Genomic DNA, 71,503 nt, shown 5'->3' with positions numbered 1-71,503 from the left:
TTGCTAAGGGCTCTGAGGCTCGGGCTGACCCTCACGGTTCACGCCTCCTGCCAGTGCCAAAGGCCAGGGCAAGGTTCCTGGAGACGGACGAGGCGAGGGGAGGGGTAGGCTCGAAGGACGTCCCAGTCAAACATCAAAAACAAAGTCAGACTCTTCATTCACTTTGCTTCAGCAACACACAGGTTTCATTGTTGCTTTGAGTGTTGACACGGAGGCCAGAAGGGAAGGTAGAAAGGAAAATGGAAGACTGATGGGAGGTTTTCACAGGTAAAGCAGGGAATGCGGGCATTTCCTTTCTGCCCACATTGCACCGATTAGAACTCAGTCGCTGAGGAAAACGCAGTCGCAAGCTGGGCAGCTGTGGGAGGGGTAGGAACCCGTGGCTCGGGGCCAGCCTTCCCTGCCATGGTGGATTGCAAGCAGCAAGCAATCCAGGCTTTGTGGGGCCCAAAGCCTGAGCAATGTAGAGGCTGTCTTTAAGAAAAAATAAAGGGAACAGGTCCCAAACTGGAAAAGGGCCTGCACGTCAGGGCTCTGAACTGAAGCCCCGTTGGCTTCACTGTAAAGGTCTCACAGGACGATTGTAAAGCAGCCAGCTCTTGCCCCGTTTCAGGGTCACCGGGGACAAACCAAGAGGAAAGGGGCGTGGGTTCTGACACGACTACAGAAGCTCCTTTCTGGGGTGTGGGGGTAAAGGGGGATGCTGGTGACAAGCTATAGAGTTCACGGAACTCCAGCCCAGATCCTATGAAAACAAAGGCAGCTGTGCTCCAAGAACTGGCAGAAAGATTGCTACTGGTTGGTGAAACAGCTAAAATGTTACCTCTTTGAGACCATATCCCTAAAGGAGTGGCTTCCCTTTGCTTTTCCTCTGTATGTAGCTATTCAGTGACTTAGGGCAGGGACACTTCTTAAGTAACAGGTTTATAGCGTAAAGTGTGAACAATATTATTTGCTGTTACATGATTTTAGAAAGCTTGGGAAGTAGCAATGTCCCTCCGCAGGCCTCCAGCCCTGAGATTCTCTGATTCAAGGATGTTCTTAATGTTCATCACCCAACCTGGTCTCTGATGTACCAGAGAGGGAAGCAGCTGGCTTTTTTTTTTTTTTTTTTTTTTGCTTCCCAAGTTAAAGAATCTGTCTGCCAATGCAGAAGATGTGAGTTTGATCCCCGGATCGGGATGAGTCCCTGGAGAAGGAAATGGCAACCCACTCCAGTATTCTTGCCTAGAGAATCCATGGGCCCATGCACAGAGGAGCCTGGCAGGCTACAGTCCATGGGGTCGCAAAGAGTCAGACACAACTGAGCCCTAACCTAGGAGAATAAGGATGTACTCAATTCTTTTCCTTTTAATTCCCAAAACAAACTTCAAGTCTCCCATGTGTGGACACTGAGCTGGATGACCCATGAATACCAGCAGGAACAGGCTTAATCTCTTGGGACCTCTCCTGGGACCTCAGGGCAGGTGAGCGGAAGAGATGCTCTAATACAGGAGTTCCTAACCTGGCAGGACAATGGGGAAAAGCCACATCTTATCTTTTCAATAACCTCTATTCAAAATGTAACCGCTTGTTTTTATTAAGAGGACAGGAAGAAAATATAGACCACAGTAGCATTAACAGTGCCTATGACCTGGTTGCTGATAGAAATCACAGATATTCTGTATCCCATATGGCTGTTTTAGATACCTCAACACCCATCACTACTTAGAAATGTCAACAATTTGTTGGCCCACTGCTAGATCTTGTTAATTAATGCATTAGTAAAGAAGCACATTTATTATGTAACACCATTGCCATTTCCACATTTTGACAGCTGTATATTAATAAAATTGGGCTTCCCAGGTGGTGCTAGTGGTAAGGAACCTGCCTGCCAATGCAGGAGATGTAAAAGACTCGGGTTTGATCCCTGGGTTGGGAAAATCCCCTGGGGGAGGGCATGGTAACCCACTCTAGTATTCTTGTGTGGAGAATCCCAGGGACAGGGGGGCCTGGGGGGCTACAGTCCACGCGGTCGCAGAAGAGTCAGACACAACTTAGTGACTAAACAACAACGGGATCCCATAAGAATTGTGACGCTCCCCCCCTTATAATAGCAAGGCTTCAAAGGTCTGGGCTTCACGTGACCCAGTCCCGCTGCGGCCCAGAGCTTCTGGGGAGGTACTTACTGTCCCACTTTTCTTTTTTCCTTGATTTTTATTTATTTTTATTCAGCTCTATTATACCATAGTGAATACAGTTTTGGAAGCTTCTATTTGGAAAAAAGTGGTATAAAAATAAATACTAAATTGTTGTTGTTTAGTTGTTCAGTCATGTCTATTTGTGACCCCATGGACCGCAGCACGCCAGGCCTCCCTGTCCATCACCAACTCCCAGAGTTTACTCAAACTCATGTCCGTTGAGTCGGTGATGCCATCCAGCCATCTCATCCTCTGTCGTCCCCTTCTCCTGCCTTCAATCTTTCCCAGCATCAGGGTTTTTTCCAATGAGTCAGCTCTTCGCATCAGGTGGCCAAAGTATTGGAGCTTCAGCTTCAACATCAGTCCTTCCAATGAACACTCAGGACTGATCTCCTTTAGGATGGACTGGCTGGATCTCCTTGCAGTCCAAGGGACTCTCAAGTCTTCTCCAACAACTCAGTTCAAATGCATCAATTCTTCAGTGTTCAGCCTTTGTTATGATCCAACTCTCACATCCATACATAACTACTGAGAAAACCATAGCTTTGGCTATACAGGTCTTTATTGACAAAGTAATGTCTCTGCTTTTTAATATGCTGTCTAGGTTGGTCATGGCTTTTCTTCCAAGGAGTAATTGTCTTTTAACTTCGTGGCCACAGTCACCATCTGAAGTGATTTTGGAAACCAAGAAAATAAAGCCTGTCACTATTTCCATTGTTTCCCCATCTATTTGCCATGAAGTGATGGGACCGGATGCCATGATCTTAGTTTTCTGAATGTTGAGTTTCAAGCCAGCTTTTTCACTCTCCTCTTTCACTTTCATCAAGAGGCTCTTTAGTTCCTCTTCACTTTCTGCCATAAGGGTGGTGTCATCTGCTTATCTGAGGTTATTGATATTTCTCCCAGCAATCTTGATTTCAGTTTCTGCTTCATCCACCCTGGCATTTCACATGATGTACTCTGCAAAGAAGTTAAATAAGCAGGGTGACAATATACAGCCTTGACGTACTCCTTTCCCAATTTGAAACCAGTCTGTTGTTCCATGTCCAGTTCTAACTATTGCTTCTTGACCTGCATACAGGTTTCTCAAAAGGCAAGTAAGGTGGTCTGGTACTCCCATCTCTTGAAGAATTTTCCACAGTTTGCTGTGATCCACACCGTCAAAGGCTTTAGTGTAGTCAATGAAGCAGAAGTAGGTGTTTTTCTGGAACTCTCTTTGCTTTTTCTATGATCCAATGGATGTTGGCAATTTGATCTCTGATTCAAAATACTAAATACAAATAAACAATAGAGTGAAATAACCAAAAACTTGTCTAAATAATGTAGCTGCTGAAATCTAGACAGATGCTAGGTTATTAAAAGGAATTTTCAGGGCTCCCCTGGTGGTTCAGATGGTAAAGAATCTGCCTGCAATCCAGGAGACCTGGGTTCGATCCCTGGGTCAGGAGGATCCCTTGGAGAAGGGAATGACAACCCATTCCAGTGTTCTTGCTTGGAGAATCCCATAGACAGAGGGCCTGGCAGGCTACAGTCCATGGGGTCTCAAAGAGCCAGATGCAATGAGCGACTAACACTTTCACTTTCAAAAACGGGCCATTTCAAGACATAGATCAAGTACTAAAAGAGAGCCTTAAATAAAGGGAATTCTCAGGACATCTTTTAAGCCTTAGCAGCATCCATCGGCTCACCCGGTATTTACATCAGCTTCCCGACAGGAACCAGGGACGGTGCCTCCAGGACTTCACCCCACTCCAGGGGCACATTTTTTCCACATGCCCCTTGTAGGCTGCACAGGTTTGTGGCTGTTTTGTGGCAGCCCCTGGCAGGCCTGCGGGGAGGTCAGGCTTAGGAGTGCACTTGGGGGGCATGGTTAGTGCGGTTGCTGCCGCAGGACCCACTGAGGGTGGAACAGGAGGAAACAGGCAAAGCGTCAGCAGTGGGGATGGGGGTCTGGCGGGGAGTAGGCTGCCCTCCAGGGCACAGAGGCGCCAGCTCAGCCGGCAGGAGGGCTGGCGGGGTCAGGTGCCCACCGCCCCCTCCACTGGGAGGCCTGCTCCCTGGCCCCTGGGGACCGCTCCCGCTGCCGCACGTGCCGCAGTCTCTGCCACACCCTTTGGCACTGAGTCATATGCCGCCTCCTCGAAACTGTCAGGGAGGCAGGGCCTCTCCGCCTTGTGCTCGATACTAGGACTTCCCAGGTTCCCACCAACAATCACTGAACAGGGCCAGGCGCGGGGGAGGCATCGTGAATAAAGCAGACGCAAACGCCTGCCTTCAAGGAGCTCATGTTCCACTCATTATAAATAAGTGATGCAGCTTGTAAGAAGGTGATCAGATCTATGGGGGAGGGGGGTGTCTAAGTAGGGTGATTGTTTTGCATGCACATCATACTCCAATAATAACGATTTTTAAAAATAAAGTCACGGAAAGGAACCTAGCGCCCAGAGACGGGGTTGGGGTCGGGGAGGAAGCGGCAGTTTGAAGAGCGATCAGGGTAGACGTCATTGAAAAAGTGACACAGGAACAGAACGTAAAGGAAACACGCGGCAGGCCTGGGGGAGGAGGGGGAGCCTGGGGCGGGGGGCAGGGAGAGGGGTCCATGGGTGTTTCGGCTCCTCCAGGATGAGCAACAGGAGCCTCTCTGAGCCTCAGCTGACGTCACTGCCTGCTCTTGGCCTTTCAGAGACATTCCAAAAAGCAGTAAACCCCTGCTGATCACGTCAGGGTCCTGAACTACAAAGCATTGTTTTCTAGGTACTCAATCAAGTTGAGCCCCCACTTACAAATCCATGAAATGGGGATGGTAATACCACTATCTCACAGGGCTGTTGGAGGTCAAAATCCACATGAGCAGAGAGAAGTCACAAAGGGGGATGGGATCTCTGAGCCGGGCTGGGTGTGTTCTTTCATTCAGGGTATGCCAGGAAGTTAGCTATTTAATTCTCACAAAACAGCATGACAAAGATGCCTTTTCCATCACTGTTTCACTGATGGGAAAGGGAGGCTCTCATACAGGTTGAAAGCTTTGATCTGGTAAGCGGGAGAGCCGGAACGTGACCCGGGGCTGTGGGAGTCCCGGTGTGGTCCACAGCACACCGCAACCCCTCTGCTGCTCAATCCCTCAAGCCACACTGTATTTGCTGGTGTGAGCACAAAGAACCGGGTTCTGAAACCCAACCTAGACTCGGCTTCTCTCACATTTCCTTTCCATCAGCCCCAGTCTCAGTGACCTCCTCTGCTGGGATATAACCCAGGGGTTCTCACCCCCGAAGTCAGGGGCCTGATTAATTTTGTCAGCTGTGGGAGGGGAGGGAAGGAGACACGTTCTTAGAACTGGGGCTGAGGCTGGGGCTGCCGGGCTCCACTTTCAGCTCATGCTAGATACCACGGGCACGGGGTTTTGAGAGAAACCCCGTGACTCACCTTCACCTCTCATGGGCCCTGTTTCACTCAAAGGTACACCATCTTCCCATCAGCCTCCCTCAGCCCCCAGCTCTGTCTGGCTGCCAACACCCTCCCCCTGAAACACCCCCGTCCCACCAGCTACTCAAGCTTCCCCCGCTGCAAGTCACATCCCCGTGTGGGCAGGGGTCCTCTCTGCCGGGCTAGAGAGTTGCAGAGTCCGTGGGTCTGAACATCCCTGCTGCAGACCCTGTAGCAGCCTTGCTCAACCAAAGCCACACAGCATTCATCATTTCCCAGGCAGAGGGCAACAGGGGCCAGCCCAGGACACCGCAGAGACAGCTGCCACCACCATGAAAGGGTCAGCAGGGAGAGAAAGTGGGAGGAGATGGGTCAGGAGAGGGGAGGGAAGGCACGTTTCCAGATCCCCAACCCCAAACTCTCCTTTTTAGTTAAGTCAACCTGCTCGCACTGATACAATAATGAGATGACCTCCTATGATGCATGGTAACAAGTGCTGTGTGCCAGGCGTTATGCTTGAGATTTTACATGATTTTTATAGTTTTCGTTTCTCACAACAACCGAATGAGGTCAGTGGTATTATTGTGTTAGTCTGAGTCCTCTGAGAGGCAGATGATAAAAAGGGCTTAAACATGCAAGTGGTTTACTGAGCGGAAATGCCTTTGCGAGAGAAAATAGGGTGGGACCCAGGCCAGGCAGAGAGAGCCTTCAGACCCCTCCTGATGCCATCGAGGAGCGAGGGAGAAGAGGTTGGGCACAGGTGTCCTAGAGGTTCCACAGAGTTGCCAGGGAGCCTCCAGTCAAAGCCACTGGAGTTCTGGCTCCCCCAGAAACCCAGGTACCTTAGCATCCCTGCTGGGCCCTGTCACTGGCTGGGGAAGGATGGCCCCCAGGCAGAGGCCACAGAGCAAGCAGCTGGGGCCCTTGGATGATCACGCTGGAACCAGAGGCCTGTGAGGCACATTCTCACAATTAATAATTATTATAAATATAGATCGGTGAAGGCAATGGCACCCCACTCCAGTACTCTTGCCTGGAAAATCCCATGGATGGAGGAGCCTGGAAGGCTGCAGTCCATGGGGTCGCTGAGGGTCGGACACGGCTGAGTGACTTCACTTTCACTTTTCACTTTCATGCATTGGAGAAGGAAATGGCAACCCACTCCAGTGTTCTTGCCTGGAGAATCCCAGGGATGGGGGAGCCTGGTGGGCTGCCGTCTATGGGGTCGCACAGAGTCGGACACGACTGAAGTGACTTAGCATAGCATAGCATATAAATATAGATATCTAATTAATAGTTGTGGGGTGCCACAATTATTATCCCCATTGTACTGCTTGGTAAACTGAGGCCCAGAGAGGTCAAGTTACCTGTCCATAGTTGGAAATCAAATTGAGCACAACTACAGAGACTTCTGTGCAGTGTGCATCTGAGCTACTGACCACCGCGTCACAGGCCAGATCTCAGACTCGGTAATCAGCAGAGGGCTGAGCATACAAACTGCGTCCCAAAAAGGGTTTTCAGGGGAAATGAGGCTGAGCTCCTGAATAGTAAGGAAAAAATCTTTTCGTCTCTCCTGAGTCCTCCATAATACCGGGGATCCTGAGTTAGAGCCATCTCCCCCGTCATGAGCATTTCTTCTGCCAATTTCCCTAATCAGAGGGACCCTCCCTCCTCGGTAACCCCACACAGTACCCAACCCCCGCTGGGGCTCTTGCAGCACCCGCCAGTCCTTCTGATATCAAAGTCACTTGCACACTATCATCCACTTGGTGTTCCCATCAGGGACACTTGCTTAGTCTCAGGAGTGGGTCAGAACCTGTCCGAATACCAGTAGAAGGTTGGACTAAGGCTGAACCTCAGAATTGTCTTTGAGCTATTCTGCCTACACATCCAAAACCTATGCAAATAACCATAATTGAGTGAGCAGAGCTGCTGATGAGGGACAAGGTTTTAGGAATCCCCTTGCTCCTTCCAGATTTGTTTTTTCCAGTCGCCCACAACGCAAGGTGGTATGCATCTGTTTTTTGGAGAAGTGCTTCAGACGCCCTCTTATCAGCTGACTTACTCTATCCCCAGATTGCTCCACTGCTGACAGCTAATTCTTACTTCTCATTCAGAAAGCAATATGTTAAGTGCATTCATTCATAAATTGATACTGTCTTTTCGGCAGTGTTACCAAAACCTAAAATGTGACTACCCGCTGATGTAACTATTCCACTTCTAGGAATCTAGCCTATAGAACTCCTTACCATGTGCATAAAGATATTGTACAAGATGCTTGCATCATTAATAAAGTTTTTTTTTTTTTAAATAAGACATCTATCAATAGCAGACAGATAAATTATGGTACATCCACACTACGGAATTATCTCAGCTGTTAAAAATGAATATGATTATTCTGAGTTCTGTCACAGGCACCCACTAAGAGATGCTAAATTTAAACAGCAAGTTGCATGATTAACGGGTATGAAAAAGTTCTGGAGATGGTTGCACAGCAATGTGAATATACTTAACACTATTGAACTCTACACTTAAAGATGGTGGAGGCGGTACATTTTATGTTATGTGTAGTGTACTGCACCACATTTTTTTTTTTTTGGCTGCACTATGCGGCTTGTGGGATCTTAGTTCCCCGACCAAGGATCAAACTCGGGCCCCACAGTGAAAGTGCTGAATCCTCACCACTGGACCACCAGGGAATTCCCTCACTGCAATTTTTTTTTAAAGGCGAATTGCTGAACAATATGCCTAGTGATTCCATTTTCAATTGCTATAGGCTTCATAGAAGTTTCTCACCTGTGTTTCTAAGCATATATGTATGTAGACACATAGACAAATCAAAATAAAATCAAGCCATTGAAAGTACTTCCTTCAGGACTTCCCTGGTAGTCCTATAGTTAAGATCCACGCTTCTACTGTGGTTCTATCCCTGGTCAGGGAAACTTTACATGTCATGTGGTGCAGCCAAAAAAAAAAAAAGTAGAAAAAGTAGTTATTTCTGAAGAGGGAGTTGGCATAGTTGGGTGAGACTATAAAGAGAAAACTTTCACATTTCACTCTGTATGTGTATGTAATTACATGTGTGTACATAATTTCTTTGGGCTTCCTAGGTGGCACTAGTGATAAGAATCCTCCTGCCAATGCAGGAGCTGCAAGAGATGCGGGTTTGATCTTGCTGGGTCAGGAAGGTCCCCTGGAGGAGGAAATGACAGCCCACTCCAGTATTCTTGCCTGGAGAATCCCATGGACAGAAGAGCCTGGCAGGTTACAGTCCATACGGTTGCAAAGAGTTGGACACAACTAAAGTGACTTAGCACACACAATTTATTTGAATGACTGGACTTGCTTACGTTAAATTGTTCTTCAGATGCACTCATCCAGCCAGCAAGGACCGGATCCTTGCCATCCTCAGAACCTGGAATAGGAGAAAGAAACTGGATTTCTGGTCTTCCTCTGCCTTGCAGAGTCAGAAAATGGCCTGCCCTCGTCCGGCAGGCTGTGGCTGGGTGGGTGGAGTGAGGTCGTGTTAGAATCTCACTATGAGGACCGTTTCCGTAAAAGAGGTTTCTGATCAGAAAAAGAGACAGCTGAGTGCCAGAAAACCCTCGGCCGCTCTGGGTCTTACTACAGAAACCAGACCTCCTGCAGTACAGGCTCCAGTCACAACTAACCAAGGTCTGGTCTCAGAGTCAGATGAGATTGTGATTTCTTTGAAAAGTAAACCTCTGCCTGGTGAATTCAGAACCACAGGCCTCCAAATCAGAGGTTAAGGGCTAAGGGCTGGGAGAACTCAGCTCTTTCTGAACCTTAAGGCCTCACGGCCTCGGGAGGCTCTATTTGAGGAACAAGAGACTAGCAGCTGCCGAAACTGAGGAAGGACCAGGATCACGTTTCACATGGTCCCAGACACCAGTGGCCTGAGCCAGCAACTTGGCCTGGGCTTGGGCCAGAGCCATCCCATCTGAAGGCTCATTTGCATGACCTTTCCAGTACTTTGCATCGCAGGGCCCAGGAACACTCCTCCCCTAGGACCAGAGAGGTCAAGACGAGTATTTGGTCACACAGGACCTGCGGGACAGAAACTGAACTTGGGGCCGGGGGTGGGCGGCGGGGAGGGAAGGACTCAAGAAGGGAGGGGGGAAAGCCAGTCCCAGTATTTCACTTGCAAATCCTGGCAGGGGTGCCGGATAGGGTAGGAAACTTCACTGTCCCTTAGAGCAAGAAAGTTATGCAAATGAATGCATTTGCATGGCAGCCTGCCCCCTAAAAATGACTTATCACATGAAGGTTCCCTGTTCTCAGGGGCAGTCACTCCCCCCAGAGTCCCACCTGAGATCCTGCAGGCTGGACAGACAAGACTTTCTGATTACCGGCTCTGACTTCCCTTCAGTGCAATCATTATTCCCTCCAAGGGGTGGATGGACATAAGGTAGACCCAGGCCTGAGATGCTGGTGTGTGCAAAATAAAAAGTATGGAAGCTTAGGTACATTAAACTGTGTATTTGTTACAAGGAAGCTCCTAAGAGCTTCAGGTTTAACATATCTGAAGCCCATGGTGTAGGGACCATGGTAAAGAGAGATCAGAAAGACCTGCAAAGAACTCTAGATTTTCAGGGACACTCAGAGGGGCTTCCCAGGTCGTGCTAGTGGGTAAAGACCCACTTGCCAATGCAGGGGAAGACATAAGAGATGTGGGTTCGATCCCTGAGTCAGAAAGATTCCCTGGAGAAGGAAATGGCTACCTACTTCAGTATTCTTGCCTGGAGAATCCCATGGATAGAGGAGCCTGGTGGGCTACAACCCCCGGGGTTGAGGCGCAGTTCAGCCAAACAACAAACGATGAGGGTGAAGAGAGGGAAGGGGGTGGGGCAAGATGGGGGATTAAGAGACACAAACTACTAACTATAAAATACATCAGTGATACGTTGTACAGCACAGGGAACACAGCCGACGTTACGAAACTTAGATGGAGTATAACATTTAACAAGAACTGTACATCACTGCGCTGTACACCTGAAACATATGATACTGTAAATCAAGTATATCGCAGTTTTTAAAGAAATATGTGGGGAAATCCTGTCAGGCTATGTTCCCAAATTTGGGTTTGGGGGAAACAAACACGATGAGGGAGGGGAATCCAGGTTAAAGGGACTGAGAAAACACCAAGGACGCCCCACTGCCGGGGCTGCCAGGTTTTCAACGGCCAACAGTCCAGCTGCAGTGCTGAGCAGACCAAAGGCCAGAGGGGGGATCCCAGACTCAGGGAGAGGAAGAGTGGACCCTGACGCTGCAGAAACTAGAGCAGAAACGACGGGAACACCTCCACCGCGCCGACCGTAACTCGGAGTCTCTGCAGGCGCAGCGCTCCCCTCCCCACCACGTCCAGGGCTGTTGACCTGGCCAGAGCGTCGAGCCTCCGGGCCCGTTGACCCTCCCGCCCCAGCACGGTTCCACGCCCCCCTCCTCCAGGCTGAGCCCCAGGAGGGCCAGAGCTGCATCAGAGCGTGGCCTTGCTGCTCCTGGAAGGAGTCTCCGCAGAGAGGTTCCGACCCTCTGAAGGGCGGCCGGTCCGGGGAGGGGCCACCCCTGCACCTGGTCAATGCTCCCCCCTCCTGAAGCCCAGGCTTGGCCACATTGCATGCTCACGCATCTGGGTCAGGAGGGCCAACACTGTCCGCCCCCAGCGAGGCACACACGGAGGGCTTCACCCAACAGAGGATGGCGGTCCAGGATCTTCTGACCTCACTCATCCTGCCAGTCTCAAAACCTCTGAGGCCCACAGAGACCACCTGGGCTGGGACTGCACCCCCTCACTGGGGCAGTCTTGACTGAATCAATTCAGACCACAATGTTTATGCGTCCGGGACTCCAGATGCAGAGAAAGGAAAGACAAGGTCTCTGAGAGTCGCACGCAGATTTTGTATCTCAAAGACTGGCATTCGGGCAGACACTGGGTCTTACACTTGGTTTTTGCACTAAAGCAGAGTGCAGGTAGAAAGGCCTGGGTGTTCATTTGGTGACTTAGTATGCTGGGTCTGACTGAGTGCAGGGAAAGGAAGACAAATTCACTGAAAAGGCCCCACCGGAGCCTGGGGTCCCTTCCAAAGAACGACTACTCCCCAGCTCGGCCAGTCTCCCTCTTGCGGGGTGGGCACTGCATGTGGGCTTCAAGAGACAGAGCCTGGAAGGGGCTGTATCCACAGGGCTGAGGGCACATGCACGCTCAGTCGCGTCAGACTCTTTGCGACCCTATGGGCTGTAGTCTGCCGGGCTCCTCGGTCTATGGGATTTTCCAGGCAAGAATACAGGTGTGGGTTGCCATTTCTTCCTCCAAGGTATCTTCTTGACCTAGGGATCGAACCTGTGTCTACAGCATTACAAGCGGATTCTTGACCGCTGAGCCACTAAAGGAAGTCTGAGGGTTACAGAGGCCGCCCCCCTAAGCCACCTCCCGCCGCCTGGAGAAGGCCCGGCAGGTTTGCGGGAGACAGCTACTTTCCCCGGCCTCACCAGCTCCACCCTTGTCCCTTGAAGAGCTGTTTCCTTCACACTTTGAGCAGCCTGGGACCTGCTCTGCCCACCAGCTCTACCCACCCGTCACTCACAGACCTCCGCATTTCCTGTCTCCAACCCCCTCAGAGGAAAACCCCACATTTTCTGTTATTGTTTACCAACCCAGAGGCCTCAAGCGGAGCAGGAATGTGGTTTCAGCCTAGACCACAGTCCCAGCTTCAAACCTGGGTTTTCCTGAGCCCTCCCGGGAGGGCAGCCCACCAGAGGGCGGGACACAGATGTGAGCCAAGTCACTCGGCCCGACGTGGCGTCCCAGTCCACCGTCTCACGGCACTCAACACCCCCAAGGCCGAGGACAGCCACCGCCATTCCACAGAAACGGAAATGTGCCCAGTGGAGAGGAAGCCCGCTGTCTCCGTGCCTGACCCCTCTTTTCCCTTCCTTATCTTTGGTGGGTTTTTTTAAGAAGCTCTAAACTTGGAAGCAGGAGATCCAAATCAGATCGACCTCTGCTTAGTCATGAGGCCTTGGGAGAGTCATTTTACTTCTCTGAGGCTGAGTTTTCTTCATTTTACTTCTCTGAGGTCAGCGGGAGGCTAGACCGCCTCCCCCGGAGGCCTTTTATGACGGTGAAGAGACCTGGGGGATTGCCCAGTGCAGCACGGGCCTTCCCGGTGCCCACGAGTGTCTGCAGGCCTTCCCTACCTCTCACACCACTCGAGGGTGTTCGAGGATCACATCCTATCTTGCTTCCTCCAACCCTGCAGCCAGCATCTGCCTTTAGGTACAAAAGTTTCCCCGCCACCCCACCCGGGAGTTTAGCAGAAGGAGGTAAAGCACTTCCCAGAGGCAGAGAATTACAGGCTGATGCCAGCGTGGACCATCAGGGGCTTGGAGAGGGTAGACAGGTGTGGTAAGACCGTTCTCATCAAGCCAGGCCCCTCCTGTCCTTCACCCTAGCCACCCTTCCCGAATGCCAGGTCCAATCTGTGAAACGGGCTGGCCCGGGTGGAGGAGGAAGCAGAACGCGGGGCCAACGTGTGGGGCAGGTGGCATGACACGGGCCTCGGGGACGGGGCAGCGGCCCCTCGACACTCACAGCCAACCCCGGGGCCTGGGAACACACCGCCTCACAGCAAAGGGACTCTGCTGGTGGGACTGAGGTGAAGGGCCACCGCAGTGTCTGCGAAGGCCCCCTCTGACCACACAGGTCCTTCAAAGCAGAGGCTCCTTCCTGGCAAGACCAGAGAGACGTGACCTTGTCGGCCTTGAAGACGGAGGAAGAGAGCCTCAAGCCAAGAAATGGAGGTGTCTCTGGAAGCTGCAAAGGCTTCAGGGAGAAATGCAACCCGGCCAGCCCTGTGTTGATCTCAGACTGGGGGACCATCGGACTCCTGACCTCAGAAGTCTAACAATTAAACGTGTGCTATTTTAAGCCACAGAATGTATTAGAGCAGCAACAGGAAACTAACACAGCCTCCAAAGAGAGCAGAGCACTGGGAAACACCCCCCTGCACCCCAATTCCTGCCCCATCACCCCTTATTCCCTCTTTCCCCGGGTTCTTATCACCTCTGATACCCACCTTAAGCGCAGACATGACTGGACTTCTCTGACAGAAAAACTTCCTGCTGGCTCATTTGAGCAGTGGTTTCTAGAGACATGGGTTGAGCTTCAAGGCAGGAGCCAACCACACTCAGGATTTGTGAGGGGTAGGTTGTGGGGGCCTTGTCTCTGCCACAAGGCTGGGCAGGGGAGACGGGACCCCACTGATGACAGGGTGAGCAGGCCTCTCTCCTCCAGGCAGGAGGAGGTCTTGGGACAAGAACACCCTAGGCCTTGCACCCTGAGTTCTAGTCCAAACACACTAGCAGGGGGACCCCCAGTGCATCCCTTCGCTCTCATCACTTTTCTCACTCATAAAATGGGGATAACCATCCTGGCCTGCCTGTCTCCCTGACAGTTCTGAGGATCATGTGAGAAAACGCAAGTAAACTCATCAACAGCTCCTTTTCCATCTGACTGGGCGGGAGAGCAGTGAGGTCAATAAACCAATTTCTTCCTTAGGCGCTGCCACAAGTCAATTCACCATGCGATCTCAAATATCCCAGGCCTTCGCCTTCACATCTGCAGACTGAATGCTCACAGGAGCGCTGAGGCCTCTTCCAGCTGATGGTTTGTTTTCTGCCTTCTGGCTGGCCGCTGGCACCCCCTACTGGAGCTTGCAGGAACACCTGCTCCTCGACACTCCCCCAGGATTTGGACCAATTCACCACCACCACCTTCTTCACAGTCCCCGTGCCAGCCCTAACCCTAACCCTGACCCTGACCCCGACCCCGACCCCAACCCCCGGCTGAGAGTGTCTGCGTCCGGCCGTGGCTAAACAGGTCTAAGACTGGGCTGGGAAGCGGCTGGGCTCCTGATTCAGTAACTGGCAAAGCGCGCGGGGTCCCCCGCTGCAGGGCCCATGCCCAGGCCAGAGACATCCCCCAGGCCCCCGACAGGGCGGGGGCTGGCTCCCTTGGGCCGGGGGCTCGCCTCTCCCCCAGGATACCCCGACTCTGCCCTCCCCACACACGGAACCCCTCACCACGCGTGGGAAGACAAGAGGTGGGGGGCGTCAAGGGGCTGAACCTCAAGAAGGAAGAGAGAAAGCCTTTCAACTATTAAATCTGTTTAGTAAAGACAATTTTGCTCATACAAAACGACAAGAGTTCACAACAGTCTGAGAGCTGGGCGCCGTCAGAGGCGGGGAGGCGCTGCGGGCATCAGAGCCCTGCCCTCGCACCCCGAGAAGGCCCCGGGCACCCCCAGCCCTGCCTGAGGGAGATGAGAGCTGAAGCATCACCGCCCCCTGCCCCAGGGACCGCGGCGAGGGGCCCTCCCCACAGTGCTCAGGTTAACACGAGGCCTCCCCACCCCACACTGGCCTGGATATGTCGCTGAGTTGTTTGGGGCGGGGGGCGGGGAGCGGCTGGTGGGAGAGGGGCAGAGTCTGGACATCTTTGGTGCAAAGCCTCCCCCACCCACCCGCTAGGCCGCGCCACGGACACTTGCAGAGGCCACAGGGGTGCCGCGCTCGCCCCCAAGGGGCTGCGGACCGACACCCTGGAGCCCGTGAGGCACTCGTAAGGCAGGCTCACCCACGTGGGCTGAGGGCAGGCCTGCTGCAAAACGGCTGCAGACATGAGAGAACAAACACCAGCAGGTTAAGAACGGCAGGAAGGGGGCGCAGAGGCCTGACTCGGCACCTCGGTGCCTGGGCGGAGGCCTAGGACCGGCACGAACGGGGCGGAGGGTTCCAAGCGGAGCTTCCGTCTTCCTGGCGCTGCACCAGTGCTCCGCGCGCCCGCGCCTGTGCCGGGAGCAACCCATACAGGCGGGGTGGGCGGCCTGGCGTGGGGCCAGACAGGCTCCCAGGCACTTGGGCAGGCCCAGCGCGGGCAGGGTGGGCCCGGGGTGGGGTGGGAGTGGGGGAAACAGTTCTGAGCGCGGCAGGGGCCCCTCACGTGCACAGGCACTGAGCCGGGTGTGGGCACACGCACGCACACGCACACACACACTCACTCCTATCCCTCTGGCACACCAGGGACATCCAAGGACTCAGCAGAGCCTCTGGGCCCCAGGCCCCACGGTCTGCAGCTCCTGGCAGGCCTCAGCCAGTGGGGACCTGGGGCCGTAGTGGGGAGGTCAGGCGGCCAGCGGGGCAACACAGGGACGCCCCTCGAGAGGGTTCCACAGACACCCTGGGACACACCCCCAAACCCTTGCAGTCTCCAGACAGGACGAGGCTTGGGGGACATGGGCGGGAGTGAGGGCAAGAACGATAAAAGAAGGTTCGTAAAAATTCTAAGTCAAATTACTGATAAAATTGCCAAATGAGCACAGTGTCGAGGGCACGGTGCTCCCTCTCCCCGGGGCCCCAGCCTCCCGGGCGCCCCCTCTCAGGCAGGTGGCCAGAACCGAAGGCAGAACACAGCCTCTGAAGAGGTCCCAGGCCCACGTGGCGGAAGAGGAGGGGAAGCGGGAGGAGGCGACTCTGGGTCTCTCTGTTTAAAAAATCCAGCCAGGTTGAGAGTTATTGCTTGTCCTCCAGTGGAGCGGCTGGCCCAGCTCAGTGAGCAAGGGCCGCGGCCTCCAGGGCCCGGGCTTTCTTCCGCCTCTTCAGAAGCAGAGGGTTGGACGCGTCTTCAATCTTTTTTATCTTGATCTGCTCGTAGTCGACCCGCATCGTGGCCAAGGCACTGGTCATCTCCTCCTGGGGGTGGTGACCAGGAGAGACGTCAGAGACCACAGATGGAGCGGGCAAGGAAGGGGTGACGTGTAGGAGTGGAGACAGAGGGCAAGCCGGCCAGAGAGCCTACGGCCAGCTCAGCAGAGCCCCGCTAAGGGTCCGGAGACCCCCAGCAAGCCTGGGGGAGCAAAGAGCACCGACTAGGAGCCAGGAGACCTGGTCTCATGTTTGCTCCAGCCAGTCATTAGCTGCGTGACCGTGAACAGGGCACCCACCCAGGCCTCAATTTCCTCATCTGCAAAGTGAGGAGACTTTGCAGAGGACCTCTCAGGCCCTTTCAGAGGCAGAGTGTAACGGCTGGCAGGAAACAGCCACAGCCAACTTTAGACTGACGCAGAAGCCTCTGCCCACAGCCAGGTCGGGGAAGCGGCTCAGAGTCGCTGTGGTACCAGACGACCCAGGGTGAGAGGATGCAGAGCCAGCCGCCTCCCTGAGCACCGCCGAGCCCCCCGGCCAGGCGCCCCCTCACCTTGACGTCCTCCCACCTCTCCTTGTCCTCCTTCAGGACCCGGCTGGTGTGCAGTGGGGTTTGAGGGACCTTCGTCGATTGCTGGGGGCAGAGAAAAGGGTCCGAGTGAAGACCTGGAGCGGGGTGGGGTCCGCAGGGACCGGCCCCGTGGACCCAGGTACCTCCAGCCCACCGGGCTCACCATGATCCAGGGGTGGTTCATGAACTCGGTGATGGTCATCCTCTGGGTGGGCTCGGTCTTCAGCAGGTTCCGGATGAGCATCTTCACTGCGGGAGGAAAGCAGGATGCCCACAGGGGACAGAGACAGCGCAGGGGCCACCCTCCCCTCCCGCTCCTTCCCAGTTTTCAAGGAGAAGCCAGACTTATAGGGGGTGTGGACACAGACCACCCAAGATGCTTGGCCCTGAGGACCATTACAGACAGCTCCACCATCGGACGGCCAGGCACGTCCCAAGCCCTGGCCCTGCTGGGCCCCTCACACAGACCAGGTGTGGGCTGGGTGAAGACCCACAGCCACATCACTGATGGGAGATCACACAGACACACACACACACAGACACACACACACAGACACACACACACACAGACACACACAGACACACACACACACACACACAGACACACACACACACAGACACACACACACACAGACACACACACACACACACAGACACACACACACACACACACACAGACACACACACACACACACACAGACACACACACACACACAGACACACACACACACACACAGACACACACACACACACACACACGGGCTCTTTACCTTCCTCTGATACTTCTGACCATTCTGGGTTGGGGAACTCATACTGGCCCATTCGGATGCGACTCTTCATGCCCGGAGAGATGGCAAGGCCATGGTTGGAATAGAAGGGGGGGTACCCACACAGCCTGAGCCGAGAGGAAGCAGGAAGAGAGGAACAGAGCTTATGTTATTTAGGTCCCGCACCAGGACTTATTGCAAAGTTCACAGAGAAACTGGGACTCACTGATTCAGGTACAAAGTCAGGGACAGGGCCCAGGAATCCAACATACTGAGTATCTAAACCACACATCTTCCTGCCCGTTAGCCAATCCGTAGCATTGAGCTGTCAGAGTCCACTCAACACTCAGAGGGGACACGCAGGACCCCCAGGGCACCCCCATCCAGAAGGGGACGCTAACCGTGGCCTCTTCCTCTCACCCCAGAGGTAGAGGCTTCCATCCACGCCTGCCCAGCCCTCGTCCCCAGGCCCCTCCCCACACTCACAGGATGTACATGATGACACCCAAGGACCACATGTCACAGGACTTGTCGTACTTCTCTGGGCCCAGCACCTCTGGAGCTGTAAACAAAGACGAAGGCAGTGGAACTGGTCCTCAGAACACCAGGAGCCACCCAGGCCCTCTGTGGGTGGTGTGCCCACCCGACCCTTCAGCCCATCACGACGGGACCGCAGCTAGGCCTGCCTGGAAGGGGGACAGTCGTAGCCCAGGCCCAGGGCTGGGTAAAGGAGACCTGAAGACCCTCCTTGCGGGGAGCCCAAGGGCCAGAATCTCAAGATAAAGCAAGTCTTGAACTGCAAGAGCCTTTCAGACTGCCTTTTAGTTTGACAAACCCATTTTGAGAGTTTCCTCTGTGCAGCTGGCTGGGGGTCCTGGACCAGAAGCACATCCCTGACCCCCCTGGGGGTCTGACGGGAACAAGAGCTCTTCTCAGTGAAGTGCACACGTACACAAACTTCCACCCGTGACCTCACGCACCTAACTTCCCATGCCACTTCAGGCCCGCGAGATCTGCTAAGCCTACTTCAGGTCAGGTCACATCAGAACTGGGCTACAAAGGGCCGGCAGACACAATTCTCCTGGGCCCTGGGACCCTGAGACCAGCAAGAGGAGGCTCTGGGAGAAGCTCCGGGCAAAGACAGGCTCCCAGGCTTTCTCCAAACTTACCCACGTAGTATGGCGTGTAACAAGGAGTGGTCAGAGAGTTGTGACTGGTGGTTTCCTTGGCAAAGCCAAAATCAGTGAGTTTGAGAATGGCATTGGGCCTTTTGGAGGTGTATAAAAGGTTCTCGGGCTAGAGAGAGAGAGAACAAGGAGTATCTCTGCTGAACCTGTGAGCGGCCGTCAGAAACCTGCAGGGGAACGATTCCTCCCTTTCTTCCCACCCCCATTCAGCAACTGTCTGTCTGGCCCCTATGATCCGCACACCATCAGGACCCTCAGCCCGACCCCCCAGGGCTCACGGCAGGCGTGGGAGTAAAACACTGATGCAGAGACAGAGTGAGCACCACAGGGACACAGACCAAAGGCGGGGCTGTGGGGGGTGACTGAGGAGCACAGGCTCAGAAGGCTTCCCGGCCAGGAGCAGGATTTGCCCAGAGGGCAGGGCCTGCGGGGCAGAGAGGCGCTCTGCCCACTCTGCCACAGGACCCAGGCCACGGGGACACAGGACGACCCTGGGGACCTTTTCGAGGGCCACCGTGGCCCTGACCCCCACGGCCTCTAGGCCCCCTGCGTTGGGGGCTGGGCGGGCAGTACAAACAGCTGATACCTTGACATCCCGATGGGCGATGTTGATTGAGTGCAAATACTGGATGGCCTCGCCAATGCTCTTCATGATCTCTGAGGCCTCTGCAGAGGAGACGGGAGCAGGGAGACAGAAACCAAGTCACAAGATGTTTCCTTAGGTTTGAAAAGCTGAGGCAAGAGCCCTCCCGGGAAGCCTAAGACCCCCAACGCCCCCACCCACCCCAGAAAGCGAGGGGCAGGAGCGGGCAGAGCCCCAGCTGCAGGTGGGCGGCGGGCCTGAGCACCTCCCGGGAACAGGCCCCTGGAGCCCCGCTGCCCCGCCGCCGGGCTGGGCCCGCGACAGACCCTTTCTACCTCTTTCCGTGAAGGCCTGGTCTCCTCGGTCCTGGATTCGACTGAACAGTTCTCCGCCATCCAAACTGAAACAAAGCCACAGTGAGACCGGGGCCATGACATCACACTAGCGCGCCCGCCACCGCCCCCCAAGAGGAACGAGGCGCTTGCATGCTGAGTTTCAGCGTCCCCAGCCGGCAGTCCTGGGAAGGAAAGGGGCCCGGGCGGGGAGCAGGGTCAGGCTGGGCCGGGACCAGAGGGAAGGGCTGCTCACCACTCCATGACGATCAGCAGGCACTTCCGCCCCGCGTACAGGTTCTCGTAGACGTCCACGATGCGCACGATGTGCGGGCACTGCGAGGCGCGCCAGTGCAGCTCCACCTCGCGGCGGGCCTTGGGGCAGTCCTGCAGCATCTGCAAGCCAGACCTCCTGAGGGAGCGCGGGGGCTGCCCCGCCTGCACCTCCCCTGGCCCGGCCTGTGTGCCCGCCACCAAACACCCCCACATCCGCACCCTGCCCGCCCCACCCATCAGCCCCATCCACCCCCGCCCCGGCCCATCAAGTCCCCTGCCCCAGCCAATCGACGCCCCGCCCCAGTCCATCGACGCCCCACCCCAGCCCATCCACCCCTGACCCCCGACCCCCGGCCCTGGCCCATCTGCCCCGCCCCGGCCCATCCACCCCCCAACCCGGCCCAGCACCCGCCCTCTTGTCACAGCCCCACACCCCCTCCCAAGCCTGACTTGGGGCTCTGCAGCTCTCTTATCTGCTCTAAAAGAAACTTCAGGATGACCCCTTGTGAGGTCTCCACAGCTGACCGGAGACCACCCTTGACCACGCAGGGAAAGATGGTTGGGCCTCTCCCCAGCTAAGGGCATGAAGTCTACTCCAAAAGGCACGCAGGGCTGAGCACTGGGAGGTAGAGAGTACAGGACGCCCGGGTGGGAAGACAGACTGAGGAAAATCCAGACAACCGTGGAAAGGGACCTACAGAAGGGAGCCTCCAGATCTGTTAGGAAAGGAAGCTCTAAGATCCCTAAACCCAGCACACCCAATCCACAGCCATATCCTTTCAACAGCAGACAGCCTCAGGAGCCAGCCAGTGTGATCTAACCCCTGGTTCTTAATAGATCCCCAACCTGGAGCAAGTCACTTAACATGAGCCTTGTTCCCAACCCCTCTTCTTTCAGGGACCAGATGGGCAAGGTGTTAAAGGAGCCTGGCTCCCTTACCTGCGTCAAAGACCAAGACTTGACTAGTCTAAGCCGGTTTCATTAATCCCAAGCGTTTTACTAAGACCCAACACTGGTCAGGTAGCACTCTGCAGGAAATCTGAGGAGCAGCCTCTTGAAAGGAGCAGAGCAGGCAGCATGTCTCCCGCGCGTGGCACCTGGTGCCAGGGCAGTCACTCTGGTACCAGGGGGTACCTTGCAGTGGGGGTGACACAGCAGAGCACTGAGACACCTGCTGGGAAGTGCATGAGTCTTGCTGAGGAAGATCAGATGGCCAGAGAGGAGCCAGACTACACAGGAAGGGGAAAGGCAGACCAGGTACTGACAACAGTAAAGCTAACATTTAGGCTGTGGTCTGTGACATGCTGGGCTTTGCCTAACTGTACAACAGTTGCCCATTTTACAGGCTGAGGAAACTGAGGCTCACAGGAGCAACGTGTCCCAGGCTCATTTCCTGGGGGAAGCCAGGGCTGGAATCCAGGCCATGTAGATTCCGAAGCCTTAACCTTTTCCACGATACCATGCAACTTTTAGAGGAGGAGTGGAAGCCAAGACTTGTTAGTCTTAGATCACCAAAAGCAAACTGGCTTCAGAGACACAACCCCCAACAGGTGCCCAGATAATTCAGTCTCCTAGGGAGCAGTCACCATGGGGTCACACTGCCACCTGGTGGCAGTCTAGGGACACTGCACAGATCCTGAGTTTTCCTCCCTTCAACTTCATTCATTGAAAAAGGTTCTTTTCCCTTCCCACACACTATGAAAAGCAGGAAGAGACTCTGGATAATCTCATTTGCAAGTATTTCAATTCAACAAGCATTTACAGAGCTCCTCCTATGGACCACACATTGTGCGAGACGTCAAAACCAAAACCAAGAGTCCCACTCTGAAAGAGACAGTTGGATGCCATCAATGGACATGAGTCTGAGCAACTTCCGGGAGATGGTGAAGGACAGGGAAGCCTGATGGGCTGCAGTCCATGAGGCCGCAAAGAGTCAGACACGACTGAGCAACAGAACAACCTGAAAGAACTCAAACTGGGGGAAGGGGCGTGAGCGAAGGTCGCCACACAGAAAATGCTTATAACCCAGTGAGAAGCTGCTGTGAGACTGCTAAATTCAAAGAGTTCAAGAGAAAGCGTTCTCAGGGCAACCCCAAAAGAAAGACCTCTATCGCCCTCTACAGGCACACAGTGCTGAAGCCCAAGCTGTCACCAGCACTCAGAGGCAACAGGAGCTCAAGGATCTGCAGTTAGGAGAGACTTGGGCCTGGGTCTGAAATCTGTCCATTTCTGGTTGCATAGCCTTGGAGAGACCGTCACCTTTTGAGCCTGCTCCACATCTGCAAGTCAGGGGCTAGAATATCTGCCCCCCTCCCTCACAGAGCCCCTGCAAGCTTCTAATGAAAGAACCTCTGAGCACGCTTTGTTATCAGAAAGGCGCTCACCTCTGCAAGCCATCAGCGTAACTGCCACAGCACAGGGGCCGTCTCCATCACCTCTGAGTGAGGCTGGAACACGCTGATATAACCGACAAACCCTGATGTTACAAGTCACCAGCAAGACCATAGGCTGGGTTTGTGTCTGCAGCCCCATGACCACCGCCTAGAAACCAGCTCTGCTCAAACTTTCCACAGCTGTGCTAAGTGAGCACGCTGCTGCTGCTGCCAAGTCGCTTCAGTCATGTCCAACTCTGTGCGACCCCAGAGACAGCAGCCCACCAGGCTCCTCCGTCCACAGGACTCTCTAGGCAAGAACACTGAAGTGGGTTGCCATTTCCTTCTCCAAGTGAGCACACACCAAGGCCCAAACCCACGTGCACGCCCCTCAGCCCCTCCTAAACTCAGAGTACACAGTGCAGGTTCTGCCTGCTCTCTACCTCAGACACAGCAGCGTGCGGGGCATCAGGCCAAAGAGAACGTGCGGCCGGAAGCCTGGGTTCACATTCCGCCTTCAGATTTGCACACAGTTCACTCTGTAGCTGGCAAGGGAGGTGGAGTGACACAGTACAACAAACCTGGCTTTGCGAATCACGCACAATTTGCATCCCACTTCTGCACTTCTCAGCTTGTCAAAACAAGAAAATTAGAGGAGTACTTTCTAATTCTAAGAGAAGCAGAGTAAGAATCCCCATGAACACCAGTAACTGACATCCAGGGATGTGTCCGACATCCTTGAATGGATATAAAAATCAGCCCACAGTGAAAGCGAGACCTTCAACCCAGTCAGGCTTCCAGGCTGGCTGATGTCACGGGGCAGAGCCGTGAAGAGCCTAAGAGGCTGGGTGGACAGCTGTGGGGCAGCCGCAGAGAGGCAGGCAGGAATGCGCTAATCTGGAGGACTGGGCTGAGCAGAGACGGACAGGGGAGGTGCTGAGCTCTAGCCCGAGGAGCAGGAGCGTCAGGGAGAGAAAACAGGATTCTGGCGCGCCGCCAGGGGCCACCAGCTGAGGAACGCAACAGGCTCGACCAGGAGCCAAGAGAGTCACATGGAAAGGCTTCCACCTCTTCGGCCTGGACAAGGACAGGACAGGCCAAAAGGCCCAGGACCGCAGCCCTGAGGGCCCACGGCTGAGGGAAGGAAGGGTCTTCCCACCAAAAAGCCAGAGGCCCAGAGACAAGGAAGCCTGAGGGGATTATAAAACATTTTAAGCCCATGCTAAGCCTGCAATGGATACTGTGACTTGCCTCGGCCCCCCAGAGTTTGCCTCTGAAATTCCCTCCCCCAGTGGAGAAGGTCCCATGTGCTAAACTGCAATGCAACAGGCAAGGCCACCTGCCTACAGGTGTGCCAGGAGGCAGGACCAGACCAGTGCCCGCTGCCGGGGAGGAACCTCTAGGGTGATGGTGACAATGAGGGAACTCTCCCGAATTCTGATCCGTTACCACACGATCCGGTGATCCCACTTCTGGGTGTGTACCCAGAAAAACTCCAATTCAAAAAGATGCATGCATCCCAATGGCAGCACTATTTACAACAGCCAAGATAGGAAAGATGCAGTATGTGAATACAATGGAATATTACTCAGCCATAAAAAGGATGAAATAATGCCATCTGTAGCAACATAGATAGATAGATTATCACACTAAGTGAAGCAAAGACAAATATCATATGATATCATTTATATGTAGAATCTAAAAAAAATGATACAAATGAACTTATTTACAAAAGAGAAAAAGACTCACAGACAGAAAACAAATTTATGGTTACCAATGGAGAAAGGGGAAGGGGCGGGATGAATCAGGAATTTGGGATTAACAGATATACACTACTATATATAAAGCAGATAGTCAACAAGGACCTACTGCATAGCCCGGGGAGCCCTACCCAGTATTCTGGGATACACTATGTGAGAAAAGAATCTGAGAAGGAGTGAGCACACACACACAGCGGAACCCCTGTGCTGCACACCTGAAAGGAACACAACTCTGTGTTACTCCAACTACACTCCAACTCAAAACCTTTAAATCCAAAACAAAAAAACAGAACACTGTTCCATGCCTCTGTCTTCGCTGGAATCTGGAGGCAAAAAAGGACAGTCTGCCTCATATCCCCCACCAAATGAATTTTCCATCATGGGACTGCATGATGACCCGCGGCGGGGCGGGGGGGCGGGGGCAGCATTCTAAGCCCAGGTGAGCCAGAGAAGCGGAAAGAAACAGAGGCTGGGGTCTGAACACTGCTCACCAGCGGGGCCGATCTGAGGACGACAGGAAGAACAAGCCCCAGTCCCGGGGGATCATCCCTCACAGGCTCTAGCACTCACCAAGCGTGCGAAGATGGGGAAGATTTAATCCCTTTGTGCCTCAGTTTCCTGATCTACTAGTTCAGTCGCTCAGTCGTGTCCAACTCTTTGTGACCCCATGAACTACTGCACACCAGGCCTCCCCGTCCATCACAAACTCTCGGAGTTCACCCAAACTCATGTCCATGTCCAGTCGGTGATGCCATCCAACCATCTCATCCTCTGTCGTCCCTTTCTCCTCCTGCCCTCATTCTTTCCCAGCATCAGGGTCTTTTCAAATGAGTCAGCTCTTAGCATCAGGTGGCCAAAGTATTAAAGTTTCAGCTTCAACATCAGTCCTTCCAATGAACACCAAGGACTGATCTCCTTTAGGACAGACTGGTTGGATCTCCTTGCAGTCCAAGGGACTCTCAAGAGTCTTCTCCAACACCACAGTTCAAAAGCATCAATTCTTCAGCACTTAGCTTTTCTTTATAGTCCAACTCTCACATCCATACATGACCACAGAAAAAACCATAGCCTTGACAAGACAGACCTTTGTCGGCAAAGTGATGTCTCTCTACTTTCTAATACGCTGTCTAGGCTTATCTCGGAGAAGGCAATGGCACCTCACTCCAGGACTCTTGCCTAGAAAATCCCATGGATGTAGGAGCCTGGTAGGCTTCAGTCCATGGGGTCGCTAAGAGTCGGACACGACTGAGCGACTTCACTTTCGCTTTTCACTTTCATGCATTGGAGAAGGAAGTGCCAACCCACTCCAGTGTTCTTGCCTGGAGAATCCCAGGGACGGGGGAGTCTGGTGGGCTGCCGTCTGTGGGGTCGCACAGAGTCGGACACGACTGAAGCGACTTAGCAGCAGCAGCAGCAGGCTCATCTACTGAACAGGACAGTCACGCGCCCACCTGCACTAAGTGAACTAGCGCGTGCACACCAGTGCCGCTGTTACTGCTCTGCCCCAAACCCCTGCACGAGTCCCACTGGGTCGGGCAGCGGGCACCTCGCTCACACGCGTCTCATTCACGGTGCTGTTGACGGCTCCAGGCGCTGGGACAAGGGTACCCAGAACACCGGAGAAAAGTGGGCTTTGGCATGTTGGCCCCGGGTCTCCCTCTCCCTTCACACCACCCAGACAGCTGGGGGCAGGGAGCACGTGTCCAGAGAGAAGGAAGCCGTCCATCCTCCCCACGACCGACTGAGTGCCCAGAGTGAAGGATGCAAAAGCCTGACTCAGACACAGAATGCGGTACCCACATTTGGGGCACCCTGGTGAGTAAGACCTTCTCTGCCCTCCCAGCAGAAGGGCGGCACCTCTGCCATGGGCAGGCTCACCCACAAGGAAGGAGGCTACCTGGGCGCTCAGCAGGCCAGAAGAAAGGAGGAGGACTTGCGGAGGAGGGCTGCTGCTGTGGGCTGAGTCCCAGCAAGCGCCTGAGCGCAGAGCTGGTGGCCAGCAAGCAGCAGCCTCTGAGAGCCCAGAGGAGCAGGGAAAGCGGAGCCATCCACGTCAGCAGGAGCCCGCACACCCAGCCCACGAGGATGCACGCTACTCTCTGAGTGGGAGAACACAGGAGCAGAGCCACTAAGCTCCAGCTCGAGGTCCCTGAGCTGGCTGGTCCCAGCAGCGCTGGGGTCTGAACCCCACTCCCACTGCACCCAGAGCCCTTTCCCCCCCACCCCGAGGAAGGGCAAAGGGCAGAACATCTGCCCAAGGGTATCCATGATTCCGACAGCCACCATCAGGGGCTGAAAACGTACACAAGCCTGAAAGCGCAAAGCAGCTCTGTAACCCTGAAATCCCAGAATGTTAGAATTTTACCCTTTGGCACTAATCATAGGAGCTTTAACACTATATGTATTCTAAGCCTGGCTTACTTTAACTAGAAATGAGTAACAAGCTGAATGCCCAGCAACAGGCAACAGAGATGCTTTTTCAGGAGTTTATCTATATGATCTTCAATCATTAAAGTAATGTTTCAGAAGAAGATTTAAGGGGAAATGGATTTCTAAGGGTTTCAGTCACCCCAACACTATCAACAGTAGCACTTTATTCTTCTGTAGCACAAATCTCCATCTGAAGTTTCCTTAAGTCTGTCTGATTGTAAGTGAAAAAGCAAGCGACAGTGAGGTGGATGAACCTACAGCCTGTTATACAGAGTGAAGTTAAGTCAGAAAGAGAAAAACAAACACTGTGTATTAATGCATATACATGAAAACTAGAAAAACGGTACCGATGAACCCAACTGAAGGACAGGAATGGAGTCGCAGACAGGAGAGCGGGCCTGTGGCCGCAGACGGAAGGAGAGAGCGGGACGAGTGGAGACGGGGCACTCACGCAGGCACAGGGCCATGGGGGAGGTGGCGCTGGCGGGGAGCTGTCAGAGCCTGGGCCCCCTGGTGAGCTCCACGGGGGAGGCGGCGCTGGGGGGCACTGTCAGACGGCACAGGAGCTCAGCCTGGGCCCCGCCGTGAGCTCCACGGGGGAGGCGGCGCTGGGGGGCGCTGTCAGACGGCACAGGGGCTCAGCCTGGGGCTCCATGGTGAGCTGGGGGGGTGGGGGGCTCAGAGGGAGGGGCCATCTGTGTGCTCACAGCTGATTCACTGTGCTGTACACAGAAACCACCACCACACTGTGGAGCAATGCTCCAGCTAAAAGCCTTAAAATCATCTTCTAAAAAACTTTTTAAGTGTAGTCCTATATGTATATTCCAGTAAGTACAGTCCTGTATGTATATCTGCATACGTATACACGTCTTTGTATATGTATGTATACGTATACATACGTATGTTTATTTATATTCGTATGTATATGTACACAGATGTATAAATCAGCCTGTATATGTGTATGTATACACACATATATATGGAACGGGAACCACACTCAGTAAAACGTTAAACAATATATCTGAAAGATACAATAATAGGAGCCTTAATTTTCTTTATTGCATCTTTATTCTTTAAGTGACTTATAATTAGCATGTATACTTTTTAAAGAGCCAGAGAAGCTCAGCTCTCTGCATCTGACTCGGAGGCTGTCCCTCAAACCCCCGGGCCCAGTGGTCGGGAAACAGCAGATGTGGGCGCCCAGGCAGCTCTGCCAGGGGCTGCGCTCTGGAGTCTTGAGCGGGGCAGTGGCTCGTGCCCAGAGGACGCCCGCTGCTGCACAGGCCCCCACGGAGAGGAGACGAGCAGACCTGCAGTGCAAGCCACACAACCATGCTCTGCCTGCTCCAGCTCACCCAGCCCCAACTCTCGCCTCCCCAGTGCCGCGGCTGGCAGTGGGGCATCCGTGTCAGGCTGAAAGGTCACGGGACCTCTACTCTCATTCAGCCTGAAACCTGGGAAACGGGGCCCCTGCAGCCCTGAACGGCCAACAAGGTCTGAGGAGTCACGAGGCCGCACACTGCCCCGGTACCGTGTGTGACCTCCCTGAAGAGCGGGGTCCCCCCAAGCCCCCCTCCCTGGGTCTGCAGCCATCAAGGGGGCGGGAGACATGCAGCCCTCGCAGCCCCTGACCTCATCTGCCCCGACGGTCATCACCGGACACATGTCACGTGCTGGCGTGGAAGCTGCTGGGACACAACGGAGAACACAGCAACGCAAGCCTGCCCCACGGAGCTTACACTTTGGTGCAGAAAGCACGCGACGAACACATTTTTTGTTTATTTTTAAATTACACATCATGATTTGTGCTATAAAGGACATAAGTTATGTGCTGTCACAGAAGCAGCAGTGCTGCTGAGCAAGAACCTCTGTTTTTCCCCCGATTTCAGAGAGATGAAAGGCTGCAGAGGTGTCTCTTGTCTCTCTTCATCCAGCTCAGCTCAGGACATGAGACAGGAGACATGGTCAAGTATTGGGTGAAATGAAGGTTTTCCTCTACATCTACAGGGGCAGAAAGAGTAGGATCCCGTTCTAGAACCTCCGCCCAGCTCAGAGAGGAGCAACTGATGGACCTCGCCTAGGAAGTGATGGAAACAGAAATCTAACAGCACATTTTTTTCAGTCTTTGAAGGTGAGATAGTCTGTGAAATAAAAGGCACACAGAAGTACATCATCAGGGTCCCACATGTTGGCACACACATTCCCAAACATTTGGTTGGGAAGTAAAAGCGATTTTCCATATTGTTTACTGATTTTCATTAACGTGACAGGAGAAAACCCCAACCCAAAGCAAAGCGAAAACTTACAGTGGGGAACCCAGTACCCAAAGCCTTTATAGCCCTGAGCCACTCTGCCCAGGAGGGTGACCTTCCCTGTGGTTCCCGCCTCAGCCTCACTCTCACTCTCCTGGGCAGACAGGAGGACCAGCCTCCAACCAAAAGGCAAGAGACTTACAAGTTATGCTTATAAACGACACACATTTTAAAATATGTGCAACACGTGCTAACCAAAGGTTAACTTAATTCTGGCAAATTAACTGTAAAAGATTAACAATCCAATATAAAACTGGCCAAAGAAAAGAACAAAGAAAGAAAATCATACGAAAGAAGGTTGCTGCCACTCATTAAGAGAGAAATGTTTATAAAACATAACAATAATTTTACCAGAATGGCAAATTTTCTTTTTTTAATGTTTGACCAAAAACAAAACAAAAGAAGGAATTCTCTGGCAATCCAGTGGTTAGGACTCTGAGCTCCCACTGTGGAGGACGTAGGATCCACTGCTGGTCTGGGAACTAAGACCCTGCAAGCCATCCAACCAAAAAACAAACTCCTGAGCTTATGCAAAGATTCTTGAGGAAAAGGCACCCTCTCATACACACAACAATGGCACCCCACTCCAGTACTCTTGCCTGGAAAATCCCATGGATGGAGGAGCCTGGTGGGCTGCAGTCCGTGGGGTCGCTGAGGGTCAGACACGACTGAGCAACTTCACTTTCACTTTTCACTTTCATGCATTGGAGAAGGAAATGGCAACCCACTCCAGTGTTCTTGCCTGGAGAATCCCAGGGATGGGGGAGCCTGTTGGGCTGCCGTCTGTGGGGTCACACAGAGTCGGACACGACTGACGTGACTTAGCATAACATAGCATACACACAACAGGGACATAGACCAGTATATTTTTGGCTATGTCTATCAAAACCGTAATGTTCAAACCTTAGGCCCGGTACTACTTAGCTAGGAAATCATTCTACAAGTATGTTCCTAAAGCATCTTAATGGCAAAAAAAATTGCTCATAACCTAAACGTCTACCACTAAGGAACTGATCAGATAGGTGCCACACAGGACAGAGGGGGGCACAGCCTGCTGCAAGGGAGGCAGGGCTGCACTCACCACTGAGAGGGGACTGGGCGTTAATAAACGGGGACGCAGACAGGGACAGGAGGATCCTTTGGCTTTCTTGTTTACGTTCCAATTTTTTTTTTAAATGGAGCTGAATTCACATTACTTAGGTAACTTTTAAAGTATGTTCACAAAAACAAGAAGCAGACACACCAAAAGGTTCATTAGTGGAGGGCATAGGATCCATCCCTGGTCAGGGAACTAAGATCCTGCAAGCCACTAAACATAAATGGTAGTACTATAGGTAACATTTTCTTTTCTGCCTTTTTTAAATTTCCAAAAATAAAAAAAAGTGCTAAATAGAATGTAAAATACACCACTTGGGTGGTGGTTTTGTTTTGATTAAGGCAGAGCGAGACGATATCCAGACTCGTGGATGTTTAGCATCTTTCTGGAGGCTAAATTCAGTTCAGTTCATTCAGTTGCTCAGTCGTGTCCGACTCTTTTGGATTCCATGAATCACAGCACGCCAGGCCTCCCTGTCCATCACCAACTCCCGGAGTTCACTCAGACTCACGTCTATTGAGTCAGTGATGCCATCCAACCATCTCATCCTCTGTCGTCCCCTTCTCCTCCTGCCCTCAATCCCTCCCAGAATCAGAGTCTTTTCAGATGAGTCAACTCTTCGCATGAGGTGGCCAAAGTATTGGAGTTTCAGCTTTAGCATCATTCCTTGCAAAGAACACCCAGGGCTGATCTCCTTCAGAATGGACTGGGTGGATCTCCTTGCAGTCCAAGGGACTCTCAAGAGTCTTCTCCAACACCACAGTTCAAAAGCATCAATTCTTCGGCCCTCAGCTTTCTTCACCATCCAACTCTCACATCCATACATGACCACAGGAAAAACCATAGCCTTGACTAGACGGACCTTTGTTGGCAAAGTAATGTCTCTGCTTTTCAATATGCTATCTAGGTTGGTCATAACTTTTCTTCCAAGGAGTAAGCAGTCTTTTAATTTCATGGCTGCAGTCACCATCTGCAGTGATTTTGGAGCCCAGAAAAATAAAGTCTGACACTGTTTCCACTGTTTCCCCATCTATTTCCCATGAAGTGATGGGACCAGATGCCATGATCTTCGTTTTCTGAATGTGGAGCTTTAAGCCAACTTTTTCACTCTCCACTTTCACTTTTATCAAGAGGCTTTTTAGTTCCTCTTCACTTTCTGCCATACGGATGGTGTCATCTGCATATCTGAGGTTATTGATATTTCTCCCAGCAATCTTGATTCCAGCTTGTACTTCTTCCAGCCCAGCGTTTCTCATGATGTACTCTGCATATAAGTTAAATTTACCTCCCCCCCAAAAAAACATCCACAGTGTTGACCAAAACAAGAGCTTATATTTTCTCATCTTTCCCCTTTTACATTTTACATTTTTGTGTATTGTTTGGGTCTCTATCATCTGCATGTATTTCTTCTTAAAAATTAAGTTTAGGGATTCTCAACAGGTGTGGTATGCTTTGGTCCTCCATTTGACCACCAGCCTGAGTCCCCCCAGAAGCAAGTCCACCTTCTTGTTAGAGCAGCAGCAGAGATGGGGACCCTTCGTTGACCACATCGGGTGGGGGTGGGGGGGCCTGCTGGTACTCAAGAGTACGAGGGAAGCCCAAATGATGAGAAGACCTGCCATCTTCCTGGAGAGTATACAACCCGAAAATGGCTCCCCTGGTGGCTCAGTGGTAAAGAATTCACTTGCCAATACAAGAGACATGGGTTCCATCCTTGGATTTGGAAAATCCCCTGGAAGAGGAAATGGCAAACCACTCCAGTATTCTTGCCTGGACGAACCCATGGACAGAGGAGCTTGGTGGGCTACAGTCCATGGGGTCGCAAAAGAGTCAAACGTGACTTAGCAACTAAAGAACAACAACAATAACCCGAATATGACAAAGAGCAGGCTGCGGCCCCAAACCACCACTGCTGAGCACTTCTGACTTATCTGGGAAAAAGGCCTGCACTCAGCGTGGATGTCACCACAAAGGAGTCTCAGGAAGGAACCCAAAAGCCACAGGACACAGATTTCTGCTTCTTCCAGCAGACAGAAAGAGAAAGAAGAATCTTCATGTGTGCCGCACTGACCAGGCATCAGGTGTACTTTATATATAGAAAATACGCTATATTTAAGCCTCCTCACAGGCCTCTGGAAAGCCTCCACTGCTGACTCCATTTACTGGTGTGGCGATGGGCTGGTGAGGCACCTTGCCCCAGGTCACACAGCTAGCGACGACAGCCAGGATCCAACCCCATTCAGACCCCAGCCTCCAGGCCCCTGTCGGCACGACACTCGAGCCTTCGACAAACAAACCCCGGGCTGCGGATACTAGCGCCTGTTCCCAAAGGCCTCCCCTCCCGGCCCGTCTAAGGTCGGCCCCAGCCATCTCTGTGTCCACCAGGCCCCGCTCAGAGCTTGACGCCAAGGAGCTACAACACTCACCGACCAAACGGGGGTCGCGGATCCGGACCGCGCCACCAGCTGTGGCTCACTGCCCAAGACACAGCCTATTTCCCCGGACACAGGCGGATGGGGGCAGGGAGCAAACACACGGGACCAGCCAAGTGTTCTGGAAGCTAAAGTCCGAGTGGTGGGGACAGAAACGCCCTGTTCTTTGTAGTACGTAGGTATGATTTTACGAAATCCAGAGATGGACAAACCATCAAGAGAAAATAAGACGAGCAGAGGTCATGAACAACGCTTCTGGTCCACACGTGGCCCCCATCCATCTAACCCTACGCAGCTAACAAAGCAAATATAAACCTTCAGGTGGAAGCAATAAATGCCGCTCATCTTCATCGTGCTAGTTCAGCAGAATGAGATTCAAGGAAAGTGTGCCCTAACCAACGGATCTGGGGGGACGTGGAGGGAATTGAGAGAGAAAGTAGAAGAGGAGGGTCTTGTAAGACAGCTGGCTGAAGGCAGAACAAAAAAGAACAAGAAGTGGGTACTGTGGTAACATGTGGGGGACTATGGGGTAAGAGATGGAAACTGCTCTTTCCTACACAGTTGATGAAAACGGACCAGATGCAAAACAGAGCTCCAACCACCCTCCATGAGTACCTGGACATCGGAGAGGGAGACGAAGTCCTTTTCTGCTAGCGGCAGGGTCCCTGACACATTCCTATCTTGCCTCACTAAAGCGTTCACCTCTCAAACAGCTGAAGATGCAAGAAGGGAAGTGTAACCTAGAACTCGATTCTAACCAGAAAGCAAAGGCTAGTAAATTACATTAAAAAAAAGAAAGAAAGAAACCTTGATTAGCAAAAACAATAACAACAAGAATACCACATTAGGGGATAACCTGGTCAATCTGGAGTTCAAAGGAGGGAAGAAAAAGCCTGGAGACAAAAACAATTGTTTCGCCTAGACTTCCTGAAAAATCTGAGACAAAGGAACAGTATCAGCAGAGATCCCAACAGGGAATGCAGTTGGAAAGATGAGGCCTGGTCTCCAACAAGTGGACTCTGAGCATCTAAAGCACGGTAATCCCCAGCTGCCAAAGGCAAGGTCACAGCACAGGGGGCTGAGGAGGTGTCCAAAGACACAAGCAACTGCCCAAACCCAGGGCAGGCCCAACGAGAGTGGGACGAGCTCAGATAACAGATGAGCAGGGCGGATGGAAATGCAAGAACTACTTGAAATAAGTCTTAAACGTACACGTGAAACTGGAAGAAGACCCAGGGAGGAAGTGCACCCCTCATGTGGAGGGACAGAGGCTCTCATCTGCCAAAGTGACAGCGACTGTGCTATCATTTCTGTCAAGGAGAAAGCTCTTCAAACTGGACCGTATTTAAGGCAGACCTCAAATCCAAGCTCGCCCAAGAACCAACTGATAAGAACCCAAAGATGACTGAGTTGAAAGACACACCCCAGTCTCAGAACAATCACACCCCACGACCAGAAGGAACCTGCAGCAGGTGTGATGCCCAAACCACCACTGGTCAGCACTGAGGAGCCGTGAGAGGAGCCGTGGGGAGAGTGGGCAGTGCCCGGCCTCCTGGCAGCGAGCACTCCCCCAGTGCCCGCCCTGCTCCAGGCACGGGGGTGGGGGGGGTGGGGAGGCTGTCAAGGAGTTCAGCCTAGGGAAGGAAACAGTCAAGGAAAAAGAAACAATATGCACACAGAATTGCTAATAAGAAGGCCCACGTGACTTCACATCTGTCTCTCGTGAAGCTCTAGAGCAGGCCGTGAACTAGACCGTCACAACCTGGGCTAGCTCCCTGAGAAGCACCTTTTCCAGCAGGCTTACTAAATTATAGGCCAAACAAACAACAGATATTAATGCACGGGTCCTTGACTTCTACAAAGGACATGGACAAAGTCTCCTGCCAGACCTTTGGGATGATAAAGAAAGAGGCGGTGAGGTGACAAAGTACTTTGAGTTTATTTGTAATTGTTATCAATGACCAACACTAAAGTGTTATTTAGTGGATCTAGGACAGGCTAAGTGTTGTTTTTTAGTCGCTAAGTTGTGTCCAACTCGGTGACCCCATGGACTGTAGCCCGCCAGGCTCCACTGGCCATGGGACTTCCCAAGCAAGAATACTGGAGTGGGTAACCATTTCCTTCTCCAGGGGACCTTCCCGACCCAGGGATTGAACCCGTCCTTCCTGCATTAGCAGGCAGATTCTTCACTGCTGAGCCACTGGGGACAGGCTGAACATGCACCAAACTGAACTCGGCACAAACTCGGACTTATTGCCCGGTCTCGGTAAACGACAATGACATATGTAGCCAGGCTCCCGGATATAAATCTTGAAGCAGTCATCTGTAGCCTCTCTCCACCCGCTCCCAACAGAGCCAATCCACCCCTGCCTACGCAAAGATCTCCCCAATCAATCTTCTCTTTTCCAGTCTGGTTGCCACTTGCTTGGTCCCCTTGGCCCTTCAGTGCTAACTAGCTTCTACACTTGGTCTGCTCTCCAACACATCCCACATCAACCTCTAAAAGGCAAATCTGAGAAGACACATTTTCTTCCTTAAACATCACCACTGGCTAAGAGGATAAAATCCCAATTCCTTAGCTTGGTCTTTCCGAGCTCCTGCCCGTAATACCTCTGCCCTCATCCTATTTAAGCTACACTGAACCCCACTGTCCTCAAACATGCCACGCCTTGTCAGGACACCATGTCTTCGCATCCTTCCAGCACCGGTGCAATGTCACCGCCTCTGTGAAGCCTCCCTAGTGACCTCCAGGCACAGTCAGTCCCTCTTTCCTCTCTGCTCCCGCAAGACTCTTATTAAGTGCCTACTTCAACGCACACACACACTGGTTCCATTTCCAAGACTGGTCCTCCTTCTGCTATACAGACCACGTGCCTTTTGGAGGCTAGGACCGTGTCTTACTCACTTTTTGATTCCTAATCCTGGGCCCAATACATGGATTCATGGACATACTCAATATAATATTTGCTTGTTGACTAAACCCAGAGAACACCTCCAGTGACAAAGCATGGAATGCCATCCTTGGCTTTGCCCACAATTTTACCAATATGCTGGCTAAAGATGTAGTGGACAGAAGTTCATCAAACTTGCAGGTAACTCACATATTCAGGGCGTGTAGGTAACAGATTTTTTTAAAGATCACACTAAGTGAAAATACGGGCCAAAGTAACTCCCTAAAAATATCATATGTTGGGGCTCAAAAAACATCTACTAAAATAATAGCATGTGATGAGAGAGACCTTTCTGAAGTCAGATCCACACAACTCGATGAGTGAGAGCGAAGGCTCTGAGGGCGGGCTGCCTGTATCAGTCTCAGTTCTTTCCACTAACTAGCCATGAGATTCTGGAAGTTTCCTAACTTACACCTCCAGTTTCCTTCATTGCAGTGCAGGGATAATAACAGTACCTACTTCATAGAGCAATTCAATAAACTCTACAATTGTTTCTTGATGATGTTGCTGTTACTGTTGTTAAAAGTTACTTCCAAGAGAAACTATAAAGCATTGTTGTTAAAAGCAAGGGCCTTACAATTAGACTGCCCTAAATTCAAGCCAGCTCTAAGCTTAGTATTAATAGCTGCCTGACCCTAGGCAGTTATCTCACTTCCTTTTTTTTTTTTTAAAATGAGCTCCCTGACCAAGGATAGAACCTAGGTCCCCAGTAGTGGAAGTGCAGAGTCCTAACCACTGGACTGCCAGGGAATTCCCTTACTTTCTAATCTCCAATGTTTCCATCCATTAAATGGGGCTAATGGTATTATCTGTCAGAGATATTCACTTTAGCGTTACAGTTAATCCTTGAACAACATGGGTTTAAACTGCACGCTTACATGCGGAGTTTTATTAATAAATACATACTACAGGACAACTGCATCCCCAGTTGGCTGATTCCAAGGATACGGAACTAACTGCAGGTGCAGAGGACCGACTACAAACTTATACACGGGGTTTTGACTGCATGGGGGTCAGTGCCCCTACCCCTCACACTGGTCAAGAGTCAAGTGTATTAGTGTATTTCAAGTGGGTTAAAAAAATGATATAAACTAAATGCCCACTAATAGAAACTGGTCAAATAAATTACAATATACCCATAACGGTACATTAAATAACATGCAATTATAAAATAGGAGGTAGATCTAGATAAACTGAGATCAAAATTTCTCCAAAAAAGATATTCTTCCATGAAAAAGGCAAGCTGCAGATTGATAAATACAGTCTGGTCCCAGTTTTGCAAAATGTTGTGAAAAAGAAAAGGCAGATGTGTGTACGTATGTGTGTGTTTACCCACTTTCTTGTAAATCCAGACAGGCTCTGCTTAGTAGAGTGTGTGTGTGTGTGTGTGTGTGTGTGTGTATCAAACTTGCAGGTGACTCACATATTGGGGGCGTGTGTAGGTAACAGATTTTTTTAAAGATCACAGTAAGTAAAAATACAGGCCAAAGCAACTCCCTAAAAATATCATATGTTGGGGCTCAAAAAACATCTACTAAAATAATAGCACGTGATGAGAGAGACCTTTCTGAAGTCAGATCCACACAACTCGATGAGTAAGAGCTCGTCGGACTCAGTCATGTCCGACTCTTTGCAACCCCATGGACTGTAGCCTGCCAGGCTCCTCTGTCTACGGGATTTTCCAGGCAAGAATACTGGAGTGGGTTGACATGGCCTCCTCCAGGGGATCTTAGGGACCCAGGGATTGTACCTGCATCTCTTGTGTCTCCTGAACTGGCAGGTGGATTCTTTACCACTAGGGCCACCTGGGAAGTAACGTGGAACCATGCAAATGACCACACAAAATAGTCTTAATCATCAATGGGGAAAGCTGATTGTTCCATGACCTTTAGGAATTTTTATCAAAACATTAAAAACTCTTTTACTGTCAGTTATAAATGAATAAAGAAGTAAGAAACTAGTATAAAACTAATATTGATTTAGCACACTGTAACTAAAAAACAGAGACACTGAGAATGAGTGTTTTGTTTCTTTGTAAAAACTCATGCAGAGCAGGCTGGCAGGGCTTGCCTTCTCAAGGTTTAACACACAAGACACAGCAAACATCTTTTCCACGCCTTTATAAGTTGCCACACTCTTTGTAAATCTGAATCAGTTTCCAACCTTTTATCCTTTGGGCTTTTAATGTTGCAAAACACCTTCGCGAGTCCCTTCCATGTGAAACTTTTTCCCAGTGTCACTTCCTCTGGCACTTCTTTGTCCTCTGCGTCACAACTGCTGGGTCAGGGAATTTGCCTTCACTTGATTCTTCTGGCCGCATTCGCAGTCTCAAACAGCGGCAATGTCGACATTTCTGCAGTCAGCTGTAATTCCACTCATGCTCAGTCATGGAATTTCACTTTCAGCATTACCATTTTTCATTTCTTTGCTGAAATGTCATCAATGTTGGGCAATTTCCTCTTTTGATTATCCATTTTTGTAAAACATCACATGAGTTTATTGCTAGGAGACAAGGAAGCAACACAACAGCCGCACACTTGCCGTGTGAGCTCAACAACACACAGGCAGTGACCTCCACCAACAGACGCAAAGAAGGGCCGCGACTGGTCACTGAGCCTAACCTGTCACTGGTCACATCTGTTAGGTACACAGGGATCTGTGAACTGAAGAGCTAGTTGCAAAGTTTGTACTCTGTACAATTACTCAGTTCACATGTCATAACAACTCGAACTGGAACTATGCTGTTTTGGGACTGGTGCTATTTAACGAAGCTGTAGTCCATGAAATTCATGTATACTGTAACAGTGAAAAGCAAGGACTGCGGGCACAAGGAATGAACACAGAGGGAAGTATACACATGAACAGTGACAGTGGTCACCTTTCAGGAAGAGCTCCATTATTTAAATTGCTTTCAATTACTAAGTTCCACACTGTGGGAATGGTTCTCAGCCTGACATGATTTTCCCCATGAGACATTTGAAAACGTCTGGAGACATTTCTCATTGTTGCAACTTGGAGCAGCACAGAGATAGCTGCATCTGGGATCTGGTAGGTAGAGGACCAGGATGCTAATTCCTAAGAAGCATTGGACAATTTCCACAACAGGATTATCTGATCCAAAAAGTCAATAGTACCCAAGCTGACAAATGCTGTTTTAAACCAAACAGTTTTTATTAAGTTTGTTTTAACAGCACCTTTCTCATACAGTGGTGGCAAAGATAAACTGAGAAGACGGCAAGCAGAAGGTACACAAGATGCTGTTAATATCAGAGGTTCTAAACGACTCGAGCTGCAGGAGTACCTTAATATCACCTTAGATTTGTGGTATTTGTTTTACAAATACCTGACCCACTGCCATGATGTGGTCATGATGCAGCTGCCAAGAAGTGAGCATCACCTTCAGCTCCCTGGCAGATCAAGGTCCTAGATCAAGACAGGCGTCCAGACCCAGTCACACTCGGCACCTCTCACATCACACGAATCCACTGTCACGTCTACGCAAAAGGAAACTATTAAACTTCCAAAAAGTAATGACCAGGACATAAAAGGTCTGATAAGAAAGTCACAGGACAAGTGGATCGATGGACTGGGACCGTTATTCTGAGCAGTTGAGAGACTGGATGTGATAACACTCCCCAAATTCTGTAGGGCTGTCACAGAGAAGAGGGCTACGTGACTCCCATGGCAGAAATTACAAGGAGCTGTCCTCCAACAGTAGGGGCTTGGAAGGTACTAACCTCCTTACCCCTGGAAACACTCAGGCAGAGGCTCTCGGGGGGAATCCTACACCGAGTGAAAGAATCATCTAGATGAGCAATAAGGTGTTTTCTAATACTCACAATCTTGACAACAGAACACCGGCGTTATTTCGAGAAGGAGAAGTAACTGCCTCCTGTGACCCAGCACCCCCACTCCTAGGCAGTGACCTAAGAAAAATGGAAACACTGTGTCCACGAAAAGACTCCTGCAAGAATATTCATAGGAGCTTTACCCATCAGAGCCAAAACCTGGAAATGCGCTAAAGGAGAAGAGATAAGCAAACTGTATCACATCCATACAATGGAAAACTGCACCGTATAAAAAGGAATGAGCTACCAATACAGGTAACCAGGTGCATGAACTTTACATAAGAAAGGTCATCATGATTAATTTCCTTTTACATGACATTCTGGAATAGGCAAAACAAATCCCTAGTGCAAAAAACACACCAGAATTGTGATGGCCTGGGAAGGAGCATGAGGGAAATTTCAGGGTAATAAAAATTTTTGTTCTCTATCTTGACAGAGGTTTGGATTGCATGGATGAAAGTCACCAAATGATACACTTAAAACCTGAGCATTTCACTGCTATATAAATTTTACCACAAAATAATTAATTAGATGCACGAACAAATACTGAACTCCAGTGCTTATACATGCTAAAATGTTTAAGGGCAAAGGGTACTAATGTCTGCCACTTCCTATAAAATGCATTCTCAAAGTAAGACAGGCTGATAAATGAGTAGAGAGACAGAGAGATGAAGAAAAGACAGGAGAAAGCAAGTAGAGTCAAATGTTAAGGGTAGAATCTAGGTCATTGGGTACATGGGCGTTCACTGAACAGTTCTCTCAAGTTCACTGCCTGTTAGTGCTTCCTAATGGATTGAGGGGGGAAGGAGTGACAGCCAGTAAGGGGCACAGGGGAAAGAGGAGTGGCCAGGAGGTCATGGCAGGACAGCAGCAAGGGGAAGGACAGGGACTGCTCCAGTCAACACAGGGGCCTCTCAAGGCAGAACTGCAAAAGGCCCAGCCAACCTGGGGGCAGGAAATCTTGGCCAAGATGGAGCATACGTAAGCGTGCTCAGACCTCCGCTGGCGTAAGTTCTTGTTCCCAAGGGACCGGCTCCATCACTCTCTGGCCCTAGCCCTGCCCCTCTCTGGCTGTGGTCCTTTCCCCTGGACAGTCAGCTATTCACCACATCTGTGCCAACCATGTTTCCAGACAGGAGCCGAGGAATGCAGAGATGCAGCTGCAGCGAGCTCCAGCCAGTTTCCTCCAGCAAGGGGATGGCTATCAAATCAGTATGTCCGCAAAAGAGGGACTGGTGCAGCTAACTAGCTCTGTCTGCATGTGAGTTATCCACAGCCAACACTGAACCAATACAGGAACCACTGTACCCTGCCCCACAGCACCCGGCAGGTTTCTGGGACACAGAATAGTATGGAAATTCAAGAGAATTAAGAAGATAGATTGGCTGGAGCAAAAAAAAAAAAAAAAAAATCACTGATACTTTGAGAAGTCGAATTTCAATAATCTGAAAATTATCTACTTGACTATCCCTACTGCCCTGCCTGCAATAGCACAGACCATGTAAACCTTTTTCTGTGGTACGTTTTACCTACTGTGGCTCTCCACCCCAAGGACACACGTCCTGGAGCTGGCCTAGAGAAAGGAGACTGGGAAGCTCAGTGGCCTGGTCCTTGGCCCAGCTCTGCAGTCCCCTTGCTAAGAACCTGAACTCAAGGCACCTGTGCTCAGCCTCCTCCTCTCTAGGATAAGCCTAGACTACCTGAGGTCAAGGTTTCTTCTGATGCTAAATCCTTTAACATGACTCTCTCTTCTGGGTTAGGAAATACAACCCGAAAACGTGTTTAATTTTTATATATTCCATAGCCCTTTAAAGTCATAAACCAAAAAATAAATAAATAAAATAAAGTCATAAACCATGTACAGCCCACATGATCTTCATTTCAAATGCATGGCAACTCGGGTGCAGAGAGCTGAGCACAGCCGGCTGCTGACCAAGTGAGGGCTACGACCAAGGCCCCGAGGAGACCACTCACATTCCCAGAGAAGTACAGGAGAGCCCAGGAACCTCTCAGGACTTTCAGTCCCCATAACCAGTCCCTTCTTTCCCTGCCTGATCCATCTGGTTTCCCTGGAAACCAGAGAAGCTAGAGCTTCTGGCCTCAGATCTTCAAGGGGAGGAGTATAAGTTCCATGCTTCTCAAACCGAGGTTACTTCACAAACCAAAAAACAACTTTGGGCAGGACTTCCTTCCTGCCATTCTCCTGGGGGAGGGCATGAGGGCAGGCGGCTTAGAGGTCAAGACTCTCCTGGAGGTGGAGTGCCTGCGGGTGGGGAAATCCCACTCCTCTCTTGGAATAACTGGCCGGTACCTAGGGGAAATCTGGAATCCTCATCAGGCCGGTCAACAGGACACCCTGTCGAGGTCCAGATGTACCCCAGCTGCAAAGAGGGCCGTGCAGGAGACACAGACCCAACAAGGCCTGTGGGAAAGATGACACAGGGGCTCGAGGCCACTCGTCCCCAACCCCTGCCTACTTCACCAGGCCAGAATCAGGGCAAGACCAGACAGGGGATGACGGGGCAGGGACGACAGGGCAGAGGACGGCGGGGCAGGGGACAGCAGGGGAGGGGACGGCGGGAGAGGGGAAGGGGAATCAGAGAGAGAGACGACAGAGTGGGGCTCAGACCCCGCCCTGCCTTCTAGCCTTGAGGGGTCAGCAGGGCAACAGCTCTGTCCCTCAGTGCCAAGACCTGGAAAGAACACAGATGAAGGTTCTTCTAAATAAGGAAAGCTCCACCCTGGGGTCAGAAAGAATTTCCATAATGACCAATTTGCCTACAAGTGGCCTGAGAGCATTCCCAGCAGTGGCGGTGATGCATTCCAGCTGAAGAGGGGCGGAGGGAGGAGCCGCCCCTTCTTCTCCCCACCGCCCAGCTCTCATGCTGCCGTTACCAAGGCCCATCTCGAGTAAGCTCAGAGCTTTCTGGCAAGGGTTCCCTCCCTGGGGGCCACCAGTCCTGGGGGCTCAGAGTTACTGGTCCCTCTGGGGACACTGGAGCCTGGGAGTCTGCACAGCCATGGCTGGCGGCAGAGCTAATACTCCCGGCTTCCTGGGGCTGGTGGGGTAGCTGCCCTTCCCCTCCTCGGCTCACACAGCCTGGGGCTGGGCTGCCCCTCCCCACCCGAGCGATGCCCGAGGCTGCCTGCGGTGTAAAGGCAGGGAGATGCCAGGGAGACAGGGACAGGCACCCTTGTTCCTGAGGACACACTACATCCCTTCCTTCTGGGGACGTCAAAAGAGGAGACATAAAAATACAAATACACGCACACACAGGGAGGAAGTCCGGGGCCTGGCTCCATGACACAGAGCTACCTACATTGGCAGTGCACAATCTCCAGAAGTGTTAACGACTCCCACCAACACTCCCTTTGTCCCTCAGCTGCTGACTTCCTTGTAAACAACCATGACCCCCTAGCAAGCTGCCCTGGGAGGGCACCGAGGCCTGCAGCAGGCTCAGGTGTGAAGTGAGGCTCTTCTGCGAGTGAAGAGCCCAGCAGAGCCACCAAACCCTTCCTCAGGAGCCGCCGTCAAGGGGACCAACCTTCACATCCACCTCCGGTCACCGATGGCCTGCAAACAACTCTAGCCTGAATTTTAAAATTCCACAGACTTTACTAAGTCCACTTTCAAATTCTGAATCCTTAAACTGAAGCCAAAAAGCCTTCATCTCGGTTCCCCCAGGTGATGGAGGTTCCCTAGTGCCTTTCCGCCCTGGCCGGTGGGGAGGGGAGAAAAGACACAGTTCATCTGCCTCTTCCACGGCCACCTCAAGGTGCAGAGACCCCCATCAGACCAGGAGGCCACGCAGAGGCAAGGGAGTGAACTCTTGCGCCCCTGCACTTCCAGACCTGGCAAGCAGCCGCCTCTGAATCACGAGGCCCTTTCTCCAAGGGCAAGGAGCTCTCAGTAGCCTGGGGCTCAAGCGGGGGTGACCGCCCACTGCTTGCTCCCCCCCACACCCCCCCCTCATGCTGCACACTGCCGCTTCCCAGGCATGACAGATGTAACTGCTATTCAGTGTGTTCAAGACAGGACAAAAGCCTTCTCCAGAAGCACAAAGCCAGCAGGAATGCAGACAGGCCAACGTCAATGGAAGCCACCTGCCAGGGGGCCCTTCTCGGCCACACCCCCGGCGTGCACACACACAAATTTTTAAGCCTCTCAAACCTGTGTTAACACACAGTCAGGTGAATTTTTCTCTGAATCACCAGACAGTTCTCCCAGAGCAGGGAGACTTCACCACCATTTCTCAAACAGTATTCTGCAGGATATTAATAAGTGACAGGTATCAAGAAAAAGGGGCCCGACATATGTCAGAAGCACCACCACCACAAGGCCAAACAGATTCTTCTACTAAAGGACTTCTCAGCGCCTTTAGAATGTTAATGTGTGCTGAAGAATGTTTCCCAGATTCATTTGATCACAGGGTGTCTGTCCCAGGACTGATGTTCCACCAACACAATCCAAGGCTGTCTGGTGTTTGGAGAAATGGGTGACTCTATTCCATGCTCAGTCCCTTATGTAGCTCTTCTACGATTTGAAATACATGAGAAACATTTTGCTTACGTGCTTCCTTCTCAATAAGCTTTCAGTGAACAAATGAACAGACTCACGAGCGTGCTGTGGTATCTTCACAGTTCGGTTCAACCAGTGATGACGTTTCCGCAAAGACCACTAGAACTTCATCCAAAACACTGAACCCTGCATACGCTCAAGCCAACCCTGGCTCTGAATCATCTGTGCTTATGCCACCAAGGGCCAGGGTTCACCTGCGGATGAACTGGCTGGTTTTATTCCCTGACCAAATCGCTCCCTAGACTTCCTCAGCTGTTCTGCATTTGCCCATAAAAGTAACTGGGTGACTGCACTGAATGTACACACCTGTGGTCAGTGAGATGCCGCCACGCTAAGCATCGCACGTGGTGGGGGCAACCTCAGCCACTGACACCACCAATCCCAACAGAGAAACCTGACAGAACAGCGGGCTAAGCAAGCTGGACCAGAAAGGGTTCTTACCCAACCTTCCTCCCACCATGGGAGTGACAGACACTCAGAAATAACATGAACCAGAAAGTCCAGTATTTTTATATTCAAACTATGTATTTCAGGTTGTCTCTTGGATCTGGAAGTAGTCCCCCTACTAAAAAAACAACTTGTCAGACAGACCCTTCCTTCGGCTTGGAAACACTAGAGGCTGTGTGTTGGGGTAACTTTGTAGAAAAGCCCCTTCAGGAGCCCCTCTGGTACCCTGGTGAGGGCTTCCTGCTTCATTCACAGTAAAGCACACCCTGGAGGGGCACCTCCCACTGACCTCGGCAGCTGGGCCCCAGGCGGCACCCTCAGCCCCCGGCCCCGCACCCAGGAAACCTCTGCCTCTTACAGCCTCTGCCCTTGTTCTGAAGCCACAGACTATTCCTGGCGTGCACATTTCTGAGAATACCTTCGATGGAGATGGAGACTGTGGTTCTTCTCTGGGTACCACCAAGAGGTTGGGGAACTCCGAGGACTCTGGTTCTGATCTAAGAAGCGGGGAGGCCCCATATCAGCTCTCCCCTCCCAACCCTGGAAACATCAGATAAGGTGAGAGCCCACAAGGTAACACTGAGCAGTCTCCATTCATAACCAAATACAAAAATGCATGTTTTATCACCTTAGAAAAATGTTCACAGTTTATTTCTACCCTATTTCCCCTAATTTCTCTTCTTGCCCACCCAGCAAAACTAGTTCAATCTCTAGACTGGGAGCGAAGAGAACACTGACAGCCCTTTCCAGTGAAGCACCCCCCAATATCCCCAAGCAACCGCAGACCCCAGATCTCTGTTCCTGGAGGACAGACAGAAAAGTGCATTCTCCAGCTCCTGCCAGCCCCCTAACCTCCCCACCCGGCTTCCTGTCCCTGGACTCCTCAAGGCTACAGATAATTCCTTGGCTCCATTATTCCACTTATCTTCTCTAACTGGGCGGGCTTGTGTTTGGATGTAGCTCTTCTGAAGCTGACACTTTAATTCTTGATTTTAGCAACTTTATTGTTTAAATACCAGTTTTGCCTCTAAGGCAGCCAAGGCTCTGCTCAGCTTGTTAATTATCAGCTGCTGAGCAGTAGTTTTTCTTCACTGAAGCTGACGTGGTCAGAGGACACCAGGGGTAAAAAGCTGGTATTAGAAAAGGGGCCCAACTCCCTGGTGGCCGTCTCCTTAGAATCCAAATGAAGACAAACAGGCAAGAGGCTCAGCCATTCCCTGGGTCTGATGCAGCTCAGCTAAGTGCCCAGCACTGTGCTTACCCTGGGGCTGCTGCTGCTGCTAAGTTGCTTCAGTCATGTCCAACTCTGTGCGACCCCATAGATAGCAGCCCACTAGGCTCCCCCGTCCATGGGATTTTTCCAGGCTAGAGTACTGGAGTGGGGTGCCATTGCCTTCTCGTGTCTTGTCCTTAAGGCACTCAGAGGCCAGGACATGGGAGTGGCTATCATTTAAATTCAGAGCAGTAGCCAGTGTGTGAACTACCACTAATATAGGGCAGAAAGTTATTCTGCCTGGAACTGGGGGCGGGGCGGGTGAAATCTAAGCTTCCAAGTAGAAACAAACTTCTCCCAGGAGTAAAAGGATGAACAAGAAAAAGACACAGAAGGTCAGGAAGCAGAAGCAGCACACTGCAGGGTGGGATGGAGTCCTCTCCTGGAAGGGAAGGAGCGGGAGCGTGTGTGTGCATGCGTGACTGTGCGCGCGTGTTCACACAGGTGTGTTAGGGGTTAGGAGTAGGGGAAGAAAGAAAGGTCAAAGCCAGCTTGCCTGAACACCATATTTAGGAGTTTAAGTGTCACAATGCAGGCAAGCGGAGGCCACGGGAGGTCTCTAAACAGACATAACTGTGGTCGTATCTGGCTAGATGGCTGTCCCTGAATGCCTCTAAAGAAAACCGGATCAGTGGCCTCAGAAAGCAGGTGTGAACCCTGCAGAGAAACACGGAGCAGGATGGGCACTGGGGGATGACCGGGTTGATGGCCCTTAGGACCCTCCACCATCAGGGTCCCCCGAGACGAGCACCTCTCCACGATCTCTCAGCGAGGCCTGACGATCGGCAGGATCCCGGGAATGATGTCTCGGCCTGCATCTCTCGGGAGCCCTCGCAGGTCGGGTACTCTGACACCCGGCCGTGGCGAGGGGGTGGCAGACACAGCCGCGCACAGGTGTCTGCAGAAGGCCAGGTGGGGACGGGCTGCTGCACTCCGTGAGGCTCTGGGAAACGCCACTAGCACCAAGGGGTAATGCACCTTCAGGGAACCAAACTGACGTGATCAGCATAAAACTTTAAAAACATAAAACCAGAACACGTTTTGAAGAGTAAGGTTTTCTTCAAAAGAGGTAAGCTCCCCATCACTGGAGGAATTTAAGAAGAGGTTCCACAGGATGCCAAACAGAGATATTGATCACAGACAAAAACACACATTCCTGAACACCACCCCACAATCTTGGACTCAGTAAAATACACAGAGTGGGGCCCAGGAATCTGTATTTTCAAATGTTACCCACACAGGTGATTTTGACAATCGACCTGGTTGGGAGCCACTGAGCTAGACGACCATTTTGTGGGGCTGCTGCTGCTGCTAAGTCGCTTCAGTCGTGTCCGACTGTGCGACCCCATAGACGGAAGCCCACCAGGCTCCCCCGTCCCTGGGATTCTCCAGGCAAGAACACTGGAGAGGTTGCCATTTCCTTCTCCAATGCGTGAAAGTGAAAAGTGAAAGTGAAGTTGCTCAGTCGCGTCCGACTCTTAGCGACCCCATGGACTGCAGCCCACCAGGCTTCGCCATCCATGGGATTTTCCAGGCAAGAGAACTAGAGTGGGGTGCCACTGCCTTCTCCATTTTGTGGGGAGGCAGTCCTGAACAAGACAAACAAAAGCTGCCTTTCTAAAGATCACCTTCTCTACTCTTGCTCCTGGACCGCAAAACCTCTCCTCGTATTCTTACACAAACTCCCTCCCAGCTCTGCTAAATCTTTGCCAGGGTGCAGAACAACGGCCTCAGAGTCTGGCGCTGTGTGAGAGCCTTCTGCAACGATGGAATGTTCTCTACCTGCACTGCCCCACACGGCAGCCACTAGTTCTATGTGACTCGAGCACTTGCCATGTGGCTGCTGCTGCGGCATGGAGAAACTAATTTTTAACTTTATTCAAGTATTTAAATTTAAACAGTCACATGTGGCTAGTGGCTACTGGACCAGCAGTACAACTAGCTGTGAAAAAGGGCTTATGCATTCACTCTGAGATCCACACAAATCAGCAAATTCTGACTCCTTCCACTACCACCTCTTGGAGGTCAGCTCCAGCCCGAAGAGACTGACCTGTGATGGGGAGATACAATTCAGAGAAAACGGCAGGAAAGGAGGAGCTCCGTGTCAGCTGCACCGCAGACAACAGGTACAAAGAACAAAAAGCCTGAACAGCAATCCTCACCCCACAGGGCTGTGCCCTTCTCTGCCCAAGACAGCAATTAACACTAGCAGCCATCACTCCATCCAAGACATCGGAGCCTATCGCCCAGTGCAAGCCCCCAGCTCCCCCAGAGCAAGAGGACCTCGGTCTCAAGGATGACCTGGAACAGCCCTCAGCTGTCCGAAGCTGGAGTCTCAAAGCTGATTTGTACTGGAACTTTTGGGCTATGCTGGAGTATAAATATCCTGTAGTATATCTCTGGAATATACTACAGGGATACAGGATAGTATATTTGGAGTATAGATATTGGGTATCTATACACATGCTCAGTCACGTCCAACTCTTTGCGACCCCATAGACTGTGGCATTCTCCAGGCCAGAATACTGGAGTGGGTAGCCTTTCCCTTCTCCAGGGGATCTTCCCAACCCAGGGATCAAACCCAGGTCTCTCACTTTACAGGCGGATTCTTTACCAGCTGAGCCAGAAGGAAAGCCCAAGAATACTGGACTGGGAAGCCTATCAGTTCTCCAGCAGATCTTCCTGACCCAGCAATTGAACCGGGGTCTCCTGCATTGCAGGCAGATGCTTTCCCATCTGAGCGATCAGGGAAGCCCCACGGATATCCAAGGAAGAAGACATAAACCTCACCAAAAAAAAGTTACACTACTTTTCCAGAACTCAATCGTCGTCATCAGGAAAATGTATCATCCGCAGACTAAAAAAGACAACTGGATTCCTGCCCAAGTACAACTGCTGCTGCTTAATGACTAAGTTGAGTCCAACTCCTTGTGACCCCATGGTGTAGTCTGCCAGGCTCCTCTGTCCATAGGATTTCCCAGGTAAGAACACTGGAATGGATTGCCATTACCTTCTCCAGGGGATCTTCCTGACCCAGAGGTTGAACCTGCAACTTCGGCACTGGCGGGCAGATTCTTTATAAGTGAGCCACCTGGAAAGCCCCATCCAGGTGCAGCACAAAGGCCAGATTCAACCTGACCAAGGACTCCAGCTTCACATGTGTGGTCTTTCAGCTTGATTCTTGCTCCCACATTTGGGCCTCTTTCCCACCATCTGACTGGACATACACCCTATCAAAGCGGGTGGTTATCTGAGCCAAGAAATAGGTACCACCTCAACCTTCTGGGGCACCAAGTGAACAGAGACCAAAGCTGCAGTGAGAGAGGCCAGGTGGGTATCTGCAAACACCTGTTATATTTAAATAACTCTCAGTATGTGGAGAGGACGACGGACACGACACTCCCTCACGGCTCCCGCAGACCAACTTACTGTCTCCTCCTGGGAGAGGTACTTATCACACTTCAGCAACACAGGCCCTCGGAGAAGAGGGACGCCAGCAGGGATGGACGGAGGAGGCAGGATGGGAGAAAGACCACATACTAAAAAAGCACTGTGGGGGAAGGGAGAACCATCCAGCAAAGGCTAGATCTTTTTCTGAAGTTTACTGGAAGACTGGGTTTTTTTCCCCTTCTTGCTCTATAAAAAGAAAGAAAGAAAGGGAAAAAAAAATGTTGCAACTTCCTTTGTCACAGCACATGCTCAGGAAGAAGCAACCTAAGCCATTGCTTCACTTTCCCATCCGCACTAACGGCCCGTTCCATCCTGGGCCCGGACTTCCGCTCACCCAGCACCCGAGAGGCAGGAGGCAAGGCGGCCAGACCGAGGGCCCAGAGAGCCTCCCGGCACCCCAGTCCACCTGGAGGCCCCCACAGGAAGGACGCGACTCCGCGGGGAGGGGAGGAGCCCCGTGAAGGCCCAGAGGAGGACCCGCGGCCTCGGCTGCAGCCTGGCCAGCCCGTCCTCCCGGCTCCATGGATGGCCGGTCAGCATAATCCCAAGCGCTTCCGGTTACAGAAACAGCCCAGGAGACGTCTGCCAACGGAAGATGGGAGCCCCAGGGGAGTCCCGCAGCCTGGCTCTCGCCCTCCTGCTGCCCAACCGTCTGTGTGCAGTGGTCCGTGGGAGGGTCACAGGTGCGAGTCCGCACCAGGCAAAAGGGACCACACCCCCGACCCCTCTGTCCTGGAGGAGCCCATCCGAGTTTCTGTTTCCTTTGAGGCTCTGATTCTACCAGTTTCCCCAGAGTCTGCTACCTGAACCTCTTAATGGGTAAGACCTGGATCCAGCCACCTGGAGGCACTGCTTGTGTTGGAGAGCATCAAGAGGAAATGCCTGTGAACCGGCACAGTACAGACTGCGGGGTCAGGCTATTTGCGCTCCTTTATACACAAAGGTGTCCGCTCCTCCTCTAAACTCTAAGTTCCCAAAGGCAGGGCTCCCATCTGATCACTGTAGCAGTTTGCACACAACAAGCATTCCATAAATATTTGATGAAAAAACAAAGAGCTGAATCAACTAAGTACTGAATCACAGTGGAGTCAGGGAAGAACTATAGGAGAGGCAGTACTGGAGCCAGACAGGAAAGCCAGACGCGCCCAGCATTAGTAGCCTCAGGGCTCTACACTTTATTCCTTCTGCCTGCCTCTCCCCCAAATATTTCTAGGGCTCACTCACATGTCACTTTTGCAGTGAAGCCTTCTCTGAGCCCCTATTTGAAATTTCAACACCACACACACGTCCCCAGCATTCCAAGGTCTCCTCCCCTCCTTTATTTTCTCCTTTGTACCTACAGCCATCTGACAATCTGTATCATTTATCTGATTGTATTTTGTCTGTCTCCCCATGCTAGAATGCAAGCTCCACACAAGCAGGATTTTCTTTCTTTCTTCTTTTTTTTTTTTGATCTTTTTGGTACACTGGGGTATCCCTCAAGCCTGAAATAACACTTAGCACTTAGTAAGTGCTCAATAAGTAACTGCTAGGGACTGAATGATTCTGAACATATTTCCTCTCCCATAAAACAGGGACTTTTACTTTGCAATATTAAGGATTAACAAGAATGTAAGTGAAACACTTAATATAATGCCTGATACACAGTATCTGCTCGGTAAAGACTTGCTATTAATCTGGAAACCCTTCACAGTGTTGCTAAGCTTTGGACAGTGATCTGAAGGAGACAGAAGACAGAATATTGTTGTATGTATCACTCATTCTGCTGTTCTGATCTATCCTTAGGGAGATGGCAAGTCATCCTTGGCAGTGCTAATTTTCTCGAGTAGTAAATTGCTTTGGAACTCAGAGAGCTAGAAGGTACCCTGGGGCAAATTCCACTTAGAAAGGAAGGGGTCCAGTCTAAGTTGTTAGAAAAGAATCAACCCTCCTTATTCTAAACCCCTCTCTTCTCACATAGCAGAGGTATTAAAGGAGTCTAAACCCAAGAGGAAGACCCAGAGTGATCACCCCTCCAGGCTAATCCTGCCATCTGGGCCTCCTAATGGCCACTCAGCAGGGAAAACGGGAGGCAGGCACAGAGAGGATTCACATTTACAAACATTAGTTGAACGGCTGAATGAATAAAAATACTACAGCCCAGGAGGCATGAAAGAACACTGGCCTGCAGAAAGTGAGGGCAGAGAGGGTGGCTCCCAATCCCTGGAGCCCTGGAGCCCGGGCTGACCACCTCTTTCCCAGCAGAGGGCCGTCAGCAGCAGTGATGAAGAGGGCCCTTCAGCACAGGAGAGCCCTGGATTTATGAAGAAGAAGCTGAGTGAGGCCCCAACAGGTTCAAGAACTTGCTGAGACCCACACAGCCGGGTGGGTGCTTCAGAGGCCAGGCAGGTTCTTTTCCCCGGCCCGGAACTCACGGGTTCCCCGAGGTTCAAACCTCTAACCCCAGTCCCGGCATCATGCTGCTCAATGCTGGCCCTCTTGTAACATACTGGACGAGGCCAGGAGATGGGAAGACCACGTCAGACTGCATCCAGGTGTCTCTGTGTGTCTGGGGCTAACTCGAAGACGCCAAGAACTTTGAGATAGCTGGCAACCTCCACACCTGTCCCTCCCTCAGTTAAAGTTCTCCAAAGGGCAGGAAGGTCATCTCCACAGTGCAACACGAGACAGAGGAGCTCTGAAACAAGGAGGAGAGGCATCAAGGGAAACTGTGGTCAGGGCCCTTACAAGAAAGAGAACTCCGTTAGCAGAAACGCCAGGTGCCAGCTTGAGTCAGCAGACCCCAGTGGGTGAGGGGAAGACCTCCCAGAAGACTGTCCTGAATGGCCTTTTAGCAGACAGGAGGGAGACCAGGGAAAGACCCTTAGGGAGACCCTCACTAGAGCCCCAACTCATTCTCAGAATCCAGGCCAACCCTGTCCCTCACCCAGTCACCCCCTGGAACCCTGAGGATCACCACTCCCAATCCCTGGAGCCCTGGAGCCCGGGCTGACCACCTCTTTCCCAGCAGAGGGCCGTCGGCAGCAGTGATGAAGAACACCCTTCAGCACGGGAGAGTTACACTTGCGTAGGCGGCATCCACTGTTACTCAGTAATCACATCTTCGTGAAGCAGCTGGGTGTGATGCACAAGGCCAAAATACTCTGGAGTTTTTTTAATGATGGTATACAGTTACTACATAGAAATAAGAGGAGACGAAAATAACGGAGATGGAGGTCTTCACGGAATTTACCATAAGAGAGTCTCGGCGAGTGTGACAGGGAGGGATGGGAAGACCCGCTTCTGGCCTGAAAGGGGTCCCAAAGGAAGGAGCAGCGTGGGCACAGGGCGAAAGAGGCAGACCCAGACAAGGGCTGGGGCGAGGCGGGGGCCAGGACGACCCAGGACCAACGGGAGACACGCTGGATAAAGGAGCGGGGCTTAGAAAGCAGGGTCCCAGAGCACACAGTAGACATACGTCACTGGGGCTAAAGCACAACATATGTTCAGAAAAAAACAGACTGAGGTCAGATCTAAGAAGGATGTGGAAGCCTCTTGAGCCCTGCAGTCAAAACGAACCCACTGTTTAAGCTGGGAAGCGACATGATCAGAGCTGTGCTTCAGGCAAACTAATCCCCACGCTTGCCAAAGAACCCAGGGGGCAAGACTTCATTCCAACGCCCGCCCTCTAACTACACCTCAAACTCAATTTTATTTTCCTTTTAAATATCTAAAGCAAGGAAACCAAAAGTGCCCGTGAGAGCAGCAGAGCTGAGCACAGGTGAAGGGGCACTCACGGCCCCTCCTCCTCCCTGAGAGCACAGGTGACCAAGGGCCACGGCTGGGGGGGACACAGAAGCAGGAAGTCCTGAGCGTCCCACTGGCGTCCAGCGGGAGGGACACGGAGCTGCGGAGTGGCAGCAAGGGGAGGAACAAAACGATGCTTCTGTAAGCATGAGAGGTGACGCTACTCAGTCCGCTGTGGCCTCCAGCCTTCCTCAGACCTGGGTGCCTGTACGAAGCCAAGCACAGAAAAGCCAGACTGCAGCAAGCTCCAGAGCACGGGAACTCTTCCCCCATCCACCTGCATTCCTCGGATGCTCCGAGTTCCACACACGTGGCTTTAAGCGCCCTGGGCTCCCAGTCTTCCTCCCCCGCAACCCCCAACTCTTTGAACTCTGCAGAAATCAGACCAGACAAGCAATCTACAGATTCTTCAATCAGAAAGACCGCCCTCACCTAAGGCTCCCAGAAGCCTGCCTTTAAAATTCTTCCTCATCTTCCTCTAAGAATTACAGAAGCCAGGCCTGGAGGCCCAGGATCGGGGGAGGAGAGGGAAAGCACGGCTCCCCCAAGGACAGGGACTCCTGTCAGAGTTAAAAATAAACCCTTAGCAATCTACACCCAGCTCCTCCCCTCCAGAGGCCCGTGGGCCTTGGCAGAGAAATCCCTCCCTGGGGAGCAAACCAGGCCCCAGAGGACAGCCGGGAGCAGGTGGTCACGGAGCCGGGCTCGGGATGGGACTCCAGCTGCAGACGGAGGGTCCCCCAAGGCACCCCTTCTCCCAAATAAGCCCCCACACCAGAAAACAGACACAGAAGCCCCCTGTCTGGTGGGGTCAGCACCGACACCCTCCGAGGATTAGGAACAAGAGGAGGATGTTGAAGCCAACGAAAGGGACCACTCTGCCCAGTGTCCATCCGGCAACCAGGAATGCAAGCTGCCTAAGCCCATGTCCTCACGTGGTTATATGGTACCAGGGGCACCAGGACCACCTGGGGTACCAGGACCCACGGCAGCAGGAGAAGAGGCCACCTCAATGGGCCTCAAGGGTCGCAGATCACCAAGATCCCTGCCCCCCCTCCCCCCAGTCAGGAGGAAGAGGAGACCCAGCTCCCAGTGACATCCTGCAGGTGGCCCAGGGGGAGGCCGGGGGCCGTGCCTGACTCACGACAGAGGCTATTCTTGGAAGCCGAGGGGATGAGATCACACTGTGGATGCGGTAACCCGAAGCCCCGGACTGCTGAGCCCTGTGCAGGGGCAGGTAGCCACTCAGTCCCCCGGCAGCTGGGTAAGGGCCTGGCAGCCGCCCTGGGCTCCCCACTCAGCCCCACGCCCCCCACCCCCACCCCCAGGGAACGCCCCCCTGCAGGCAGGACTTGGAGGAAGGTGGAGCTGGAGGCCAGCACAGAGCGCCTCATGCCCCTCCCCAGAGCCCACGGAGCCTCCAGACACGCATCTCTACACCTGGAGGCCAGCACTCGCAGCTCGCTCTCAGCACAACCAGCCAGGCCGCCCACCAAGCTCGGGCTGAAAGAAGGGGCGAAGGGGGAGGGGGCGCCAGTGAGTGTGAGAAGCAGTGCGGCGGTGCAGCAGGAAGGCCTGGGCCGCTGTCGGGGCGACCCGTGACGGATGGGGCAGCAGGCCAGGTTTATTTCTAGTGTCTGAGACAAGAGGGGCTGAGTGACAGTTCTGGGCCCCGGTCGGGACGCCAGGTGACAAACATCCAGTGCAGGCTGGGAGCCTCATGACAACATAAAGAATCAAAATGACAGCAAAGTGGTCAACTCGATGACCTGCCTAGGTCGGGGGTGGGGATGTTGGGGGAAGCAGGGAGGAGCCCCTCGGGAACATGAAGGTGTAGGAGCTGGTGGGGGCGCGTCAAGAGGTCCCCTCCCAGGTCCCCGTACCTGGGACTAGAGAGATTTTGCTTTTGTTTCACATTCAAAAGAACCATCCCAGAGATAAGCCACACAGAGATGTTCCCATCATCTTCTCTGAGACAGGAAAGGCTTCTGCCTTTGGTCACCACTCCTCACCTCCCAGGCAGAGTGCTGCAAACATCCCTGAAGAGGAAGGTGCCCTTTCATATGACCCTTCTGGACAGCTCCGGTTCCGGGCGGAACACACACACAGCCTGGCTGGTCCTAGAAGGGAACATTGCTTCCGATAAAGGGTGACCTTGGGGCCACGTCCCAGCCTCTACTCCCTGCCAGATGGCACGCAAAGGTGTTTACCAGGTCAGAGAAGAGAGACCCTCGAGAACTCTACACTGCCAGAGGCTGAGCACAACTGTAGCCCCCTTTCCGCTGAGTCTTCTCTTCCTTCAACCAAATCTCCTGGCCTGGCACCGAGGACCCTGGTCCAAAGTTCAGGGCTGAAACCACTGCGGTATCTCTAAATGGGCCGGAAGAAGAGAAGAGAAAACACCTATCACCAGGCATTTCCCTCTCCTGTTGCTTCCTCAGTCCCGTCACATCCTCTAGCACCCAGTCCTATGGGTAAGGAGGAGTACCCAGGTGTACCTGGTATGTATCCTAACTTCCCATCAGCTCTGGGAATCAGTTCCCAATTCTCACTCAGAACAGCCCCAAACCCATACTATCACTTCAGGTGAATTAGAAGGTGGCACCCACTCGGATGGATGCAGACATACACCAAGGCAAAGCCTGACAACTGCAGGGCACAGCCGACCTCAGCGGCCGTGTCTGGCCCCAGAGCTTCGAATGGGAAGGAGGGTCAGATGGAGAGTTCCCGGCTCTACCCTAAGCCACACAACACTGGTTCTTCCAATTTCTAAGGAAGGAGAGGATTCACAGCCCACTGAGTTACAAAGCCCATCCTCTCCACTGAGGCTCTTGCTGGAACACAGACCAAGTCTTCACACGAGAGAAGCAACAGCTGGTCCGTGATGGTATTAATTAACTGGGCGGGAGCTGCCCTGGAACCCAGCAAGGAGCCTGTCAAAAGGGCATCCACGCTGGATGGTACTGCTGATGGTCAGACGTGGAGCACAGCAGCCAGCTCTCCTGCCTCTTGCCTCCAGCATGGCCCGCCTACCCCACACTCCTGTGCCAGGGGCCACCAGTAGCCTGACCCTTCGACATGTACACTGAGGCCTGGGAAGCTTAACTAACCTATTCAACGTCATGCAACTAGTTAGCAGGGCACCAATACTAAATCGATCTTTCTCTCTTTCTTTTCTTTCTAATCTAACACATAACCCATGGTAATACAGTCATCCCTAGCTATTTGTATCCATACATATCTTAAAACACAAAATATCAGTATTTCCCAAAAGACTAGAAAAGGTACAAAATCTGGTTTTGGTTTCGTATCTGGTACATATCAAGATGCTCAGCGGCACGACCTTATCTCCTTACCAGCGTCCCCATTTTGAAGCCGACTGATGAAGAAAGAGCTCAGTGACTGGTTAGTGGACACTGAGGTTGGCACTGCCAGGCCCACAGTCCCCACACTCGCTCCAGCAACCAAAACACCAAAGGAACCCAGACCCAGAGAAGGTCCCGGGGAACCGGGTCCCAAGACATGGCTCTGATGCTGACACCAGGTAAGATCTTGCATGTGTGGCTGAACCTTTCAGAACGGCCCAGCCTCTTCCTCGGTGAGGTGGAAAAGGTCAAGAAAGAGGAGCAGGGAGTGTCGTGAGCGCTAAGCTATGAATTGTGGGTCCCTTCAAGATGAGTCCCTGAGCCTTTCATCATGACCAAGAGTAGCTGAAGCCTCTTCAGACACGAAGAACAGCTCTGTCCAGGTCACAGCAGCTACGAGAAAGGTGCAGCACAGGGGAGAGGGGAAAGAAGAGACTCCACAGGACCCTGGAGAATACCTGAAGCAGAGGAGGAGCAGGCAGTCAAGTGTGAATCCTGTGCCACAGACATCAAACCACCAGGAGCTTCCTGCACCAGGGCACAGGAGGGCCACTTGGGAATCATGGAAGAACTCAGACGCAGATGCTGACACCTGACCTTCCTCCGGGCACAGAATCCAAATATCCCCAGGCTCTGTGGGCGGGGAGGGGGACTTCCCTCAGCCCCAGGACATCCAGGGATTTCGTTTACCTCCAGGGATTTAGTGCTCCTCCAGGCCTCTCCCAATAAAATCATCAATTGATGATGGCCAGCTCAGATTCCAAGCAACCAAAACATCTTAATCAGGAATACCAATACCTTCATCCCCTAAAAAGGAGCCCCTAAGGGCTTCCTTGGTGACTCAGTGGTAAAGAATCCACCTGCTAATACAGGAGACACGGGTTCCATCCCTGGTCCAGGGAAGATCCCACATGCCGTGAAGCAACTAAGCCCGTGGGCCACAACTACTGAGTCTATGCTCTAAAGCCCCTGCTCCACAGCAAGAGAGGCCACGATGAGAGTCCATGCATGTTAACTAGAGAGCAGCTCCCCACCCACCACAACCGGAGAAGAGCCCGTGCTCAGCAACAAAGAACCAGCCAAAAATAAACAAATAAATAAGGTTGTAAAAGTAAATAAAAGCCACAACCACGATACAAACTGAAAAAAAAAAAAAAAATCTGGTTGTATTCTAGTCCACCAGACATTAAATTGATTTTTCAAAAAGACGGGGGGAGCCCCTTAATTCCCAGACACCCATCAATATTTGGTCCTAAGGCTGCCTTTCTCCCCACTGCTGTCAGCCGCTGACACCACATGTTAGCTGGAGATTATTTTCAAGCTCTGTCAGAGCCCAGAACTCCTAAGTGAAAAGGAATCACGCGCTGGCCCAGCTCTGACCCTGCCTCAGTGGGCGTCAAGAGCCCTGCTGCAACAGGCAGGGCCCAAAGTAAGGCGCAGGGTCTCTGAACCCAGAAGCCAGACCTTCCCCCAAAAAACCACAGGCCCCAACCTCAGAAATTTGTAACTTTTCTTTATAACATCCTGTTAGTTTACTTCATGCTCCTCAAACACTTTAACATCCGCTTTTAACACAAAGATCCGTTAGGCTCCACGCTGAGCCCCCAGCCCTGCGTGCTCCTCACAGCACGACCCCTCCCCCGCTCCCCCACGACCACCATCCCCTCTCGAAGGCAGATGTGGGCATCCCCCAGGAACCAAGCAACACACTGTCCTCAGCACCTTCAGTCCTCACAGATACCCTCTTCCACGTTCCTCTACTTCCAACCACACAACTTAACCCCTAGACCAGCAAAGCCCAGTAGAATTTTCTACTAGCTCGAAAACGTTCCTCTCCACTGTTCAATGCAGTAGCCACTAGCCACATCTAGCTACTGACAGTTGACATGTGGCTAGCAGCTGGCTTTTAAATTTAACTCAGCTTAATTTAATTCATCAATTTTAACTAATTTTAATTTAATCAGCTCTGCATGGGCACCGCCTACCATAGTGGACAGTACAACCTTAGACTATATTTGCTAATTTCATAATTCCCCCTTCTCCAAAAGAGTTTCTGGACCTCCAAATTTTTAAGGCACCACAACGCACATGGTAGGATGTTCAGAGAACTGTTAACTACCTGTAATGATAGTGGAGATAAAAGAAGCTGGTCAGTCAGTGAACCTTTGCTCACCTTGTGATTCCATCCAGCAAACCCCCGTCTGGAACACTGCCCCTCACCCAGCTACACTAACTCTGCTTGCTCCCTGAAAGGCACACAGCAGAGGGTGCTGCCTGCGTGCGGGGATGAGGCAGCCCTGCTCTCTCTCTGACAGTGTCCAGACCAACCCTGAGAGGTTCTGATCAGCGACCCTTGGTATCAGCAGACACCAAGGAAGCCACATGGCCGCGACGCGAGTCACCTGGGGAGGGAGCCCTGGAGAAAGGGAAGAAGAAGGAACAGGACTTTGCTTCCTCTAATTCACACAATGGAAAGACAAACAGAGGTACGTTACAACATTCTATACTCTGTAAAGCAATAACATGCTTCACCAAATCAGAGTCACACAGCAGAGGAGGACAACGGGTGCTGGCTTTAATTAAATTTGTTCAGCTAATACCTAAGAGTCACCATGACACAATGAAGCAGGAAGCAGCAAGGAACAGGACCAATTCATGCACGAGTGGGTTGAGACTAAGTGTCCCTACCAAAGAAATAGTGAATAGAATTCTCATGTTCTTGCACACAAAAATAATAATAGTAAAACAAGATTTCTAGCAAACACTTCCTAAAAAGAGGAGGGGGTGGTTAAAAAAAGAAAGTTTGTTACTCCAGATCAAAACTTACTTACAGAGCTGCTGAGTTGGTTTATAACCTGCCCTTCCAACTTTAGGGATCAGTGCTGGGAGGTGACAAATCCCCACCCAGCAACCCCTGACCCAACAGTCAAGGAGGGGCCTGGAGTGAGCGCAGTTCCTGGGGCTTGAGGGGCTCTGGAGCAGCAACCAGTCCTGGGACCAAGCCCGCTGATGTCACAGCAGTTATCAAGTGGGAAGGAGTCAGACATCCTGGGTTCTGATCCTGATTCTGCCAACGGCATGGCTGTCTCACCTCAAGAAAGCCTTTGCTCTGCGCCTTGGTTTTCTCATCTGCAAAATGAGAGAGTCAGATGAGATGACCTCTACTGTCCTTCCAACTCTGAGTGAAGTATGAGTATGACTCAGACCTTAGCAAAAGTAGCCAGGAGAGACCATGAGGCAAGGTCACTGCACCAACCAAAAAGCATTTCAATGCTGCATCTCTCAGGTGGATGGAGAGAAATAGCAGGGTGGGTTGAGGCTATTTTTAAAAGCACTGATTACATTTAATAGGACTAAGAGGTCACCAGACCATAGACAGAGGAGCAGGCCATCACAGCAGCTGCCACCTCTCATCAAGTCTCAGGGCTGTGAGATAGCAGAGAACCCCGTCAGAGGCCCTGCAACTCTCTGCCCTAAACCCCAGGAATGGCCTCACACTCTACACAGAGCAGAGGCCTCCTCCCTTTCTCTTCAGGCACCTTTCTGATGAGGCAATCCCCACCACATCTTTCTCCCTCGCTTCATAATCAAAACACTCCTGGTTTTGAAAAATCATTTCACTACTCAGCACCTACGGTTAAGTTAGTCAAGATTCAAGATCTGGAAATCTCTTTGGTGTGTCTCTGGAACAGAACTGTTTGAAGCAGGCTTCCCCCACAGCTGTAATTATGTCTTACCAGCATTTGGACGTGGAAGCACTGTTGATACTGCTGTCAGTCTCTGAATGCCTCATCCCTCCTTTCTTCCTCTATTATTAAGTTTTTATACAAAGATGTGTGGGAAATCTACAATCTAACAGTTGAGTCAACTTGTGAGATCCGGGAGCAGGCTGCCTGTCAAAACACACTCTGACTTCAGTCGTCACCTGCTTCTAACCTGCGAAGGGCAAACTAGGAGTGTTATTTAAAATACTGCCAGATCTTCCCTTTCAAAATTATTTAAAGGGGAAAAAAATCCAAATCTCTCTATTAATTACAATAGAAATCTGAATTGCCACCCAAAAGCATTTTAGGGGGTAGTTTTGTATGTCTATCAAATAGAGTAAGGAGCAGAAGTTGAGAGCTTTTGTTATGAGTCTTTATACCATATTCCAGCTATCCAAGAAAATGAGCAGTCAGTATCCCCAAACTGCTGGTGGGTAAAGGCAGATGGCATCTCAGAGGGGACAGAAAACTCTCCTGGAAAGAACATCTGTCACTTCCTCAACGGTGCAGGTTAACTGTGGTCCAACTGTGTTCACTCAACTCCACTCCCCAAGGTCAGAGCCACGGTCAAACAACCACTCTCCTTCCCTGCCCCAGTTTTGAGTATGGAAAGAACAGCCTAAGGCACAAATATTAAAGGGTTCAGGATACTGATGCACTCCTTCTCCAAAAGTCCAAAGCAATAGCTTGTAGTAAAACCAAAGAAATCTGACAGTACTGAGGCTAGCTGAAGTTCTCCCTGGAAAGCAAGAACTGAAAGCAGCAAGAAAACAATCTTAGACGCCTGAAAATCTGTAAATCAAACATGTTTGCCTTCTACAATCCCAAGTTCCAGGGTTTTATTATATCTAATTATATATTCCAACAGTCCCACCCATGACACATATCTGAATTGTGTATGAATAGTTGAAACACAGCTAGCCATAGGGGTTGAGGGGGAAGAGAAAATATAACACAGGAAGTATTTTTCTCCTCCTCCAATCATTAAAGACACCTCAAGAGAAATAGGCATTATGTGTCACCTTTAGAGATGTGGTTTGATCTGAAACCCCGCTTAGGGGAAAACCTTTTTAGTGACCCTAGACACTTGCTCACACTGCACTGGGGACTCATCAGGCCTCCAAGTTCATTATTTTTAACTTCGAAGTAGATATTCCCACTGAAATCCCCTTTCTCCCCACACCAGGCTCCTTAAAAAAAATAATAAAAAGAGGTTGGCTTTTCCGAGCTCCAGGAAAACGCTCCCTCCTACTGTCCACCAATCGCCCAAGTCCAAGACTCAAGTGGCCATCTCCGATTTGTGGAATCAGCCCGGGTCCAAGCGTGGTTTTCCAGACCTAGTTTACAATGATCAATGGAACTAAGGAAACAGCAGACACCGCGCTGGAGCCTGCGGGCCTCCCATCTGGAGCCTCGCGGGCACCGAAGGTAGGAGGGGGCCAGCTCCCGGATCAAAACAATCCCTGCCCCCGCGCCCGGAATCTCCAGCCTTGCACCTCCCCGGCCGGCGCGCGCCCCGAGGCGGCACAGCCGCACTCACGAGGCCCAGGGAAGTGAAATCACACATTCCGGCTCCCAAATAAGGAGCGAGGCTAAATAAACCTCTTGAGATCCGACTTCTCCAAACCAACCCACCAACCAGCTCAATGAGTAATGGGCCTTTTGTGCCCGCGCAAAGAAGAGAGAGCCGGGAGGAGAGGACCAGGAACCACAAGCCCCCCGAAAACCGCTTCCTGAGACGGGGAAACGAGCCCAAGTGGTCCCCGAAGCCAACCGCGGCGACTCGGCCGGAAGGCGCTCAGACCCCAAACGCCCGAGTCTTCACGAGTCCCCAGGAGTCCCCGCAGGTGACCGGAAACCCGGCCCGCGCGGCCGCGACCCTCCCGCAGCGCCCGCAGCCCCCGCAGCGGCCACTGCTCAGCCGTCCGGACGCGGGTCCCGGGAGCGCGCCGGCACCGCCACGACGAGCTGCCCGGGAGTGAGGGGGCGCCGGCCCTGGGAGCCCTCCACCCGCCCCGCGCCACCTACTTTTAGGGCGAATTTCTCCTGTGTCCTCTTGCTGAAGATCTGCAGAACTTTGCCGTTGATGCCCAGCCCCAGGACCTGCGTGGTGACCTTGTAGTCGTCGATGATGGCGTTCTTCTTGATCTGCAGGCTCGACCTGACGTGGAACTGGGGGAACTGCGGCGGCGGCGGCTGCGCCGGGGCGGGGGGCGGCGGCGGACCGAGGCACAGCGCGGGCGGCGGGCCGGGGCACGGCGCGGGAGGCGGGCAGCACGGCGCGGCAGCCGCGGCGGCGGCGGGCGGGGGCGCGGCGCCCGCGCCGGACAGCATGGTGCCCGCGGGCGCGGGCGCGGCGGCCGGCCCCGCCTCCGGCTCCGGACGCGGGCCCCGCCGCCCCCCGCCCGGCCGCGAAGTTTGCTCCGGGGGGGAGCCGGCTTCCCCGCCCCGGCCCGGCTCCAGGCTCGGCGGGTCGCGCGGCTCCGTGGGTCCCCGCTGCGCGCCGCTGGCGCCCGCCGGCCCTGCTGCCTGCCTGCCGCCCTCCCCCCGGGGGCTGGGCGCTCGGCGGGACTCGGGGGACGGCGCGCGGGGCCCGGCCGGGGGGAAGCGGCCGCGCAACAGAGTACCCAGCCCGGGGGCCGGCGGCCGCGTCACACCCGCGTCTGCGTCCGGGGCCGGGCCTTAAAGGGGAGGGCCGAGGGGGCGGGACCAGGAGGTGGTGGGGGTAGGGCCGGGCGGTGTGGGCGTGTGGGCGGGGCTGGCCTTAAAGGGGAGGGCGCACGGCGTCCCGAGAGCCCAGGGCCGCCGGAGCTGGGGACGGGCGTGAGGACCGCCGCACCGAGAAGTCCTAGTTGTCCATTAGTGAGGACTGCCGCACCGAGAAACCCTCAGTTCGGTTCAGTTCAGTCGCGCAGTCGTGTCCGACTCTGCGACCCCATGGAACGCAGCACGCCAGGCCTTCCTGTCCATCACCAACTCCCGGAGTTTATTCAAACTCATGACCATTGAGTCGGGGATGCCATCCAACCATCTCATCCAAAACCCTAGTTGTCCATTAGTGAGGGCCGCTCAAAGGGAAAGGGAGGTGCATGAAAGTGTCTGCATAATCAGATAGAAAATCCACTTTCTCCAATTGTCTACCTCAAGACAGCAGCCTCTGGGGGTGTCTTTTCAAGGCGAAGAGGACTGCGTTCAGACTGCCTGAATTCAGGCGGCCTTTTCCTTTCGCTAGTCGGTCCACCACTCCCAGTGGCAAGAACAGGGTGTGGAGAGAATTCCCTGAGACAGTGTAACAAAAAGAGACAATGTACCTCATCTCCAATATGGAAAAGTTAGCCCCTGAACCTAGAGCATTAAGAAATGGGTGTTTTTGAAGAAGCCAAATTCTGGTCCAGTTCAGCCTCATGTCTCTGAGGAAGACACCAAGGAAAGTGAAAGTCACTCAGTCGTGTCCAACCAACTCTTTGGGACCCGGTGGACTATACAGTCCATGAAATTCTCCAGGCCAGAAATTGGAGTGGATAGCCTTTCCCTTCTCCAGGGGATCTTCCAAACCCAGGGATCCAACCCAGGGCTCCTGCATTGCAGTCGGATTCTTTACCAGCTGAGCCACCAGGGAAGCCCACCAAAGATCTGCTACTGCTGCTGCTAAGTCGCTTCAGTCATGTCCGACTCTGTGCGACCCCATAGAAGGCAGCCCACCAGGCTCCCCCATCCCTGGGATTCTCCAGGCAAGAACACTGGAGTGGGTTGCCATTTCCTTCTCCAATGCATGAAAGTGAAAAGTGAAAGTGAAGTCACTCAGTCGTGTCTGACCCTCAGCAACCCCATGGACTGCAGCCCACCAGGCTCCTCCATCCATGGGATTTTCCAGGCAAGAATACTGGAGTAGGGTGCCATTGCCTTCTCCACACCAAAGATCTAGCTGTACCTAAATGTAGCCCAAATCAGGGGAGGAGGTTGGAGAGGCCCTAAATATATGCTGCCAAAGGGTCTCTGTATATATTCTGATGGAGGTTTGGGGATGATCATGAAATATATCCCTGCTGACCTCCTCCCCACTCTGACTGGTAAAACAGTCCAGAAATAAAATGAAGGAATCACACAGGTGAAGACAAAACCTCAGCTTAATAACTGAGAAGGCTGAATTAGAGAGTATGGCTTGACCTATGGCCACATGTGGCGCTTCACATGTTCCCCCAATATTCTGGAGTCCCCTTGTCCAGGGAGACCCTGCTCAGAAAGAAGCAGAGGAGGGAACATCCTAAGGACAGGTGCCCTGTGGCCTGAGCCCAAGCAGGGAAGGAGTGAAGGGTAGCGAAGAAAGGAGCACAGTCCCTTCCAGGACTCACTCCAGGGCCAAGGAGAAATACGGTCCCTTCCAGGACTCACTCCAGGGCCAAGGAGAAATACGGTTACCCTAACACCGGTACTCGATCTTTCTCGGCAGTTAATTTAGTGAGCATCTTGACTTTGGGCAAGATGCCATGCTCAGACCTGCAGTGGCGGATGGTGTTGATCTGTGGGAAAGAAGACAGGTACAAGCATCAAGAGAGTGGCACTGACGCAAGTCCGGGAGGGGAAGACAGAGGGATCCTCCTCTGTCTCTGAGACTGAGAGCTTCCTCTCGTGCTAGAGGGCAGACAGGTTAGACAGTTCCCCGTTCCTCTAACTCCTCAAAGACAGCCACAGAGATCGGAAGACACCCCACCCGTTGTGCAGTACTGTTCTCACCTCCCGGGGCACACAAGGAAGATGCCCATGGACGGAGAGAAGGATGCAGGGGTGCGGAGGCAGAAACACCAGCTCTTCAGTCTCATCTCACCTGGGCTGGGGCTACGCAGGGCTGGGAGTTGGTCTTTCTCCCTCTGCAGAGTCACTGGGGCCTTCCTACTACCTGGCATTGACTTTTCACCTGCTTTTCTCCACAAGGTTAGAAAGAGCATAAGCTCTTTTTGCTCTTTCAGAGACAGAGGCTCAGTGGAAAGAGAACAGAATTTAGAGGCAAATGACCTGAATTCAAGTCTCTCTTCTTTGTATCTGAAAAAAGAGAGAGAGAGAAATAATACATTCAAATATCAAGGTTGAGTGAGAATTAAATGAGATAATGTTCATGAAAACTCCCCATAAACTAGAAATGATCGTGAAATAGTGAATCTTATCACGGCTAAAGCTCTGATGGCTTGCTCTTCTGCTCTGTGCCCACTACCTGGGGATCTGTCCCTGATACCAGAGCTGCCTTCCTGTCTAGCTGGGACTCTGGGGAGATGCTGCAGCCCAGTGACCTAGGAATAACTAGACAACTGAAACCCCAGCTGGGGCTTCCTCCTGGAATTACAAGGACCAGTTAGGCCTAAGGGGGCACACAAGGACTCTGTGCATAGAAATTACATAAAGTGCACACACAGCACCCAGAAAACACACACATATATGAACTCAAACACATAAGTGCAATGTGCCTGGCATGTAGTGGAAACAGAATAAATGTCTCACGGATGGATAGTAACTGGGGAGAGAGATGGGCTAAGGGAAGAACCTTAGATGGGCAAGAGATGCAGGGCCTTAAGTCCCAGTCCAGCCCTAACCAGCTGTGTAATCTCAGGCGGGTCCGGTGCCTCTCAGTCCTGTCTTTCTCATCTGTCAAACAGTGATGATAAGATCTGTCCTGCCTCCCTTTAGAACTACTGGAAGAATAAAATAGTTTTTCCCAGGACATAGAAACCCAGAGTTCAACCATCTGTAATGAACTACTTAAACAATTTTTATGGCTATGTAGAAGCACTTCAAAATCTATGCAAATAGAAAGTACTACTTTTGTTGCCATGCAAACACATGTGCCATGCAATACTATATACAAAAGACCATTTACAGACCTCAGGTACAAAGAATTGGGTTAACTATAATCCTTGATTCATGGCTGCTGCTGCAGCTGTTAAGTCGCTTCAGTCATGTCCAACTCTGTGCGACCCCATAGACAGAAGCCCACGAGGCTCCCCTGTCCCTGGGATTCTCCAGGCAAGAACACTGGAGTGGGTTGCCATTTCCTTCTCCAATGCATGAAAGTGAAAAGTGAAAGGGAAGTCGCTCAGTCGTGTCCAACTCTTAGCGACCCCGTGGACTACAGCCCACCAGGCTCCTCCGTCCATGGGATTTTCCAGGCAAGAGTACTGGAGTGGGGTGCCATTGCCTTCTCCATGATTCATGGCACATCCTCATCATTGAATCATTGCTCCTTGAATCTCTGCTTTTATTATTTAACTAGTTATTAGTTTTTTGTCTTTTTGGTTTTGGGGAGGGTTTTGGGGCCTCATTTTGTGGCTTACAGGTCCTTAGTTCCTTGACCAGAAATTGAATCCAGGCCATGGTGGTGAAAGTGTCAAATCCTAACCACCAGATCACCAGGGAATTCCCCAGTTATTTTTAATAATGCAGTCTGCACCTGTGAATCCACTACCCGAAGTGAAAACTAGGACTTTGACAAAAAGCATGCATCTAACTAGGTGGTTGCTCTATTCACCCCCAACCCAATTCTGTTTTCTCTGGCCAGGATAACCATTATCTTGAATCCAGTGTTCGTCATTCTTTGGCTTTCCATTTATGTAGTTTTGTTTCATCCATTCAGCTCAGTCGGTCCGACTCTTTGCTACCCCATGGACTGCAGCACCCAGGCCTCCCTGTCCATCACCAATTCCCGGAGCTTGTTCAAACCCATGTCCATTGAGTCGGTGATGCCATCCAACCATCTCATCCTCTGCCATCCGCTTCTCCTCCCTCCTCAATCTTTCCCAGCATCAGGGTCTTTTCCAGTGAGTCAGCTCTTTGCATCAGGTGGCCAGAGTATTGGTGCTTCAGTTTCAGCATCAGTCCTTTCAATGAATATTCAGGACTGATTTTCTTTCTGTCATAAGGACACATAAAGGTGTCTGACCTTCAAAAAAGGTGAAGCTCATTGTGTCTTAAAAGGGAGATGGATATGGTGAGTTTATCAGAAAGATGAGGTTAAAATCGGGAAACATCTTGTCATAGTTCCAGAGTATTCCCCACCTCCCCATGATGAGATGGTGATGGTGATGGTGATTAATGAGTGCTTACTCTATATCCAAGACTGTGCTCAACCCTCCATTTAAATCTCATGAGGATCTGTGGTAGAGACTGCTGGTTGTTTCTGCCAGTATCCATTCCCCACTCTTTGATAGTAAAGAATCTTGAATAATTAGGTAAGTACATGACTGACTGGAATAAAAACTACACGTCCTAGCCTCCATTACAGCTGGTTGTGTTCATGACTTGTAAACGAAAGCTATTAAGGGAAGCAGCAGACTCCTTTTCTCCTTCTCCTCCTCTTTTCTTCTCCTACTCTTTCCTCCTCTTCCTCTTTTCTCCTTCCTGGTGGCTGGAATAAAATGTAATTGCCGGGGCTACCCTGGTGGCCCGGGGGGTTAAGAATTCACCTGCCAGTGCAGGGGACACAGGTTCGATCCCCCGTCCAGGAAGATCCAGTATGACTTGGAGCAACTAAGCCCATGCACCATAACTACTGAGCCTGTGTGCCTAGAGCCCGGTGCTCTGCAACAAGAGAAGCCACCGAAATCCCACACACCACAACTAGAGAAAGTCTGCTTTCAGCGATGAAGACTGAGCACAGCCAAAAATAAAATAAATAAATAATAAATAATTTTCTAAAGCAATTGCTGGAGTTTGAGCAGCCGTCTTGAATCATGAAGTGGAGGCTACAGTTGAGGATGGCAGAGCAAAGGGATAGAAGGAGCCTGGCTAGACGATGGAGTCTGGATCCATTGTATTGACCCTAAACAACTCACCCAGCCTTCATGTGAGATAGAAATACATGTCCTTCTTATTACAGTAACTGGCACTCTAAGTCTTCCTTCATTAACATTCTAATCCCATTCTAACTATTACATGGCTCTATGAGGTATGTGCTGCTGTCCTCGTGTATCTGTTTTAAAATGAGGAAATTGAGTCCTTGAGAAATTGAATAATTTTCCAAGGGTTTTTCTAACCCAAAGTCCATTTTCACAGCCCCCACTGTAAATCCTGAGAAGACATACACCCACACATCCTTCTCAGTCTCAGAAACATGATATCTGCCATTTCCAGGCAGGAATGGCCTAAAGATGTATGACCTATATTTTCCATTTTAGATTAAGTTTAAATCTCCCACACCTCAATTTCCTTCGATCTTGGCCTAATCTGTTACAGAGTACAGGTCTGTGTTAATTTGCATGGCTGGGTTATTATCACAGGATTAATCATGATTCTGTGACCATCTGTCTTCTCCAGCTTCCCCTACCGTGCCTTCACACCCTCAGAGAGTAAAAATTTCCTATTTTACTGTGATCTGGCATTACAAATGGATGACAGGGGTGGAAATCTATGGATGTGAACTTCCTACAGATTTTCAGAGGACATGCTTTTGATGAGATAGGATTATTCACAAGCTGTTGGACAGATATATGCACACAGATACAGATCTTTGTGTCTACTTCTGGGACACACACAATACTGCAGAAGGGAGCATGATTCACAGGAAAAGGTCTCTTCACTGAAAACTCACTCTTGGAAAGGAAAATGACTTGAGGCCAGGGAGAGATAAGCAGTCTTCATGTTGTAGTCTAGTCTTTGAGAAACTGAGAAATTCTCCAAATCAAAAATGATAGATATATAAGAATCATTAGTCACAAAAATTTCTGAACTATCTGAAAGTGCTAGGGACTGATCCACAGAAAGAAATTTTACCCAAAGTAAATGTTGTGGGCATTACCCTGTGTGCGGACATCTCAGAGGGGAAAAAATGCTCTGCTCCCCCGCCCAGACCCGTGCCCTTGGCTGTACCCCATCCTTCGAGTGTTTCATACCACAGCAGGGAGCAGCAGGAGCTGAGGGGAAGAATAGGAATGGGAAGAGAAAGAAGGAAGTACCCAAGGGGGAACAGAAACTTGGCTTCTGCATATCAGCAGACAAAACCTGGTCCAAGGGGACTGCAGATGGGACTACTGAAGACTGCTGCTGCTGCTGCTAAGTCGCTTCAGTTGTGTCCGACTCTGTCCGGCTCCCCCGTCCCTGGGATTCTCCAGGCAAGAACACCGGAGTGGGTTGCCGTTTCCTTCTCCAGTGCATGAAAGCGAAAAGTGAAAGTGAAGTCTCTCAGTCATGTCCGACTCTTCACGACCGAATGGACTGCAGCCTACCAGGCTCCTCTGTCCATGGGATTTTCCAGGCAAGAGTGCTGGAGTGGGGTGCCATTGCCTTCTCCATACTTAAGACTACAGGATGCCTAATTGTAAATTCTGTGCCTTACTATAGGAAATGAAGAGGAAAGAGGTAATTATTCCACCATAGTCAAGACAGCCCAAGACTGTTGTCCCGTATTAAAAGCTGTGCCCCTCCAATTTAGCCTATGTCTGGCATGTCAGTTGCAATTCAGATGAGCGTTCAGCCTGGAGAGTGAAGTGGGGAAGGGAGAGGGATTTATCATCCAGGAACACAGCCAGGGTGTGTCAACCCAAAGGGTCACTGGTCTTCATCTGGTCACCTACTGACCCCTGGGCTTTTTCTCCATCCCTCACTTAAGATGAGTAAATGTAGGTGGACAAGCAGGAAAGGCAGGAAGAGATGTGAGTGTGTGTGGGGGGGCTGGGTAGTGAGCTTCAAAAGGTATAAAAAACAAGCAGCTTCCCACGAGACCATAATTTTGAGGCGGCGGAGCATAGTGGAATGAAGTCTGGGTTCAAATCCTACCTCCACCACTTACCACTATAGTAACTGTGGCTCTGCGTTCTTTTTGTATAAAGACAGGGATGAGAATATTCCCTAGATTAAATACCCAGGCAACATTTTGAGCTGTTACTGACACTTACTAATTGGCCTCTATAAATGGGACCTGTTATTATGCGGCAGGTACCTTCAACACCCATCATCTCCTTCAGTCCTCTCAACAAGGCTGTACTTAGGATTATTTCTGCTATTTCAATCACTGAAAACATTGTTGCTCAGAAAGGTGAAATACCAGACTGAAGTCATCACACTAGACAGAAAAACTGGAGTTAAGGCCCTTGCTGTTTCCACACGTCAGGGGCCATGTTACTAAATGCTCCTGTGGGTGGTCCAGCCACCTGACGCCTGCAAGACCACCCTGGGGAAACCATCCCAGGCTGTGCTCATGGCTCAAAGAAGGAAAACGTCTGCAATCATCAGATTCCAAAGACTCTCTCCCTCCAAGACCAAGAGTTAGAGGCAAAGAATAAAGTCATTTAAAAAGCAACGAATTTGGGGTCTTAGGATGTACAAGCTTTTGGGAAAGGACCTAAATATGTGACGTATGTGCTATATCCCACATTTCGTTTTGTTTTTTGCTTCTTAAGTGACAGAGGTAGGAGCTAACCTTTTCCCCCATGTTTCTCTTTAGGTTACAAAAACTGTAATATCATAGAGATGAAAAGGACCTGATCTGTCAGCTTTCAGATTGTCTGCACCGGGACTGTCTCTCCCATGTGCGTGCGCTCTTTTCTCTCTCTCTCTCTCTTTCTCTTTCTCTCTCTCTCTCTCTCACTCTCTTGCTATCTTCTAAATAAAATAGAGCTGTAACAAAAAAAGAAAAAAAAAAAAAAGATTGTCTGCACCTGTGTGTAGACAAGTAGGTGTGTGACCTGAGAAACTTTGGGCTCAAAACTTCCGGTGCCTTCTGTACCGCAAGAGGAAGTTCTTTCTTTTACATGACCTATATAGTACACATTGTGGGAAAGTCCCTCTCATTCCTGGAAGCTCACTCACTGATGCTGGTGAGGGGTCTCCCTACACCTCTGGATAGATGTCCAGAGCCCCCGCCCCTTCTTTGGAGCAGTAAGTGCAAGAGAAAGTTGGATATGCTGGAAGAGAGAAGTCGGCATGTGGGCCGTCCTGACACCTGCACCTGCCCCCACCACAAGTCTTGCAGCCCTTTTCATAGCCACAAACCCTGACAGAGCACCACTGAAGCCCAAGGACTGTGCTAGGCTTAGGAATGCCCAGGGCACCCTGACAGACCTTGAGTGCCTGAAAAGTTACACGCATATACACACGTGTGAATGCATATGATGGTTATACAGACATAACATAAAATTTGTCATTTTAACCCTTAACTAGTTCAGAGGCATTAAGTACATTCACGTTGTCGTGCAGCCATCAGCGTCATCCACCTCTAGACCTTCTCATCTTCCCAAGTTGTTTCTCTGTTCCCATTAAATAATAACTCCCCACTCCCATCCTCCTCCTGGCCCCTGGCAGCCACCACTCTACTTGCTGTCTCTATGGATTTGACTATTCTAGGAAACTCATATATGTGAAATCATACAGTATTTGTCTTCTTGACTGGCTTGTTTTACTTACCACAATGTATTTAAATTCATGTTGTAGCAGGTGTCAGAATGTCTTTTTTTTTTTTTTCAGGGTGTGCCATCATATATATTGGGCTTCCCTGGTGGCTCAGATGGTAAAGAATCTGCCTGTGATGTGGGAGACCCGGGTTCGATTCCTAGGTCAGGAAAATCCCCTGGAGAATGAGCTATCAATCCACTCCAGGAGATTCTTGCCTGGAGAAT

General features: G+C 51.6%; 1 protein-coding gene across 1 annotated transcript; it reads right to left on the bottom strand.

The window, feature by feature from the left end:
• Positions 1 to 14,772: 14,772 nt before the first annotated feature.
• On the bottom strand, positions 14,773 to 62,253 carry MAPKAPK2 (MAPK activated protein kinase 2). The gene is made up of 10 exons (XM_059875644.1): positions 61,935 to 62,253; positions 20,022 to 20,161; positions 19,769 to 19,833; positions 19,437 to 19,516; positions 18,833 to 18,959; positions 18,150 to 18,225; positions 17,667 to 17,791; positions 17,060 to 17,145; positions 16,879 to 16,959; positions 14,773 to 16,373 (listed from the first exon to the last, which is right to left on the bottom strand). Exons 1-10 carry the CDS (start codon positions 62,238 to 62,240, stop codon positions 16,230 to 16,232), a joined length of 1,230 nt encoding a protein of 409 aa, XP_059731627.1. The 5' UTR covers positions 62,241 to 62,253; the 3' UTR covers positions 14,773 to 16,229.
• Between the last annotated feature and the right edge of the window lie 9,250 nt (positions 62,254 to 71,503).

The sequence above is a fragment of the Bos taurus genome, chromosome 16 (assembly GCF_002263795.3).
Source record: "Bos taurus isolate L1 Dominette 01449 registration number 42190680 breed Hereford chromosome 16, ARS-UCD2.0, whole genome shotgun sequence".
NCBI classification, from domain to species: Eukaryota; Metazoa; Chordata; class Mammalia; order Artiodactyla; family Bovidae; genus Bos; species Bos taurus.
Note: the sequence above shows the minus strand (reverse complement) of the source record. Positions and strands in the feature narration are given on the sequence as shown.

Coding starts and splice junctions, on each gene's coding strand:
- MAPKAPK2 (XM_059875644.1), bottom strand. CDS start 62,240: ATGCTGTCCGGCGCGGGCGCCGCGCCCCCGCCCGCCGCCGCCGCGGCT. Junction 20,162..61,934: donor AGGAGAAATTCGCCCTAAAA/GTAGGTGGCGCG, acceptor TCTGGCTTGCAG/ATGCTGCAGGACTGCCCCAA. Junction 17,792..18,149: donor GGTGTCATCATGTACATCCT/GTGAGTGTGGGG, acceptor CTCTCGGCTCAG/GCTGTGTGGGTACCCCCCCT.